The sequence below is a fragment of the Rhinolophus hipposideros genome (assembly GCF_964194185.1).
Source record: "Rhinolophus hipposideros genome assembly, chromosome: 20".
Lineage (NCBI taxonomy): Eukaryota > Metazoa > Chordata > Mammalia > Chiroptera > Rhinolophidae > Rhinolophus > Rhinolophus hipposideros.
This window is the reverse complement of record NC_138066.1, coordinates 37,864,836-37,925,783: the sequence shown is the minus strand read 5'-3', so window position 1 is coordinate 37,925,783 and position 60,948 is coordinate 37,864,836. Positions and strand designations below refer to the sequence as shown.

General features: G+C 55.0%; 5 protein-coding genes across 13 annotated transcripts in view; 3 read left to right on the top strand and 2 right to left on the bottom strand.

Moving 5' to 3' along the window:
- The first annotated feature begins 1,705 nt into the window (after positions 1-1,705).
- Positions 1,706-14,186, top strand: ITGA2B (integrin subunit alpha 2b). The gene is made up of 30 exons (XM_081028736.1): positions 1,706-1,995; positions 2,868-2,989; positions 3,079-3,176; positions 3,295-3,460; positions 3,731-3,780; positions 3,858-3,903; positions 3,998-4,126; positions 4,356-4,403; positions 4,557-4,600; positions 4,764-4,817; positions 4,958-5,010; positions 5,205-5,416; positions 7,734-7,916; positions 8,165-8,210; positions 8,292-8,396; positions 8,477-8,532; positions 8,609-8,760; positions 8,872-8,994; positions 9,355-9,422; positions 9,588-9,735; positions 10,284-10,376; positions 10,660-10,739; positions 11,054-11,134; positions 11,266-11,359; positions 11,460-11,612; positions 11,733-11,840; positions 12,330-12,443; positions 12,730-12,831; positions 13,043-13,159; positions 13,927-14,186. The coding sequence occupies exons 1-30, from the start codon at positions 1,808-1,810 to the stop codon at positions 13,984-13,986; spliced, it is 3,093 nt and encodes a 1,030-aa protein (XP_080884862.1). The 5' UTR covers positions 1,706-1,807; the 3' UTR covers positions 13,987-14,186.
- Positions 14,187-17,057: 2,871 nt separating this feature from the next.
- Positions 17,058-26,674, top strand: FAM171A2 (family with sequence similarity 171 member A2). The gene is made up of 8 exons (XM_081028726.1): positions 17,058-17,304; positions 20,642-20,869; positions 21,098-21,190; positions 23,554-23,712; positions 23,791-23,970; positions 24,068-24,184; positions 24,301-24,427; positions 24,969-26,674. The coding sequence occupies exons 1-8, from the start codon at positions 17,187-17,189 to the stop codon at positions 26,434-26,436; spliced, it is 2,490 nt and encodes an 829-aa protein (XP_080884852.1). The 5' UTR covers positions 17,058-17,186; the 3' UTR covers positions 26,437-26,674.
- A 401-nt stretch (positions 26,675-27,075) lies between these two features.
- GRN (granulin precursor) lies at positions 27,076-34,259 on the bottom strand. 2 transcript variants are annotated; one of them, XM_081029910.1, is made up of 14 exons: positions 33,664-34,259; positions 31,545-31,608; positions 30,946-31,090; positions 30,700-30,825; positions 30,500-30,584; positions 29,904-30,016; positions 29,673-29,808; positions 29,457-29,551; positions 29,123-29,246; positions 28,746-28,843; positions 28,410-28,655; positions 27,935-28,168; positions 27,616-27,846; positions 27,076-27,526 (listed from the first exon to the last, which is right to left on the bottom strand). In XM_081029910.1, exons 3-14 carry the CDS (start codon positions 31,081-31,083, stop codon positions 27,389-27,391), a joined length of 1,764 nt encoding a protein of 587 aa, XP_080886036.1. In that variant the 5' UTR covers positions 31,084-31,090; positions 31,545-31,608; positions 33,664-34,259; the 3' UTR covers positions 27,076-27,388. The 2 variants fall into 2 exon arrangements, with proteins under 2 accessions (XP_080886036.1, XP_080886037.1); XM_081029911.1 differs by lacking the exon at positions 28,410-28,655 and having other exon boundaries at positions 33,664-33,906.
- Positions 34,260-46,484: 12,225 nt separating this feature from the next.
- SLC25A39 (solute carrier family 25 member 39) lies at positions 46,485-51,114 on the top strand. 4 transcript variants are annotated; one of them, XM_081029575.1, is made up of 12 exons: positions 46,485-46,726; positions 47,796-47,895; positions 48,027-48,086; positions 48,210-48,254; positions 48,487-48,620; positions 48,998-49,065; positions 49,208-49,332; positions 49,494-49,667; positions 49,994-50,103; positions 50,278-50,359; positions 50,440-50,520; positions 50,605-51,114. In XM_081029575.1, the coding sequence occupies exons 2-12, from the start codon at positions 47,811-47,813 to the stop codon at positions 50,718-50,720; spliced, it is 1,080 nt and encodes a 359-aa protein (XP_080885701.1). In that variant the 5' UTR covers positions 46,485-46,726; positions 47,796-47,810; the 3' UTR covers positions 50,721-51,114. The 4 variants fall into 4 exon arrangements, with proteins under 4 accessions (XP_080885701.1, XP_080885700.1, XP_080885702.1 ...); XM_081029574.1 differs by lacking the exon at positions 46,485-46,726 and adding an exon at positions 46,798-46,946; XM_081029576.1 differs by lacking the exon at positions 46,485-46,726 and adding an exon at positions 46,803-46,946 and having other exon boundaries at positions 48,511-48,620.
- A 657-nt stretch (positions 51,115-51,771) lies between these two features.
- The window catches only part of RUNDC3A (RUN domain containing 3A), a 9,340-nt gene continuing 163 nt past the window's right edge, over positions 51,772-60,948 (bottom strand). The window contains exons 1-11 of one of the 5 annotated variants that reach the window (XM_081029569.1): positions 60,759-60,948; positions 56,989-57,104; positions 56,484-56,620; positions 56,217-56,302; positions 55,237-55,326; positions 55,056-55,136; positions 54,722-54,887; positions 54,455-54,612; positions 53,552-53,689; positions 53,331-53,437; positions 51,772-52,334 (exon numbers count right to left, since the gene is read on the bottom strand). The exon at positions 60,759-60,948 is cut by the window's right edge and continues 46 nt beyond it. In XM_081029569.1, coding sequence (XP_080885695.1) covers positions 52,192-52,334; positions 53,331-53,437; positions 53,552-53,689; positions 54,455-54,612; positions 54,722-54,887; positions 55,056-55,136; positions 55,237-55,326; positions 56,217-56,302; positions 56,484-56,620; positions 56,989-57,104; positions 60,759-60,865 — 1,329 coding nt within the window. In that variant the 5' untranslated portion in view covers positions 60,866-60,948 and the 3' untranslated portion in view covers positions 51,772-52,191. Of the gene's footprint in view, positions 52,335-52,507; positions 52,909-53,330; positions 53,438-53,551; positions 53,690-54,454; positions 54,613-54,721; positions 54,888-55,055; positions 55,137-55,236; positions 55,327-56,216; positions 56,303-56,483; positions 56,633-56,988; positions 57,105-60,758 lie in introns of those variants that run through there. The other 4 variants (XM_081029570.1, XM_081029568.1, XM_081029572.1 and 1 more) reach the window with 4 other exon arrangements.

Here is a 60,948-nt window from a genome sequence, read left to right as displayed (position 1 = left end):
TATTAAAAACTTGAGTGAAATGTGAGTTAATACAGTGGTACCTCGGTTTTCGAACATAATCCATTCCAGAAGACTTCAAGTTCTGAAATGTTTGAAAACCGAGGCGTGGTTTCCCCATAGAAAGTAATGCAAAATGGATTAATCCGTTCCAGACCTTTAGAATCAACCCCTAAAACTGCAAATTTAGCATGAATTTTACTATCTAATGATACCATAGAGCCATAAAATTTACAGTGATCGTAAACCGGAATGTTCATCAACGGAGATGTTCGGAAACCGAGGTACCACTGCACTGGGCTACGTAGTATACACCAGTAATTACAATACCATTCAGTTGAGGACAGTGGGAAGGTGGGAGGTAAGTATAAGACCGAGTCAAGTATTCATTCTCATAGATGGATTCCATGCCTACCATTAGCCTGGCACTGGTAAATATGCAGTGAAGAAGGTCTGGACTAAAGTTCTAGGAGCTTCTAACCTAGTAAGGGGTAGGACTTGGAGCTGTGTGCTGAGGTGATGAATTAGGGGACAGGAGGAGCTGAAGGGATTCCAGGATGGCATAGGGTTTGGGCAGGATAAGATGGTGGTTAAGCTTGTTCAGAAAATAGCAAAGGAGGATGTGGCTATGTGCCTGTGCCCTGAGCAGATCTCAAATTTCCTGCCTGAGAACCTGCTTTTTGGAAAAGACATGCAGTATCAATAAGACTTTACACTCCTCTTCCTCTTGTCCCTAGATAATGACCTTGATCAAAACTACCATTTTTTACTGTGGGACCCTGTGTTTTCATCTTCCGTCCTCAGTGCACGCTTCCATTCAGTCTGTCCTTCAGCAATACCTTCTACATGTGGGGCTCTTGGCGAGGTCCTGGGGCCGTAGAAAGAAACCTTGCTCTCCAGGGATCCAGGGACACAATCCAGTGAACAGACCATGACTAAACTGTGTTAACCCCAGGGTGCCAGCCTGAAGGGGGAGGCTTCCCCTTGGCAATGACCGCACTAGAATCAAGTCTTAATGACAATAGCTTTATCACCCAAGGAAGAGTGTGGACCTGCCGTCAACTGAATAACTGGTGGTGCATAATTGCAAAGCCTGTGAGCCAGAATACCCTGGAAGGACTCCACTTCATCCTCATCTCCTTTCCCCTCCAAACAAGATCCTTTCACCATCCCTTCCCCAGCCCTGGCTGCACTGCTGTGACCACATTAAGACCTGGCCCTAGGTGGAGGAAGAGTGAGGGTGCTGCTGGACCAATATGACTGACTGAAGCTGCCCAAGGCCCTAAAAGGAGGAAATGGACTGGTGCCCTATCCAAAAGGATACAGCAGCCCAAGTCTTATCAGGAGGCAGCAGCTTCCTTGCTCCTTCCCACTCTAAAGTCACTATGTGCCACAGTAGTGCAGGCAGCTGTGTATGTGTTGGGGAGGGGGAGGGGTGACTGTAGAACTGTGGGCTGGAGTGGAGGTGTACAGACCAGTTAGTTCAAGGTTGCACTATCCCAAGCAGAAAGCAATAGTGGTTTGAACGAGCATGGTGGTAGCAGAAATGGAGGGAAGAGTCAAAAGTTGAGGGGCAGAACAAACAGGATTTGGTGATAAATGACTCTCAGGAAAAGGGAGGAGTCAATACTTTCAGCCTTCCTGGCAATCCTAGAAACCACATGGGGCCAGGGCCTATATAGCCCTTTGCTCTGCCTACTGCTCAGCAAGTGGGCTCCAATTTGATAAGAAAAGACTTCCTGTGGTGGAAACTGAAAGGAAGAGGAAGGTGTTATTCCATTCCTGCTTAGGAGGTTGTAGGAGAAGGAAGATGGCCAGAGCTTTGTGTCCACTTCATGCCTTCTGGCTTCTGGAGTGGGTGCAGCTGCTCTTCGGACCCAGTCCTGCCCCTCCAGCCTGGGCCTTGAACCTGGACCCAGTGCAGCTCACCTTCTACACAGGCCCCAATGGCAGCCACTTTGGGTTTTCATTGGACTTCTACACGGACAGCCGAAAGAGGTGAGCCCTGGGGGAAGTCTGGGTGTCGGGAGAAAAAAAGGATTCCCCAAGCATCGCTGCATCTGTGGGCCTCAAGTTCCCCATTTATGATAAAGGTTGAACAAAGTGACTACTAGGGTCTATTTGGTCTGAATTCTTGCGAGGAATACTGAGGAGGGACAGGCTGAGGTGAGGGTGTCAAGAAGGGGTACCAGTGGGGAGATGGGCACTGAAAGTATAGCAAGAACAAAGGGAAAACAAAAGTTGGTACCTTGTTTTTTCTAAGCACTTGTTATGTCATTTGGCTGGCACTATGCTGAATGTCCCTCATACATTTATTTCATTTACTTATCCTGATAGTATTGAGTAGTTGATACTGTCCTCAATTTACATATGGCAAGTTGTGATGTAAACCTAGATCTATTAGGGTCCTTAGCGATATCAGCACCCCACTCCCCACTTTAGAGGTGCCCACTAGCTTCCCTAATACTTCATTAAAACTAGTTCTCAAGAAGGCATCCGGTAGCAGTCTAAGGTTCTAGGGAGCATGTAAGCCCCTGGCTGTTTTTTGGGGGGGGGAGGCAGGGCTTAGGAGGGCTTTCTCAGCAAGGATATCAAACCCCTGGTATTCAAATCAAACCAAATGGTTACAGTCCTAGTTTTCCCCTTAACTCAGTCGGTTACTTTGGGCATGTGATTTCCCTTGCAGAGAGAGTCAGTTTCATGGGCCATAAAATGAAAAGGTTGGTTTCGATGATCTGTGAGGTCTCTGAGGAGAGGTGCTCCAGTGCCCCCTAAGGCACACCGCCCTTCCGCGTAGTGCTCCCAGCGCGGGCACTGGGGCATGGGGTACCCTGGGATCCGCGCCGCGCTCACGCAGCTTTCCTATGCAGCGTGGCCATCGTGGTGGGCGCTCCGCGGACCCTGGGCCGCAGTCGGGAGGAGACCGGCGGCGTGTTCCTGTGCCCCTGGAGGGCAGAGGGCGGCCAGTGCACTTCACTGCCATTCGACCTCAGTGAGTCCCACGCAAGGAGGAAAAGGGAGGGATTAGAAGGAGCGTGGATGGCCGGGCTCCAGCTCCCCACCCCTTCTTGTGCCCTCCAGATGATGAGACTCGAAAAGTAGGCTCCCAAACTTTCCAAACTTTCAAGGCCCAGCAAGGATTGGGGGCGTCGGTCGTCAGCTGGAAAGACAACATTGTGGTGGGCTCTGCGGGACAGGGAACAGGGAGCAGTCGGGGGGGTGGGGGGGCAGGCACATGTTTGGCGGGTGGAATCCCAAGTCCCGCCCTTTCCCCACTCTCCTGTGGCCCTGCCCCAGGCCTGCTCCCCCTGGCAGCACTGGAACGTCCTAGAAATGACCGAGGAGGCTGAGAAGACGCCCGTGGGTGGCTGCTTCGTGGCTCAGCTCCAGAACAGCCGCCGCGCAGAGTACTCGCCCTGTCGGACCAACATCATGAGCTGGGTTTACAGGAAAAATCAATTTAGTGAGCTCCGCTCTCCATTTTGGCTCCGCCCACTCGCGGCCTCTTAGCCCCACACTTAACCTGAACCTTCTCCCAGCGCCCCCAGGCCCTGCTTTCAATCCCGCCACCCGTCGATCAAGCTCCTAGCCTCCCTGCTCCCCGTGGCTGATTCAAGGCCACACCTTTATGTCACCCATGACTCCGCCCTCATATGACTCCGCCTCCGCCCGCCCCAGACTCAGTGCACGTTTCTTGATCCGCCCCTTCGCTGTCCTTCTTTGCCTCCTCTAGTGGACGACAAGCGCTACTGCGAAGCGGGCTTCAGCTCGGCCGTCACTCAGGCAAGTGGCGAGCCTAAGCGGCTTGCGGGCGGCTCCCAAACAGAACACCCCTCTCACCTCCAGGGCTTCCTTTTCAGGCTGGAGAACTGGTACTTGGGGCCCCTGGTGGCTATTTTTTCTTAGGTACGTGCCCACCCGTGCACCTCCCTCCCTTCTTTCTCAGCCTGGGAGACCCCAAGAATCTGGGCCCCCACACCCGCTGTCCCTCGCGCCCTAGGTCTCCTGGCGCGGGCTCCAATTGCAGATATCATCTCCACCTACCGCCCGGGCACCCTCTTGTGGCACGTGGGCACCCAGCGCCTCACCTTCGACTCCAGCCACCCAGAGTACTTCGATGGCTACCGGGGTAACCCTGGCACCTCCCTTCTGGGCTTCCCAGCACTCCAAGTGTCACCCTTCCCTCCCTGGAATCTCTGTGCGGTCTTGATCAGGTCTTGGCCTTTCGGTGGCCTCCGTTTTGCCGTCTGCATATGCAGGGTTTAAAACTGGGTGGTGTCTGCGTCCCCTCCTTCCTTGCCCTCGGCTCGCTCCCTGCTTCGCCCTCACAGAAACACTAATTTGCGCTGTGTCTTCAGGGTACTCGGTGGCGGTGGGCGAGTTCGACGGGAATCTCAACACTACAGGCAAGAAATCCACTTAGGGGCAGGGGTTGGAGAGCCCAGCCTGGGGAGGAGCCCCTCCAAGCCCCTCACCGAAATCTCCCCTGGGTGCGGAATGGCGGGCGGGAAGGCAGCTAGGTGCGAAGGACCTCATTCCCTGGGCCGGGCTCTCCCCAGAGTATGTCTTGGGTGCCCCCACCTGGAGCTGGACCCTGGGAGCGGTGAGTGCCCCCTGCCCCGCCACTGGGCATCCCGAAGGCCCAGACCCCATTCCTCAGCCTGACCACCCCCACCCCCAAACCTCCTGCCCTTTCTCACTCGGAGCGGAGCGGGAGGCTGTCTTGGGGGACGAGAACGATGCGCTCCTGTGCATTGTCCGCGCAGGTGGAAGTTTTGCAATCGAACCACCGTACGCTGCACCTGCTGCGTGGAGAGCAGGTGAGGGCTGCTTCCTTATGGGGGTGGCGGAGGCTGGGGGATTAGGACCCTAGACTATTACGCGGAGTGTAGGGGGTAACGTCTAAGAGAGGGTGGCAAGTCCGGGGGCGGGAAATAAGATGCGCCTTGTCTTCCTGCAGGTGGCTTCGTATTTCGGGCACTCGGTGGCTGTCACTGATGTCAACGGGGACGGGTGAGGAGGGGGTGCGCCCCACCCCTACCTAGTTGGGTCCACAATTACCGAGGCGCGGATTGCCCCCAGTCTCCTCCTTTCCTAGTCCTCACTCCCCCGTGCCCACGGAGGGGAGAGGGAGGGAGAAAATGCGCGAGGTGTGGCCCTGGCCGGCAGCTCACCCCACATAACCGCGCCGCGCGTCTGGCCTGCAGGAGGCACGACCTACTGGTGGGCGCGCCACTGTACATGGAAAGCCGCGCTGACCGAAAGCTGGCCGAGGTGGGGCGCGTGTACTTGTTCCTGCAGCCTCGGGGCGCCCACCCGCTGGGCGCCCCCAGCCTCCTGTTGACTGGCACACAGCTCTACGGGCGATTTGGCTCCGCCATCGCGCCTCTGGGCGATCTCAATCGGGATGGCTACAATGGTAAGGAAAGAGAAGAACTGCACACGGGTTAACAGCCACAACAAAGACCATGGATTTGACCTGAGGGCAGCCGGAGCCTTGAAGGGCTTAAGCAGGAGTTAAAGGAGACCAATTAGGATTTGCTTGCATTAGTCCAGGCAAGAGATGGTGACCACCTGGAGGTGAATTTTGGCAGTGGAGCCGGAGAGGAGGGTGATTTCACTGCTATTTAGTACTTAGATTATTAGGACTTGATGGCGACTGGATGTGGGGCTAAGGAACGGAGAGAGGAGTTGGGTGGGTGGTGGTGCCGGGTGGTGGTGGAACTCAGGCCGGGCAGCAGGCCTGGGGAGGTGAGTTGGGGGTATATCAGCCGTCCACTTCTAGACCTGTTTGATCTTGGCACATTAGGCACATTAGGCAGACATGTCCAGAGAGCAGTTGGGTATGGCTTCCCCCACTTCCGTCAGAGAGGTATGAGTGGGAAAGAGGAGCTGGGGGAGGGTGGCTGAGGTCCTGGGAGCCTGTGTAGTGAGATGAGACCTAGGACAGAGCCCTGGGAAGCAAGGTATTTAGGGGACTCCCAGAGGAAATGAGTCTGGAAAGGAGTGTCCAGAGGGGTAAGAGGGAAACCAGGAGAACTGCTGGCCCAGAACTCAAAAGAAGAGAGTGCTCTAAGCAAGAGGAAGGGAGTCAATGGCTCCAGACGCTGCTGAAAGGTACAGTTAGATGGGGCCAGAGAAGTCCAGATGGACTTTAGCAGGAAGGAGATCATTGGTCAGTAACAAGAACCGATTCAGGGCTGGGTAGGCAAAGAAGCCAGAACACCATGGGGCAAGATGACTGAAGGTGAAGAATTGGAAGCAGACAGTGTAGATAGCTCTTGCAATCAGTTTGTAAAAGGAAAAAGAGAAAAGATGATTACTGAAAGGAAATGAGGGTCAAGAGAGGGTTATTTTAATTTCAAAGAATATGGAGTAGGTTGAATGTGGAGGAAAATGATCTTGTGGGGAAATGGGGGTGGGGTGAGGGAGTGAGCTGGAGGAGGGTCCCCGAGGTGCCTGGGGGAGTCATTCGAGGGTGAGATGCTCAGCCCAGGGACAGGGTAAAGGAGGGACACCTATTCCTGTGTCGCATGGGGGAAGAGAGAAAAGTGGGTGTGGATTCAAAGCACAACAGTTGGGCTGCTTCCCTTTGTGAAGGAGTTGGGAGAATGGAGGTTTGAAATAGGTGCTGAGCAGACTGGGTGAGGGAGCTGAGCAGAAACCCCCCTGCAGGACAGTCCCTAGTGAAGCCTGGAGGTCAGGAATTCATGGTGCCTGGCCTGGTGAGGCTTGCCTGGCCAGGCTTGCCCAAAACTAGCAGTGGGGAACGACAGGCTAAGGATATGGCAAAAGTGATCAAATGGTCGGGATATAAATGGAGATGAGGAAGGCATAGAGCAGGGGTGTCCAAACTTTTTTCAACGTTTTTTATCAAGGGCCAGATGCGGTAAAATACACAAACAGTCGGGCCACTCACTCGAGGTGAAGTACGTATTGCCTCACCTGGTTTATTTAAGTAAACTAAATATATTTTGGGAATTTGCTGCGGGCCAGTTAACAATGAATTGCGGGCCGTAGTTGGCCCGCGGGCCGCAGTTTGGACACCCCTGCCCTACATCAAGAGAGAGTGGAGGCCCAGGACCTGGAGATGCCACTGTTGTCAGAATGTTTGATTGGGATGAAATCTAGACAACTCGATCAGAAAAATCAATGAAGATCTTTAAAAGAAACAAACTGTATAGAAAACAAAATCAGAAAACAAAGATAGTTTATAACATATATATCAAAGATACTGATTCTTATCAAGTGCAGAAAACTTACAAATTAACAAGAGTTTGATGATTAACACATTTTCAGTACTGATCATCAAAGCTCTAGTGATGACAGCCCACGGCGGGGCTCTGGGTACGCACGGTGGAAGTGGAGTGGGCGAAGGGAGCTTGGGAAGAGGGCGCGGGTATTTATTAGGTCTTGGTTACTTAATCTTCTGGGTCTCAGTTTTCTCATCTAAAATGGGAATAATGATGCCTAATTTTCAGGATCAAATGAAATCATGTCAATGTATTTTTCTCAATAGATAGTGGAGCCTGTTTTTATAATAATCATATTTGAAGGATCTGTGTCTGACCCAGTTGTAAAGTCCTAGAGAGCAGGGCAACTGCCTCCTTGACCCAGACCTTTGCATTCCTCTCCTGGTCGCCTGGGGTCTGCCCAGAGAAGAAGCTCCTGAAAGTTTGACAGGCCCACCTGGAGAGATTGGATAATAGCCACTCCCTTTCTGTTACTCCTTCCAGATGTTGCAGTGGCTGCCCCCTATGGGGGACCCAGTGGTCGGGGCCAAGTGCTGGTGTTCCTGGGTCAGAGCGAGGGGCTTAGCTCACGCCCCTCCCAGGTTCTGGACAGCCCCTTCCCCAAAGGCTCTGGCTTTGGCTTCTCCCTGAGAGGTGCCACAGATGTCGACGACAATGGATACCCAGGTGCCCTTGACTCCCTCCAGCTAGACAACAAGGGCCCTTGGGCATTACCTGGAGATACTAAGGGACATGGACAGGGGCTATGCCTGACGTGGTACCCCCTGAGAGCTCTGATCTGTCTGTGGGGCTGGGAAGCCAGGGCAGGCCAGGTCAAACCTCCAGTGGGGGAAGTGGTGTGGGGAACCCCTGGGAAGATGAGGACCCCATGCCTTTCTCTAATTGCCAGTTCTGACCCCTCCCAATACCTATAGACCTTCTGGTGGGAGCTTACAGGGCTGACAAGGTGGCTGTATACAGGTGAGCTCTGGCTCCAGGCGCGGGGTGGGGAGGAGACCCCGAAAGGAGGGGCACAATGGCAAGCCTCCCCCATCCCTCCAGAGCTCAGCCAGTGGTGATGGCCACTGTCCAGCTGCTGGTGCAAGATTCGCTGAATCCTGCTGTGAAGAATTGTGTCATTCCCCACATCAAGACAGCAGTGAACTGGTGAGATAAAGGGCATGGGCCAGGCAGGATCTGGAACCTTGCGGGGCCCTAACCCCTGAGCTTCACTCATGTTTTTGCAGTTTTAACATCCAAATGTGTGTGGGAGCCACTGGGCACAACATTCCTCAGAAGCTGCGTGAGTGACGTGATGGGGACAGGAGGGAGGGAGGCTGGCTAGGGAAGCCCCTGACCCTCCCTGCTTGCCCTGCCAGGCCTAAAGGCTGAGCTGCAGCTGGATCGGCAGAAGCCCCGCCAGGGCCGACGGGTGCTACTGCTGAGTTCTCAACAGGCGGGCACCACCGTGCACCTGGACCTGAGCGGGAGGCACAGCCCCCTCTGCCATAATACTACGGCCTTCCTCCGTGTACGCCCAGGCTGGGCAGGGCTGGGGCATGGGTTGGGCACTGCGGGTCAGGGGGTGCTCAGTTGTAGGGTGCATGGTCGCAAGATGGTCTGATTCTTGTCCCCTCCTTAGGACGAGGCCGACTTCCGGGACAAGCTGAGCCCAATAGTACTCAGCGTCAACGTGTCCCTGCAGCCCGAGGATGGACTGGCCCCTGCTGTCATGCTGCATGGAGACACCCACGTTCAGGAGCAGGTGGGGGCGGGGGCGGGCAGGCAAGGGAGGTGAGGGACGCCTGCCAGAAAGTCAGGGTTAGGGTTAGTGTCCAAGCTGTAATGTGAACCCCAAAACCTAATGTCACCTCTAATCTCTGATGTCACTCTAAACCCTAATGAAAACCCTAAAACCTCAGTATGCCCTAAACCCCAAGTGTTGATGTCACCTGTAAACTGATAGAAACCCTGATGTCACCACCTAAACCCTGCCATTTTCCCAAACCCTGCAACAAACCCAAGCGCTGCTGTCATCTCCATACTTCTTTCATTCTCAGACCTTCTAATTCCCTACCTTCACGTGCCCCCAACTTACCCACATACCCTGACGTGTCCCCTCCAGACCCGCATCATCCTGGACTGTGGGGAAGATGACCTGTGTGTGCCACAGCTTCAGCTCACTGCCCGCGTGTGAGGAGACGTCCCTCCCCACCATACCCTGGCCGGGTTGGCCCCGATTGCGTCCCCTGCCCACCTAGGGTGGCAGACACCCATCCCTGGTCCTCAGCGGCTCTCCTCCTCCCAGACCCTGAGCCAGGACCCGACCTCCTCAGCGTTACTCCTTTCTCCCCACAGGGGGGGCTCCCCGCTCCTAATTGGAGCCGATAATGTGCTGGAGCTGCAGATGGAGGCAGCCAACGAGGGGGAGGGGGCCTACGAGGCTGAGCTGGCCGTGCACCTGCCCCCAGGTGCCCACTACATGCGGGCCTTCAGCAATATGGAGGTGAGGCCCCCACCCCAGGACGTTACCCGGTTACCTGGACCTGGGAGGTGCTGCAGCATTGGACTCTCTTCTATCCTATCTCTTACGCTTTGCTGTAAAAGCTGTGATTCTCTTTTTTTTTCTTTTTAATTTGGAAGAGGAGTACTCTGTGATAAAACCCAAGCTAGAGATGGCTCAGGAGCTAAATGTTAACAGGAACGTCTGTTACCATTTGGTAAATTTCCGTCCAGTCTTTTTTCTCAACATCGATAGATACGTATGTAGGTACACATTTATTTTTTATTTTATGGATGTAGTTTATAACAATGGGATCATAGTCCATGTAATGTTTTGTGTTTTTCTCTTCAAAAAAAAAAAAAAACCAAAAAAAAAACCCATAAAGTGCTAGAGTAATACATAACGTAGCCCGTGACAGCCCCTTGAACTCACATCCCAAGAAACGCTCCTCCTTACCCTGGCACACAAGTCTTTTCCAGACTTTCCAACAAGTTTAAATATATATGGGCTGCTCAGTAACCATCTTCTTTCTCGAAAATTCCTTCTCGAAGGGCTTTGAGAGGCTCATCTGTAACCAGAAGAAGGAGAACGAGACCAAGGTGGTGCTGTGTGAGCTGGGCAACCCCATGAAGAGGAATGTCCGGGTGAGGCTGCCGAGTCGTGGCTGCTGGGTCTCCTCCATCAAGGGCTGGTGGACGCAGGGCTTTACGGGCTGGGTTTGAAGGCAGATAGCTCTTGGCCGCGATCCTATCCTCACACTCCCTAATTGCGTGTCCCTGGGTGAATGACTTTTCCTCTCTGAGTGAGCTTCTGAGTAAAATGGAGATAATAATGATAACTTTGGAGGATGAGGACCGGAGGACACATTCCAGACAGGGCTGCCCAGGGTGGGCATTTGGGCAGTGACTCAGGCCCTGCCGGTCTCAGCTAGGAATCACGATGTTGGTGAGTGTGGAGAACCTGGAGGAGGCTGGGGAGCACGTGACCTTCCGGCTGCAGCTCAGGAGGTACAGACTGGGCTCCTCCCACCCATCACCCTTCCCCTTATGGGATCCCGATTTACAGACACTCAGGCGCCCTCCATACAGAAGGGTCTTCTGGGATGCCTGCTCTTCAGACTCTCCTGTTCCCTTTCTTCCTCGGAGATTTGTTTCTGAGTCTTGGAGCCCTGGAAGTTCTTTTCCAGGTCTTACTTTTGCGTGGCTTGCTGTTTGTGGAGTTAGTGCTTCCTGAGCCCTCTGAAAGTCTTGCCCTGCCCCAGAGAGTCCTGATGTTCGGTGGGCTGGTGTCCCTGACGCGCGTCTCATCCCCTCCCTCCCAGCAAGAACAGCCAGAATCCAAACAGTGAGGCGGTGGTGTTGGATGTGCCAGTCCGGGCGGAGGCCCGCGTAGAGCTACGAGGGTGAGAGGCCGAGAGGGTGGATAAGGGAGATGGCAGGCAGAGCCCTAGGTTCAGGGGGCTCCAAGGGAACCCCCACAGGCAAGTCAGGGGATCAAGCTTACCCTGGTGGGGGTGTGCTTGGGCCCCTGCAGGAACTCCCTTCCAGCTTTCCTGGTGGTGGAGGCAGAAGGGGACAGAGAGAACAGCTCGGACTTCCGGGGCCCCAAAGTGGTGCACAAATATGAGGTAGGCAGGAGCCTCCGGGCCCAGGCTGGAGTGAGAGGGTCCCAGGAGTTAAGTCTTGGTGCTGGGCCACCTAACATCCTGCTACCACCACCCCCACCAGCTCCACAACAATGGCCCTGGTACCGTAAGTGGCCTCCGCCTCAGCCTCCACCTCCCCAACCAGTCTCAGTCCTCCGACCTGCTCTACATCGAGGATATCCAGCCTCAGGGGGGGCTTCAGTGCTCCCCACAGACCTCTCCCAACCCCCTCCAGGTGAGAGTTTGGGTAGAAGAAAGAGATGCGGATGAGTCCCCAGCCCATCAACCAGGATCCCTTTGGGAGGACTGGGAGATGGGCAGAGCGTGGGACCTGACAGCTCCTTTGCCTCCTCAGCTGGACTGGGGGATGCCCACCTCCACCCCTTCCTCCAAGCGGGAGCGCAGGCATGCATTTCTAAGAGGGCCCCAACAACCCTCAGGGCTTCAGGATCCAGTTCTTGTGGTGAGCAGGCTCTGTGGTCTCCTGCTGGGGTCGCCCCTCCCTGGGGCCCAGAAGAAAGAGGGATAGGGGGCAGAGACAGGGGCCCAAAGTGTGATGTGGTCCTCTGATTGGCCACCTTGGTCCAAGGGAGTATGAAGGATTGTGCTGGTCTTGTGTCTGGGGCGGAATGGGGGCACTCGCATTTTGTAAGGTTGTCAGTACATTAAAGACAGTGAATAAATACCAAAGCAGGGTGACACAAATTCTGGGTATTGAACACCTTATGAGGACCCATGTCTTCCTGCCCTCTCCCTGGATCTCTGGGATTGTCTGAACAACCCCATTTAGAGATAACGTCTGAAGCTTGAATCTGAAGCCTTTCCTGAGGGCGAGGCCCAAGCTCCCTGACTGCCCCCACCCCACTGCCCCCCCACCTCCTCTGTGTTGGGGTCTTGGGGTGAGGGAGTAATGGGTCAGGAGGGGCTGGGAACTAATGACGCATCCCCGCAGAGCTGCGACTCGGTGCCCTGTACTGTAGTGCAGTGTGAACTGCAGGAGATGGTGCGTGGACAGCGAGCCATGGTCACCGTGGTGGCCTTCCTGTGGCTGCCCAGCCTCCGTCAGGTGGGGTAGGGCCTTCTGGAGGTGGATGGAGAGGTGGGGCATGGTGAGCGGGAAGAGAGTGAGGGCAAGGTTTACTTTGTTTTCTACTGTGGATGTTTTGGTATTTATTTATTTATTTATTTATTTATTTACTTACTTACTTACTTACTTATTTATTTGAGGGGCCAAGTTTACTTTGGAGGGATGGGATTAGGCCAGGCACAGGGTTCCCCAGGGGAATAGTTTGGGGCTGGACTCCTACAACCAATAGGCCTCATGTGAATGGCTTCCCCCCAACCCCATCCAGAGGCCACTGGATCAGTTTGTGCTGCAGTCGTACGCTTGGTTTAATGTCTCCTCCCTTCCCTATGCCGTGCCCGCCCTCAGCCTGCCCAGCGGGGACGCTCTGGTGAGTAGGGAATGGTGTTTAGGAGATGAGTCCTGCAGGACCCATTGGTCCTCCCATGTGTCCACGCCTAAGAGGATGGGGGTGGGACCTCCCTGGGTCTGAGGGGTGAGACAGGTAGGTGGCTTGGCTGGGTGTCACCACTACACAAGTTTGAGTTTTGGGGAAAGACAAGTGTCAAGGTGACTGAGGACGTGCTCCGGTTTGTCCTCAGGTGCAGACGCAAGTGCTTCGGGCCTTGGAGGAGAGGGACATTCCAATCTGGTGGGTGCTGGTAGGAGTGCTGGGTGGCCTGTTGTTGTTCACATTCCTGGTCCTGGCCATGTGGAAGGTGAGACATGAAGGGAGGTGGGGTCCCCAGGTGGGCCCAGGCTTGGCCCTGCTCACCCTCACGGGGAGGCAGAGAGAGACAGTGGCCCAGTGGGGGGTCACAGCCCGGCTGACCTACATCTCCACTAGCAGAATGTCATTCTCCAGAGGATCTGTTCCAGGGCACAGACTTCTGGGAGAGGTGGGACCTGGAAGTCTTAAGTCCTTTAGACCCGTTTCCCCCGAGAGGAAGAGTCACAGGGAGTGAGTCTTGCCTTCAGGAACTCTGGCTGCTGAGGACGACAGGTTTACCTCCTCCCTGCTCTGTCCTTTGTCTCAACGGAGGTGGGAGGCCCAGGTCTGATCCAGAACCTGCTCCTTGCTCCGTAGGAGGCCCTGGTGGATTACTCCCTCCTCTGAGTCTGGAGAACAAGTGTGCTGTTCTCAAACTCACTCAGGTGCACAAGCCCTGGAAAACATGATGCTTTCACAGAAAACCACACATTAGACTTATAAGAATCAAGTACATACCATCATGCACTTGAGTCATAATCATCAGTATTTAAGAAAACTTCAGGAAGGAAAAAACAAATCTTGTGTTTTTAATTGTTACATGCATTATCTCAAATGGGGGAGGCCTCCATTTGTGCAGAGAGGGGTCCGTCTTTGTGCTGGTCCAGGAGAGGCCCTCAAGGCTGGCTGGTTTCTAACATACCTACTTCCTCCACTGCCGCTCTGGGGCCTAAGGCTCATCTTTACAACCTGTCCCCGGCCCCCGTACATCCCCAGGTTGGCTTCTTCAAGCGGAATCGGCCACCCTTGGAAGAAGACAATGAAGAGGAAGAGTGACGGCGCAGCCCACGCTCTGTCCTAGCGGAAAGGCTGGCTGTGATGCCTGCTCTGCCCCTCTTCTCTGAGTGTCCCCCAGAGACCTTCTTCTCCGGTCACCCACGGGTTGGAGCTGTTCCATGGAGGCCACCTGATGACCTCCCCCTCCCATCGGAGCTGGGCCACCCCTTTCCTGCTGCCTAATAAAGAGGCTGAGCCCCAATCCTCAGTGTGCTGCCTCCTCTTGGGGGTCAGAGGAGGAGAGGGAGACCGGGGTGATGTTTGAGTGGGGATCTGGGGCTGGTAGAAGTAAGAGCAGACAGTGTCTCTGCCAGGGCAAAGGCTGCAAATTACTCTTTGGGGAGTGTCAGGGAGTAGTAGAACGTGGGGACAGAACAAGGGAGAAAGAGTGGCAGAGCTTCTGGGTGAGACTGGAAGGGATGAGGGGAGGGGGCTGAGGGTGGCTGAGGAGGCAGGCAGGGTCCCTTGTGGGCAGCTTTAAACAGTATTTTTTTCATGATTTCAAGGAGATAAACATCAAGATGACCCGAGTTTTGGGAAAAGAACACGCTCTTCCCACTCCCATTTAAATAAAGGCCAGGGGGAGGCTAACTAAGCCCTCATCCTGAGGAAGGCAGTGAGGTGTAACTATTCCTTATATTCCTTCTTCCCCACCAAGGAGAAGGGTCTTTGGTTAGGAAAGAGGGTGCGGGCAGGGAGCTCCCAGGAGGGCTGGAGGTGGAAGACAACTCTTCCTCCACTGACATTGGAGTCAGAAGATAGTGATAGTGGGGCTTCATCTGGAGTCCTAAAAGGTTTGTTGATTCATATGTTCAATAAATATTTATTGAGCACCTACCATGTGCCCAGTACCATTCCAGTCTGGGATGGAACAGCGAACAAAAAAGTCCCTGCCCTCATGGACCTTACATCCAACCAGGGGTAAAGAGTAAACGAATAAATAAATGTATGACCAGTGGTGGCCAGCGCTTGGAGTAAACATAAAGGTAGGGAGCTAGTGCTAGAATGATGTGGGTGTTGGGAGTGGGCTGACATTTTAGGCTGCGTAGTCAGGGAAGGCCCTTCTGATGAGGTGAGCAGAAAGATAAATGCCAGGTGGCTTTCCAGAAATAAAGTGTTCTGGACAGAAAGAACAGCCAGAGAAAAGGCCTTGATGTGTTCAAGTAAAAGTTCAAGTAAAAAACCCATGGAGGCCCATGGGTTGGAAGCAAGTGAGGAGTTCAGGAGATGAGGTCGGGGTAGGGGCAGGCAGGCAGCACCTTGTGGCCAAGGGGAGGACTTTGGACTTGATGCTAAGTGTTAGGGGAGGCCATTGATGAACAGGCTTACCTCACAAGAGCTGTTGGTATCTGATTCTACCCAAAGAAGTAAAAGGTAAATTCTGAACAAAATAGAACAATTTGACATCCATGCATGGCAAGTTCCAGAACAAGTTTCTAGCTGGGTGACTATTTAGGAAAAGATTAAGCCAAACTTTGAACCCCAGCCAAACTTCCTCCCACCTCTGCCATTGCAATTAGGTGACCCCAGACAATTTATCTTGATCCAGCAAAGCATTTGGCATTTGTCCTTATGCACAAGACAGAATGTGAGCGGGAGACTCAGACTTAAAACTAGACAATTTTGATTAAGCTGAAGAAGATCGCCATCCTGGCCCTGGGCTGCCTGGCATTGTCATGAGTCCCTTCACCCTGCAGATGGCTGCTGGCTGAGAAGGAGCTCCAATACAATGGGTAACTGAAGCAGATCCAAGGCAGCCTAGACAGATTGTGAAGTTGGGTTGAAACCAACAAGATGAAATTCACCAGGGATGAGTGCTAAATCCTGTGTTGAGGTTCAAAAAAAATTGGTTACATAAGAATAGGACTGGGAAATCTGGTTAGATGGAAATTTATGAGAAAGAGAAAGGGATGGAAGGAGGGGGTAAGAAGAGAGAGAAAGATGGGGAGAGGCTATAAAAGGAAAAAAAGAAAGGTATGGAAGAAATATAGAAAGAAAAAAGAAAAGCAAGGAAGGAAGGAAGAAAGGAGAACGAAATCTGGCTGTTTTGTCCATAAGCTCTAAACAAGGTCCCCGTAAGTGAGACGACCCAACCAGAGGACCCAGCTAGATGAGAAGCACCAGAAGAGAAGCCTGCTGTCCTGAGGTCTTTGCCGTAGGTACTAATGCCCTCCACAGCACCACATTGTAATAAAGAAAAGGTGACAAGGCAGAGAGAACCAGGAGAGGAATACCAGATTAGATGAGGATTTGGCCATCCAGAAACTGAGTGATGACAACCAGAAACTGGAAGGGAGAGCCAGGCTGGGGCTAGAGGGCAGGCCAACAGCTGTCTTCAAACGTGGGGTTCCCGTGGCTGAGGAAGAACTAAAAGACTCATTGTCATTCATGAACAGCGGGACCAATCTGTGATTTTCGGTGGGAGAGACAGTCTGCTTGCACCACTAGAACTTCCTAACCATTATGACTGCCCAGCAATGGATCTTATCATCTGGGCCAACAATAGCACCTGTCAGGAATGTGCTAGACACTTTATATCACTATCTTATTTAATTTTTACAACAACCCCATGAGGTAGAAATTATGACAATTTTCACTTTAAAGGAAGACTGAGGACTGTAAGGGTAAATAACTTGCTCATGGCTTAATAAGTGGCAGAAGCTAGACAAGAACCGAGACCGGTTCCCAGGGGGCTGCGCCCTAGCTCTCCAGCACTGCGTGAGTGTTTGTTCGGAAAGGGGCCATAAATCAGGGCGCTCTTGCACTTTTTAGAGGCACATAACTGTGCGTGCTCTTTGAGTGTGTTGCAAGCAATAGTCATTCTCCCCACCCCAAAAAAATCTTGCACCAAATTTCGGGGCTTCTGGAACGCCAAAGATTGGACCCTGTTTGCTACACTCCCTCGCAGCTTGGATTCTGAGAGCACGGGGTGGGGGCTGCCGGGTGGGCTGAGCGCGGGCACAGCCAGCGGGCGGCGGGGGAATCGCGGCGGCGAGGGGGCGGTGCCCGGAGGCCCGCGGGATGGGGCGCCGCCTGAAGGGGGCGCCGGTGGCCGCTCCGGGCGGAGACAATCGCGCTGAGCGGCCGCCGCAGCCAGAGCGGGAGCCCGAGCCGCGCGGCGCAGAGCTGGGGCTGAGCGGGGCCCGCCGAGCGGGGCCGGGCGGGAGCCATGGGCCATTAGGGCCGGGCCGAGCCCCGCGATGCCGCCACCGAGTGGCCCCAGCATCCTCGCGCGGCTACTGCCGCTGCTGGGGCTGCTGCTCGGCGGCGCCTCCCGGGCTCCCGGCAAGTCGCCGCCGGAGCCCCCCAGCCCGCAGGGTGAGTCTCGGCCAGGAGGGGCAGCGATCACGGGCCTGCGCCCCCCCACACACCCTGATCGGACCCCGCCCGCCAGCCCCCTCTTGGCGGCGCTCGTGAATCGGGGGCTATTTTATTTCCAAGACTTGGGTGGGGGAGCTAAGCGCCTGGGGTCGGCGCTTACCCGGGAGAGGAAGGAGGGAGAGGGGTCCGCCTGGGCTGGGGTCTCGGGAAAATACAATGGGGAGGATGGGGGTCTCCAGGCTCCGCGCCGCCGCCCCCTTCTGCCTTGTTTTTCTCCCTCCTGGTCCGCGAGGCGCTGCTGCCTGAGCCATTGTCTACCGAAGACACCCGCCCAGGGGCGGGCTGGGGAGGGCGCCGGCTCTGCAGCCCCCTGCGGGTTCCTCGATCCCGACCCCGGCTGGGTGGGGGCGCAGGCGTCGGCGGATACCCTGGGCCCGGACGGGGGCTGGGCGCCTAGTGCTGGATTTGACGGGGGGAAGGGCGGGGGGAGTGGGTGAGGCTGTGGGCGGATTGACTGCTCGAATAGCGTTCTTCTCCTTGGAGCCTGACAACCCCCAGGTGGCCCCCAGATTCAGATTTTGGGGTGCACCAAAGAAACGCTGCTCAGCCCTTGACAGAGAAGGGGCTGCAATTGGGGGGGGGGTTCTGGAAAACGGGATACATTGTGATTCCCACCTCAAAGCGCATGGCAGGGCTTTGGTGGCAGAGCCATGCTGAGCTGGCTGGCTAGCTGGCTGTGGGCAGTGAGGCTGGGAGGGCAGGTGCCTGGGTCCCCACCAGCAGGCCTCCAGCCACTCCTGTCCCCAGCCCGCTCCCAGGTCACCCCCTCCTCATCTCACCTCTCCATCGCAGTGGAGGAGACCCTCCCAGCGCCTCACCAGCCCAGTTGGGTGTGTGAGGTGGGGGGGGAGGGTCGGCTCCTGCAGTGGGAGAGCTAGAGCACGACTTCCTCCCTATGCCTGGGCTCTCAGGGTACTCCACCCACTCCAGCCCTGCGCCCACCTTCCAGCCTGCCACCCAGCTATTGCTCTCCCATCTCCTGCCTCTGGACCCCATCCCTTTCTGAATGAGTGCTCTCCTCTCCTCACCTCCCAACCAAGGAGCTGGCAGGAAAAGCAGGGTGGGGGGGTCTAGGTGAGGGAAGTGGGGTCCGGATGAAGGGAGGGGGTCGGATTTCCTCCTGGAATGAGGCAGGGCTGAAGCCAGGAGAGGCGGATATTGTATGGAATGTCAGGCTTTGAAGAATGAGGAAGGATCTCCTTGGCCTCAGTCTTCCCTGCATTCTGGGGGAAAAGAGGAGCTTTGATAGCTAGGAAAGGGTCCGAGTTTCTCAAGAAGCCTCTCCCTCAAGTCCTGCACCCCATGGTCGGGCCCAGGGAAATGGCTGGAATACAGCCAGGATGGGGCTCTCCCAGGCCCCTGGCTGGGAGCCCAGTTGAGGGGAAGGGAGAAGAGAATCTACTAAGGCACCTGCCACCCCCACCTGAGCTCGGCACTGATGCCTTCTTCAGGTCTTACTTACACACCCCTGTTCCCTTCCCTGGACTCCCTCTCCTTTTCTGAGACTCTGCCCCTTGAACCCAAGGCATTCCCTCAAATGACCATAGTCCATACTCCTGGGTCTCCTCTTCCCAGCTGTTCTATCCAGCTGCTCCTAGCTTAGGGTGTTGGTGAGGAGTAGTCAGGCCCCTCTAGCTTCTCAGAATTCCTACTGGGTGTGTGTAATGGGGGGTGGGGGAGAGACTGCCAGTTCCTGGGAGAACTAGAGAGCAGAAAAGGGTCAAATGTGTGCACCCACTCTGCAGAGTTGGGCTCTGGCCTGGGAGGCGACAGGGAGGTGGGCTCAGAAACAGCTGGATGGAATGCCAGGGGCAGGCGTGGTGCTGGCTCTGGGGTTGGAAGCCTGAGATAAGACACCTGTCACTGTTGAGTGTCAGGCACCATCCGTGAGGCCCCCGGACCTCCCCATGCCCTGCCGCCCTCAGCTCCAGGCTCTTCCTTCTGTACCTGTACTCCCCTAGTTTTGTGTCTAGCAACCAGCCCTCTCCCACCTGCCTCCTGGGCCCCGGACTTAGGCCTCTGTACCTTTCCAAGCATGACATTTCCTCCCATTATTAGCAGCAAAGTAGGGGTGAGGCATGCTCTCAGAGGAGGGGCTGTGCTGAGTGGAAGGGATAGATTGTGCTCTGGATCAAACAGGCTGCCTGGGGCATCCATGAGAACAGCTCTAGGCCTGGTTCCTCCCCCTCATCACCCCATGTGAGATCAGCATACCTGCAGGCCCATCCCAGCTGGACCATCTATGGGCTAGGGGCAGAGTTGGCTGGAAAGTGAAGAACTTGGACTTTCCTTCCCAGCCCCCTCCATACTAGTTTCCCTTGAGCTTGGGTCAGCCCCCCTTAGCCCCATCTCTTTCCCCTTGCCAGGGCTCCAGCTCCCTGCCCATCTCCTGGGAGGAATGAGGGCATTGCCATGGTGATTGACTGTAGCTGACCAGCTGGGAGGGGGCCAGCAGTACATGTGAGGAGGTTGGGTCAGGAGGTACTTGTCTGAGCTTCAGGGTTGGAGTGAGTCCCTAAATCTGAAGCGAAACAGGCTTGTGCAAAGGATTCTAGGAGGAGAATAAATGATGTGAACCACCAGTTCCCTAGTGTCTCCTTCTCAGTTTTTTCCTGAGAACCCAAAATCTAACCCAGCCCTCCATACTCCCTTCTAAATGGCTGAATCCGAACCTCTCTCCTCTCCACGTGCAAACCCTTGGTTCTCCACTTACTCATCCTTTCTCAGCCCTCCACTCCCTCTCCTGTCCCTGACACTAGTCCCATAGGATGCAGTGGTTAACAATTTGGATCTAGAGGCCAACTCCCAGGTTTGGCTACCACATCTTCCACTGAACTGAAGCACAAGTCTCTAAACTCTTTGCGTCTCCATTTCTTTTTCTGTAAATGGGCTGGGAGCATATTTTATCAAGTCTAATACATCATCGACCGTAAGATGCACCATTATTTCATGTACCAGTAGTAAAAGGAAAAAAATGCTGCCAATTATAATTATGACATCATCAATCATAGGCATATCCTGAGTTCAGAAATGTTGGAAATATGGAAAAGTGCGTGTGTTAGACTTGATAAAATATGGTGATGGTACCACCCACCTCGCAGGTTGATGTGAGGTTTAAATGAGGGCTTTATAAATGCTGGCTTTTATAATATCTTGTCTAGACTTGGCCCCAAAGCTGCTCCCAACCCACAGCCCCGTCTGATCTCGGGGTTCCCCCCAGTTCTCTCTAACCCCCTCCCTCCTCCTCACTGTTCTCACCCCATCTTGCCCACAGAGATCCTGATCAAGGTGCAGGTGTATGTGAGCGGGGAGCTGGTGCCCTTGGCCCGGGCCTCAGTGGATGTGTTTGGGAACCGGATGCTGCTGGCCGCTGGCACCACCGACACAGACGGTGTGGCCACACTGCCCCTCAGTTACCGCTTGGGCACCTGGGTGCTGGTCACTGCTGCCCGCCCTGGCTTCCTCACCAACTCCGTGCCCTGGCGTGTTGACAAGCTGCCCTGTGAGTGCAGGGGCAGGTGGAGGGTGGGGCAGCAGCTGACCCAATCAGCCTCTTCCCAAAATAGTCCTTGGGGGTGGAGGGGGTGGGTTTTCCAGCAGCTGCTGCCTGGGCTGGGGTATGCAAAGGGGGCTGAGGGAGGATGAAGTCTCTAGGATTGGACGGAGGGAGTGCCCCGCCTGGGGGTGGGCAGGGGCTTTCTCTGGTGCTGACAGACCACCCCTCCCACAGTGTATGCGTCCGTCAGCCTCTACCTGCTCCCTGAGCGGCCAGCCACCCTCATCCTCTATGAGGACCTGGTACACATCCTCTTGGGTTCTCCTGGTAAGGCTACCCCCGCCCCATTACCTGCCAGCTCCTGTCCTTCCCCCTGACCTGGGTATAGAGAGCTCTGCTCTTCCACATACTAGCTAGGTGCCCTTGGGCAAGTCACTTAACCTCTGAGCCTTAGTTTGTTCATCTATAAGATATGGATATTGATAGTATCTACATCATCAAATTGAAGTAAGGATCAAATATTATCAAGCATGCAAAAAGCAGCACAGAAGGTGGTCAATATATGTTTATTGTTATTGGGGCTTCTCGTGGTTTCTATTCTCCCTCTACTCCTACCATTAGAATTCCCATTCCCTGCCACCTTTATCTTCAGCGGATCTCCATATCCTTGAGGCACACCTACTGGGTGCTGGCCATGTGAGAAGGCCATGAGAGGGTCATTTCAAGGTATTGAACACCCATGGAGTGCAAGGCCTGGAACAATCCTGCAGTGGCCCTGGTGTGCCTACTGGCTTTTGGTCTCTGCCAACTAAGACTTACGGCAGCACCCAGGCTGTGCAAGGCACTGTGTCTGAGGTTTGGGAACAAAGGTAAGGAAAAACAGACCTACTTCCTACCTCGTGGAGTTCATAGACAAATAGGAAGACACACAAACACATCACGGCAAACCCTGAAATAATTACAGAGCGGGCGACAGTGGATTAGAGGGCGACTGCATTCAATATTGAGAAAACCCTAACCTGTGAGGGTAGCAGGGCAAGAGGATTTGGTGAAGGGAGCTGTGGGACAGCCTGGGCTTGGGAGTTGAAGGGGGAGCAAAGGCACGTTCACCTGAGGAGGCCTGGGGAGTCTTCCAGATGTAGGGACAAAAGGGGACAGTGAGTCTGCTGGGAATGCTGTGCTCTGGCTATGCAGGGGGTGTACTGGGTGCAGACTGGTTCATGAAGCCAGGCAGAGTGGAGACTCCATCCGGCTAGGACTAGGGAGCCACAGCGAGTCTTGGAGTGGGGGAAGCCCCTCTCTAAATTATGTTCTTAGCTTGAGCTCTTGTCGCTAAATTACTCATTTGCTCATCATCTCTCTGATCCTGAACCAGAGGCATGTAATTAAGTCTTTGGAGGTTTCTAAAATGTCAAATGAACCCTTTGTTGCCCCCTAGCTTAAAGCCTCCCACAGCTCCCACTGCTTCAGTATACAGCCTAGACTCCTTCACCTGTTAATTGCGTCCTCTTGGATCTGTCCTGCCACTGTCGTGCACACCTCCCACTCTCGTCACCTGGAGGCCCCTGACCAGCACGCTGCCTTGTGCCTTGGGGCCTTATGGCAGTGCTCCTGGAAGTCCCTTTCCACTTTCTTTCCTTGCTGCGTCTTACTCATCCTGCAAGGCTCCACAGGCCCTTCCCAAGCGGGGCGGGCCAAGCCCCCCTTGCACCCTGGCTCCCCCTATTATAATAGCGAGGTGGGATGGAATGGTGGGTGAGAGGATGATGGATCCTGGCACCAGACTGCCTGGGCTTCAGTTGGGCTCTAGGATTGTGACCCTGGGCAAGTTACTGAACTTTTCCCACCTCCATTTCTGCATCTATAAAATGGTGTTGATGATAAAAGCACCTACCTCAGGGGCTGTTGTGCTAATTACAGGGGTTAACGTAGGTAACCTGCTTAGAACAGTGCCCAGCATATCTTAAAGCTTAATGCATGTTGGTTATTACATATTGTATTAGAATTCTGTTTTAATTCTAATTGGGTCCCCTCCATCCCAAGACAGACACAGATATGTGTATGCATAGCCTAAGCTGTCTCACGCAGTTGCTACTAGCCATGTGGCTACATTTAAATAAACTTAAAATTCATTAAGTTTTTAAAAATTAAAACTAAATCCAGTTCCTCAGTAACATTGCACTAGCCACATTTCAAGTGCTTAATAGCCATGTGTGTCTGGTGGCTACCATAATAGGCATCACAGATATAGGACATTTCCATCCATCACGGCAGAAAGTTCTAATGGGTACCATAATGGACAGTGCTGCACTAGACTGTGAACTTGAAGGCAGGGAATTGTGAATTGTATCATTCATTTTTGTATCCCCAGCACCTAACACAGTGTCTGCCACACAGTAGACAGTAATTATTTGAGGATCTGAACCTTATCATTTTATACATTAATAAGGAAAGTGTTTCAGAGAGCAAGTAACTGGCTCAGGGTCACACAGCCAGGACTGGGAGATTCTGGTCCATGTCCCTTCCAAATTTACATTCTATGACTGCACAGTTCTCTCCCCCAGTCACCACCCTCCTTGGTCTTCCTCAGTGGCCTGACCCAGTGGCTCCCCTTCTTAGATAACTGCTTTCTGTCCCTGGGCAACCTTGGCCTTGGCCAGGCCACTGCAGCCCCTCCTCTTTCCATCCAGGTGCCCGCTCCCAGCCTTGGGTGCAGTTCCAGCGCCGGGCTGCCCGCCTGCCTGTCAGCTCCACCTACAGCCAGCTCTGGGCTTCTCTGACACCTGCCAGCACCCAGCAGGAAATGCGGGCTTTCCCCGCCTTCCTGGGCACCGAGGCCTCCAGCTCAGGTATGCTGGGTGCCAGGCATGGAAGAGATGTCCCTCCACCACGATTTAGCCTTTAGCCTTTGTGTCCCCTTCCCCCAGGCAATGGCTCTTGGCTGGAGCTGATGCCCCTGGCTGCCGTGAGTGTGCACCTGCTGACAGGAAATGGGACAGAGGTGCCACTCTCAGGCCCCATTCACCTGTCCCTGCCTGTGCCCTCGGAGCCTCGTGCCCTCACTGTGGGCACCAGCATTCCAGCCTGGAGGTTTGACCCCAAGAGTGGTGAGTGCCTCAGGGGATTGCCAGTGCTGGAGTTTGGGGAAAGAGACTTAGGTGGGTGGGGGGATGTTGAGTCTTATGCAACCCCTGACTCTCCCAGGGCTGTGGGTACGCAACGGCACTGGTGTGATACGGAAGGAAGGACGACAGCTCTACTGGACCTTCGTCTCCTCCCAACTGGGGTACTGGGCAGCTGCCATGGCCTCCCCCATGACTGGTAAGAGTGGGGGGTGGGGCCAAGGGGCAGTGGCGGAAGGGTAGGCTGGGAGAGTGAACTTCTGAAAGGCAGGAAGGGCATCCACACCTGGAACGCTAAGCTCTTGACTGGCACAGGGCTAGTCACCATCACGTCGGGCATCCAGGACATCGGCACCTACCACACCATCTTCCTGCTCACCATCCTGGCAGCCCTGGCCTTGCTGGTACTCATTCTGCTGTGTCTGCTCATCTACTACTGCCGGTGAGTGCTGCCCACACCCCCACCTCCTCTCATCCCATGCAGACCGAGGCCTGCTCTATGCCTGGCCTTGTGCTGGGTGCTCGGGCCCTAGAGATGCATACAAACTGATCCTCAAGGTGCTGACAGTGAGAGGTGGGAGAGGGGCCAGGAGCTGCAGGCACGGCCCCTCCAGAGACAACACGCAGATGTTCCTTCCAGCCCAGCTTTCATGTCCAGGGGGCCTCATGCCAGACATGCCTCTGGTTGGCTTAGGCACTCCTCCCAGGTTCTCACTGCACCTCCTTACATCCTAACGCATGCAGTTCACCTGGAGGGGGACCAAATGGGCACAGATGCTGGCTGGACATCCCACAGACAGGCAAGGTTTTTCCACAAGCCTCTCCCAGGACCCGTCAGGCTTCCCCTACATCTCTCCTGAGTCCTAGGCATTGTCCCGACACCTCCAAATATCTCCATCCCTCATCTTGCAACTGCGGGGTGTAGGGAGCTGCTCTGGCCCTCACTCTTTCCTGAGGGTCTTGGTCTGCCCCCTCCTCTCCAGGAGGCGCTGCCTGAAGCCCAGGCAACAGCACCGCAAGCTGCAGCTCTCCGGACCCTCTGAAGGCAACAAACGAGACCAGGCCACCTCGATGTCCCAGCTCCACCTCATCTGCGGAGGACCCCTGGAGCCCGCCCCGTCGGGGGACCCTGAGGCTCCGCCTCCAGGGCCCCTTCACTCGGCCTTCTCCAGCTCCCGAGACCTGGCTGCCTCCCGGGATGACTTCTTCCGGGCCAAACCGCGCTCTGCCTGCCGTCCGGCCACCGAGCCTGCGGGTGCCCGCGGGGGCGAGGGCGCCGGGCTGAAGGGCGCCCGCTCCGTCGAGGGTCCTGGAGGGCTGGAGTCAGGCCTAGAAGAGTACCGGCGGGGGCCGTCTGGGGCCGCCACGTTCCTACCCGAGCCGCCCTCTCCGCCACCGCCCTTCGAGCACTATCTGGGCCACAAGGGGGCGGCCGAGAGCAAGACCCCCGATTTCCTGCTGTCTCAGTCGGTGGACCAGCTGGCGCGGCCGCCCTCGCTCAGCCAGACTGGGCAGCTCATTTTCTGCGGTTCCATCGACCACCTCAAGGACAGTGTCTACCGCAACGTTATGCCCACCCTGGTGATCCCCGCGCACTACGTGCGCCTCGGCGGCGAGGCGGTCGCCACGGGGGCGGGCGACGAGCCCGTCCCGCCCGAAGGAACAACCCCCGGATCGACGCGCCCTTTTCCCCAGCCCGACCCCCAGCGCCCGCTGATGCAGGGCCACTCGGGCGCGGGAGGCGAAGGCAGCGGGGGTGGCAGCGGCGAGGGCTGGGGGGGCGGGCGCTCGGCGCCGGTCAGCGGCTCGGTCACCATCCCAGTGCTGTTCAACGAGTCCACCATGGCGCAGCTCAACGGGGAGCTGCAGGCGCTGACCGAAAAGAAGCTGCTCGAACTGGGCGTGAAGCCTCACCCACGCGCCTGGTTTGTGTCCCTCGATGGGCGCTCCAACTCGCAGGTGCGTCATTCTTACATCGACCTGCAGGCGGGCGGCGGCGGCCGCAGCACCGATGCCAGCCTGGACTCGGGCGTCGACGTGCACGAGGCGCGGCCCGCGCGCCGGCGGCCCCTGCGCGAGGAGCGAGAGCGCGCGCCGACAGCCGCCCCGCCCCCGCCGCCCCCGCCCGCGCCGCCGCGCCTGGCGCTCAGCGAGGACACGGAGCCCAGCAGCAGCGAGAGCCGCACGGGCCTCTGCTCCCCGGAGGACAACTCGCTGACACCGCTGCTGGACGAGGTGGCGGCGCCCGAGGGCCGGGCGGCCACGGTACCTCGGGGTCGGGGCCGCAGCCGTGGGGACAGTTCCCGCAGCAGCGCCAGCGAGCTGCGGCGCGACTCGCTCACCAGCCCGGAGGACGAGCTGGGGGTGGAGGTGGGCGACGAGGCGGGCGACAAGAAGAGCCCTTGGCAGCGGCGGGAGGAGCGGCCGCTAATGGTGTTCAACGTCAAGTAGTGCCCCTGCCCCGCCTGGCCCCGCCCCCGGGTCGGGCCCCGCCGGTTCCTCCTGGGCCTGTCCCCAGGGTGCGGGGCCCGGGGGGCCGCGGGGGCACTCGCTCTTAGCCCCCTGCCCCTAAAGGTGTCCAGGGGCCTGCGGAGCTGTCCAGTAGTATATGCTGGGTGATGTCTTGGAAGGGACCCCATGTCTGCCTCCAAGAGGGTGGTGGGAGGGGTCCAGACCCCCATTGGGAGGTGCTGGGGAGGAGGGCTGGGGGGGGCGGGAAGCAGTGCCTGTATAAACGTGGCTGTACATAGAAAGGTCTATTGTGGGAAAGCAGGAGGGGCAACCCGGCCTCAGCTGCTAGTGTGAGGGCTGGGAAGGGAGGGAGCATTCTCTGTGGACCCCTGGGAGGGGAGGGGGTGCTGTTTGCTGACTAGCCCATCTCTGGGCCACCATGTCAAAGGGCTGGTGGCTGGGGTGGCTCTGGGGACCGGGGTGTAATGTGATGGGATTGCTGTGGGCAGCAGCAAATATAAAACTGGTGAGATTAACTCTGTGTGTGTCTCTGTGGGGTTGAGAGAATGTGGGTGGTGGATGGGCGCTTGCTCAGGGGTCCCCTGGAGAGGGCAGTCAGGGTGGGCAAATCAGACACTGTTAAGAAAGTGTACAAACTTTACTGGAGCACATACATACACACACGCACACCTGTGGATAGGGAAGAGCACCTGGCCACAGGGTCCACAGAAATTGGAGGAGGGGATGGCAGCTTGTAACGTGGCTCCTGCCACAGCCCCCCTTCTGATAGGTTAGGCCTTAGATTAAGGCCCCACCTCTCATGATGATAGGAGGGATTCAGAAGGAGGGGTCCAGGATAATTTGGTGTGAGAGAGGTGCTGGGGAGGCCTGAGCAGTGGGCACCTCTGAGCAGGGTCCTGGGGCTACGGAGTCTTCAGTCTTCAATCCCTCTTCACAGCAGCTGTCTCGGGGCTGGACCCTTCAAAGAAGTGTCCCAGCTCATGGTCTCCCTGCGTAAACACTTGGTGCCCTTGGCCCCACAGCGGAAGCCAGCAGGACAGCAGTGGCGCTGATCTGCACAACAGATGCCCTGGATGGTCAGAGGAGGGTGTGAGAGCTGGACAAAGTGGGACCTGGCCCAGGCCCATACGTAGTCCCAGGATTGGGGGCGGCACTGACCTGGCGATAGGGACAGCAGGCCCAGCCCTCATGGCTATCTCGGCAGCAGGTCTGGTTATCATGGCAGAAGTGCCCCTCCCCGCAGTCCACGTTCCCCACATCCATGTGAGGGCCTCGGGTCAAGTGGGCAGCTTGGTGGGCAGAACCCACCTCCTTCTCACAGGTTCGCGCCTTCACATTGCAGGTATACCCAGCCGGACAGCAGTGCTGGCGGTCCTCACAGCACACAGCCTGGGGTTACAGAGCAGCATTATGCTCTTGTCCCCCTCTCTGCCCGGACTCAGCTCCCTTCTCCAGGGGCAGGCAGATGAGTACTCACGTGGGGCAACTGGCAGCAAGCCCAGCCGCCACTTAGGCTTGGGCAGCAGGTCTGCCCCACTGGGCAGCTGGTGTGCTGGTCACAGCCCATGTCTCTGGGGTGGGACACAGAAGCCCGGTGGGCAGGAATCTTCTCCAGTCCAGCTACTATCTTGTTCCCCCTCTGACACTGCCCCTCAGCCAAGCAAGTAAAGCCCTGGGGGCAGCAGTGCTGGTGGTCCGAGCAGCAGACAGCCTGGGGAGGGAGCGGGCAGAAAGGATAGTCTAAGAAGCTACTACGTGGGATAGAATTCTGAGCCCCTACCCAACACCACTCCGCCTCTCCTGCTCACAGCTCCTCCAGCTGGGAATGAAATCTGACAGAGCTGGTGTGTCACTGTGGACTAGGCAGAGGGCAGAAGAGCAAGGTACCAGGAGTCTGGCCACCTGCCCATGCCAAGACACTGTCCCCCAATGCTATACCCCTACCCATGCACCTCTGGGATAGGACAGCAGCCCCACTCCCCAGACGTGAGTCTACAGCAGGTATTGGAGGAAGGACAGCTGAAGACGTTATCACAGGGGACATCACTCTCCATGGCTCGGGGGTCTGGCAGGCTGAGGTGGGCTGGGGCCTGCTTCCTCCAGGGCAGGGAGCGGCCTTCCTGTTCACAGGTACCCTTCTCTGTGTCACACTTAAACCCGGCCGGGCAGCAGTGTACATGGTCCTCACAGCACACAGCCTAGGGTAGGTAGAGCGGGAACAGTGGGCACAGGGGCCTAGCTGGCTGCCACCATCTGATCAGCCCGGCCCACCCACCATTCGTGGGTACCTGGACAAAAGGGCAGCAGCCCCAGTCCCCTGACTGTAGGCGGCAGCAGGTGTAGTCGTCTGGGCAGCTCACCTCCATGTCACACTTCACCTCCTGTACTGTGAGTTAGGCAAGGAAGACAGGTCAGCAATGGCACTGGGGACCGTCTGGGGTGCCTACCCTTTGCCGGTTCCACAGCTGGGACCAGATGCTGAGGATGGAGGACCATCCCTGGCAGGGATCCTAAGGCAAAGCCCAATGTGGAGAAAAGGGGGCTGTACCTGCCCTGGCCCCTCCATGGGGGTCATCAGTCCCCCATCCCCATATCTGTTCCTGGAGCAACCTGGAGGAGAGCTCCTCCTAGGCATGTGGAATGGTCTGTGGCCTGCCTCTGGTACCTGTGTGTGCCGGTAGCTTGGTGAGGAGGTCCGTAGCGTTCTCCTTAGAGAGGCACTTACTCAGGACCAGGTCACACACCGTGTCCTGGGGGCAGCAGTGCAGGTGGTCTGAGCAGCAGATGGCCTGGGGGAGGCAGGGGTGGGTCTTTGTGATTCCAATTGAGCACAAGGAGCAGCCAGGCCCACAGCTGGCACTGCCTCAACCCCCCACTAGGGGGTAGCATGAGTCCTGAGCAGCCAGGCTCCCAGCAACCAGCCAGCCAGCCCCACCCCCTGGAGTCCCTGGAAAGCGGCTGTGGGCACATAGCCCAACTGGCTACAGACCCTCACTCACATTGGGCATTGGGCAGCAGCCATACTTCCCATTAGGCAGCTGGCAGCAGGTAGAACCATCAGGACACTGGGACCTTGTATCCGGGCACATGACCCCTGGAAGGGAAGAGAGGAGTGAGGGGCAGCCAGGGTGGAGGGGAACTTTTCCCCAGGTAAGAGCCAGGCAAGGCCTCTCCTCACTCCCAACCCCCAACCCAATGCTCTCCCATGTCTTCACCTGCCCTATTAGTCCTTTGTGCAGGGATCTTCTTTGCCAGAGGGTGGGTGCCCGTGGCTGTCAGGCAGCGGGCATGAGCCAGGTCGCAGGTGGTACCATGGGGGCAGCAGTGCACCTTGTCTTCGCAGCAAAAAGCCTGAGAAGAGATGGTCCCCATTCTGTCTTTGCCCCCTCCAGCCAGTCGCTTGCCCCCAATGCCGTCCCCATCCCGCCATCTTCCCAGACCGGTACCTGGGGCATGGGGCAGCATCCCCAGGAGCCATCAGGCACAGTGCAGCATGTGGAGGAGTTGGGGCACTCAAAGTCGCTATTGGGACACTGGACGGCACCCAAGGCGTTGGTATCTGTGGATAGGACGACCCAGGATTCCACCAACGCAGTCAGTGAAGGTCATTGCCCCCATCACTCAAGGAGCTGGCGGCACCAGGGCCTGCAGGCCCAGCTACAGAGGGACTGGGGGACGGGCACTAGGGTTCAGTGTTCTCCCAGGCACTCCTAAGCCACTCTCCCACAAGCCAGCAATATGTCTCAGCAATATGGCACAGGGCAAGGGCATTCATTGACTGGCTTGGCATTAAACCAGCCCCGTTTGGCCTCTCCCCACCCCGGCAATGCCTGGCACTGGGCCTAGAGACTTGCATTCTCTCCTCCCCCTCCTATGCCCAATGCTGCCCCTTTGTCCAGAGCAGGGGAGTTGCTTAGTACAGATGCCACATGAATGAGGGCATGAGAGCAGGAATCAAGGTCACCCAGCCGACTGGGCTCCTGGGCACTCCGGCTCTACATGCTGCCCATCCCCTGGCCCTCCACCTCCACCCGGGCTGCACCTGATCTCCGGAAGCAGGACTGCCCATCAGCACTGCAGTGGAAGCCCTGTGGACAGCAGTGGCGGCCATCCCCGCAAGACACGGCCTATGGGACACAGAGACTCCTGGGTTGACCAGGCCCTTTTACCTGGGGGTGGGAGAGTGCAGGAAAAGTGTAAACACATACCTGAACCCCTCCATCGAGCTTATGGCACCCTTACCTCTGGGAATGGGCAGCAGCTGGAAGTCCCTGAGACAGTCAGGAGGCAAGAGTGGCCAGGAGAGCAATGGGCATCGATCTGGCAGGGCCTGCCCAGACGCCTGCTCAGCACTGTGGGCCATTTGTCCTGGAAAGTGAGGAGAGGATGAATGGGAGGACCAGAGTCTGGTCCACTCCTGTGGCCCATTCAAGACGACCCTTTGGGAAATCCCAGCTGCCAGCTTTTGCCTGGGCTGAGGGTACTCACTAGAATGGGATTGCAGCAGCTGTAGCTGGCTCCTCCAGGGTCCAGGCAGCAGGCCACAGGGCAGAGCTGTCCATCTGGGCACTGCGTTCCAGCCACCAATCTTGCCACTAAGGACACCCAGATCACCAGGGTCCACATGGTCCACCTGCAGAATATCAAGAGGCATTTGGCACCTAGCTTAGTCCACGCCATCCCTGATTCTGGGGCCAATCTCCTCCCAGGCCCAGGACTATGTGAGCCTCCCCACAACAACTTGTCCAGGGAGGAAGCAAGTTGTGCTTTCTGAGATTCAGTTTCCTACATGTGTCCTGTACGTGTGTCACACCTGCACCAACGCATGTACACCCATGAGCATGAATGCTGACATGAGTACATATGAATCTGTGTCCCCAACACATGGTCTAGCACTTGAGTCTCTGGGTGAGTGTGTAGACATGTGGGCATGTGAGAATCAGGAAGATTTGTGGCTTTTGTGGGTCTGATCTGTGGGAAATGAGACCACTTCTGGGGGGGGAGGGGAGGCCATCAGTAGCCATGGGAAGATGTGGCTGGGGTGCAAGGAGAGTACCGTCCTGAAGAAAAGTCAGGGTTCCACTTACCCAGAGAGCCCCTCCAGATGCCTCCTCGTCTGATACGGTGCTCACACCTGCACTCTGCAAAGGCCTATTGGTGAGAGGTCACATGATGACATGGTAAACCACGGGGTTGTGAAAGTTGTGAAAAGGGAAGTGAGGTGGCCAGTGGAGTCTAGGCTGCCTCCCCCAGAGGCCAGCCACAGCCTACCCACTGACTGTCCTCTCCTTACCCAGGGAAAGGGACACACAGGCTGGGTCAGCCTTTAAGACACCTGTGTTCTAATGGTCCCCCAACACCACCAGGCCCTTTTAGACGCCCAAGCGTACCATAGCCCTACCTTGGCCTCTCCCCCTACCCTAGAGCTGAAACTCAGCTGCACAGGGAGAGAAACCACGAGTGCCCACTCAGCTGCTGCTCTGAGTCAGTAGAAAGAACTAGCCACGGTCTGTGGCAGGGGAGAGGTGGGGGAGCGTGCAGCCTCTCGCTTCCCACACAGCTTCCCCATGATCAGCCAGCCCTGCTAGTTCAGTGGGGCAGGCCTGGGAGACGTTACCCTCCCTGCCTAGAGGGGCAAAAACAGCAATGTTTGCTAAGCCTCTCAGGAGCCAGTTTAAACACTCTATATTTTCTTTCTTCTTTGCAACCACCAACCAAAGTAGTAATTATTACCTTTACTTTTCAAAGGAGGGAACTGAGGCTCAGAGATGTTAAGCAATACACCCATTTTATATATCAAGTCATGGAGCTAACAGGCTTTGATGGCTCCAGGGCATATTGGAACTGGGTTCATTTCACAGGTGGCACTATGAACAGTGCATGGGAATGAACAAACCCTGAGAGGATAGAGGCCTGGGGTCCAAGCAGAGAAGGGGGACAGAAGTATTTCCGGGACAGGACAGAAATGGGAAGAACATGCGCTGCCTGGATACTGCACTTGGTCCTAGACCTACAATTGCCACTGATTGTGAGTGCCTCAAAGTTTGCTCCCTGTCTCCGGGCCTCAGTTTCCACTGAGTGTTCATGGACAGCGCAAGCGCACTGCGTGGCAGGGTCGCACACACATGGTCACTCACATCCTCTCTCCCTCACCTGCCTTCCCTCAGAGTCCCCTCCCCAGCACAAAGACCATTCCCAGGAGGCCATCTCCCGCCAGGTAAGGATGAAGAAGGCTGGTTCTAGACCTCGGTCCCTTTCAACTTCTCGGGGCCCACAGCTCCCAGGCATTTACAGCTGGCCCCACCCACTTCTTGGCTTAGGCCAGAAGGGGTGCCTGTCGGTACAGATCTCAGACTATTCAGCACCCTAGTTATTTATTTATGTTTATTTTCCTTTTTGCGTATCCTGAGGTTAGGGAGTATAGTGTATGCATCTACTGAACACACGTGCACACACACTCAGGACCAGGGATGGGGGAGGAGAGGGCCCAGTTCCTCTCAGGAGTGTTCTGAGCTATGGCCTCTCTCACCCCACGCCATCCACATGGCCACACCAGAGAGGGACAGGAGCCTCTTCAAGCCCCCAGATCTGTCATCTTCCACTAGATGGCATCCCCCCAATGCTGAGTACCAGGAGGAGAGAGAGATTCCCAAAAGGTGAAACAATCCAACTACGAATGAGCAGGAAAAAGTGGCTGGGAGAGGCGGAAGTCAGCTTGTCCCACCCTCAAGAGAGGAAGTAATGGAGAGCCAGACACAACCCTCCCAAGTCCCTACTGCCTTTGAGAAGGCCTGAGTCTCAAGTCCAACTCCCAGCCCTCTGAGCTCCTAGCCAGGGTGGGCGCCTCTCCCTCTAGGAGACGCCGTGGGCACTACCCACCACCAGCAGCAGCACCAGCACCAGCTGATGGGGGGCGGAGGTGGTTCAAGAACGGAGTGGTCCCTGCTTTGGAAAAAGGGGCTGCAGCTTCCGGGATGCTGGGATGTAGAGGGAGATTGCCCCTTTCTAAGGGGGTCACTGCCATTACTGCTCACTCCCACCCTTCATAAAACTCCCTCCAATACATCGCAAACCCCCAAAGGAGATTCTCTAAGTGAATCTTCTCCTGCCTCCCAGCTAAAACTCCAGAGGAACGTCAAGCCCCACGTCCCCATGGCCAGGCCCTTGAAGAAGCAAGGGAGAGGTCTGCGCAGCCGACCTCCTTACCTGTGTCCCGTTTGGCACTCGCTGGGTAGCAGCCACCCCACAGCTCCAGAACTTGGGCCTCGCAGAGCGATGGCCCGCCCACCTCAGTTTCCATTGGCCAGATGTCCGGGCTGTCGTCCTCCCATTCGCTACTTGTCGACGTAGGGGCCGGGCCATCCTGGAGTGCTGTGCTTTTCTACTCAATACACTCACCTCCCAGCCTGACTCTCTCTCCTACCCTCCATTTCTAGGAATCATGTGATCGGAAAATCATGTGATCCTCTGGCTTGCTCAACCCGGCTTCGGGTACCGGCCTCGCAGCCTCCTGCGGCCGCCTAGTACAGTTTGCTGGAGACCGGGCAGCGTCTGTCTGGAGATACTGACAGCCAGGGGAACTGCCCCTTCAAGGGTGCGTTCAAGGGCATTTAAAGGATGTCCGCTTCTGCATTTGGGACATTTGTGCGTCCTGTTTCTATTCTATTCAACAAATTCAGATTAAACTTTGAGGTTGAAGGAGAGTTGTAAGGGTACCAGGATAAACAGCCCTCAGGCCTTTTCCTCAAGGTGCTCACAGCGGAGGATAGGGTGGAGTAGGGAGACAGACTCAGATTAAATCTAATTTAAGGTACAACGTCGTGTGCCAAATGCTGTAGATGGGTATAAGGAAGAAGTAGTAGGTTAGCTCTAGGCGGGAAGAAGAGATTTAATTCTACCTTGGGGGCAAAGTTTTGAACTGAGTCTGGGAGAATTTTAACGTAGATCGGAAGAGCATGAAGAAATGGCTACAGGGGAAGCTGGGGAGAGCACTAGGAAACCAGATGGAAAGGGCAGCCTTGGGCAGGGATTGAATGCCAAGTTCAATGGACTAGGCTTGAGGAGTTGCTGGGTGCCTGGCCCAAGGCTGGGCAGGGGATGAATACATAGTGGAAATGGCTTACTAGTATCAGATGGTGCTGCTTTCCAGGAATTGACATGGCCAGTGAGGAGAGAAAAGGTACTACATAGAATGGATTAGCCAGCAACAGAGCCAGACTGCTCAGTGCCAAAGGGCCTTGTCCAGGCAGAGATAGGTGATGGGAGATGCACCAGGAGAAAGGAGAGGCCCAGAGAAAACCTGGTGCTGGGCCTTGGAGGAAGGAATGGAGAGTGCTGCAGACTAAGGGAAGAGCTTGAGCTGAGTGTGAGGCTGGGATAGGGGCCAAATAGGAGTCTGGGTAGGGAAGCATGGCAGGGTTGAGGAATTCTATGGCAGCACTGCTCAGCTTCATGTTAGAGAGGGTCCGGACAGTGAGTAAGGCTCCTGCTGAGAATCTGATACTGTTCTACACACTGGTACATTTGTGCATATTTTCCTTCCTGTGTATCCTGAGGCAAGGGGTTATAGCTTATGCTTCCATTAATAAAGCACATGCATGCACACACAATTTTTATTAAATGTTAGGCAAATCAATAAAGTAACCTATTAATCACAACTACACAGAACCAGAAGGAAAAAAACACTACAGTGACTAAAATAAGTCAGCCCTCTGTATCTGTGGGTTCCACATTCACAGGTTCAACCAACCAAGGATCAAAAATATTTGGGAAAAAATGTTACATTGTTGCTGATGTGCACTATATCGTTAGGCCTATGATGGTTGTGTCTCTACTGAACATTTTTCTCTTGTTATTATTCCCTAAACAATACAGTATAAAACTATTTACATAGCATTTACATTGTATTAGGTATTATAAGTAATCTAGAGATGGGTTAAAGTGTGCAGGAGGATGTGCACAGGTTAAGTACAAAAACTGCCATTTTATACAAGGGACTTGAACATCCATGAATTTTGGTATCCATGGGAGGTTCTGGAACTTATCTCCTGCTTATACCAAGGGATGACTATATCACAAAATCTGTAAAGAAGTGATTTTCCCCACCAGGGACATTTGGCAGTGTGTGGGTACATTCTAGGTTGTCACAAGGTGGGGGGAGTGCTATTGGCATCTAGTGGGTAGAGGCCAGGGATGCTGCTAACCATCCTACAAAGCGGAGGACAGACCTCACAACAAAGATTATTTTGCCCCAAATGTCGGCAGCGCTGAAGTTGAGAAATCGTCTTGATTACCATTGTTTTATAGCAAGTTTTGAAATCGGGAGAAGTAGGAGTTCTCCAACTTCTGTTTAAGATTGTTTTGGCTTTCCTCAAATTTTTATATGAATTTTAGGATCAGTTTCTGCAAAGAAAGACAGCTGAGATTTTGATAAGGAACGAACTGAATCTGTAGATCAATTTGGGGTGTATTGCCATCTTACTAAGTCTTTCTATCCATGAACATGGGATGTCTTTCCATTTATTTATTGGTTTCTTTTTTGACAGTTGCCAAGTATTCCACACTATAGATGTTACATAATTTACTTAACCATTCTCATTTAATAGACTTTCACATGTTTCCAATTTTTTGCAGTTACAAATAATTATGCAATGAATATTTGTGAACATGTCTGAGTGCATATGAGGGGGTAAAATTCCTAAAAGTAACATTGCTGGGTACATGGTATACACATTTGAAATGTTAATTTTTCCAATTTACACTCTTAGTCACAGTATTTAGAGGAACTTATTTTCCATAATCTCATCAGCATTGGATAAGCCACTTTAAATTTTTTTTGCCACTTAAAATTTTTATGACAGAAGTTATTTTCTGCTTGTTTTAGCTGCATCTTCTTGACGTCAGGGAAGCTGAGTATTTGTGCATATGCTTATGCTGTATAAGTATTTCTTTTGTGAATTACCTGTTCTTAACTGTATTAGTCAGGGTTCTCCAGAGAAACAAAACGAATTGCTGTGTATATAGAAAGAGATCTATTAAAAGAAATTGGCTCACCTGATTATGGAAGCTAGTAAGTCCAAAATATGCAGTGTGAGCCAGCAGGCTAAAGACTCAGGAGAGTGGATGATGCAGATGAAATCCTAAGGTAGTCACTGGAGAATTTCCTCTTGCTTGGAGAGGCCAGGCTTTTTGTTCTATGCAGGCCTTCAACTGATTGGAGATGGCCCACCCTCATTGTGGTGGGCAATTCGCTTTACCAACAATTTACCAATTAATCTTATCCATAAACACCCACCAAGTTGACAGATAAAACTATCTTATCATCCTTTGTTCATTTTTCTATAGTGTTTATATTTTTCTTGTTGAATTGTGAGAGGTTTTTATATATTCTAGATATTACCTATCTTGCAGATATTTCCTCTAATCTGTCATTTGTATTTTATCTTTGATTATGATAACTTTTGTGGTCAGAAGTTGTGTTATTGTTACGTCACCTGAAATCTGGCAATCAATCTCTTCCCCCATGACTTCTGCCTTCTCCGCTTGCTTAAGCAGTTATAAATATGTTCTTCCTAGTCCATTTCTATTCCTGCTGTAGCCCCAGCTGGACTGGACCTCAGAGGCCAGCGCTTTGCTGGATTGAGGCACCACAAGTGACAGAAGACCCCACTCAGAAGCCTGGCACGGAGAGGCCCCTGGAGGTTCTTCCAGGGCAACTCCGAGGTTGCGTTCAGAGGTGGTGGTCTGGATACAGGACTAGAGAGCTCCCTTTTCTCTTCCTCCTTTCACTTCTCTCATTCTATCCCTGTTTCTTCCAATCGCCCCTTCAGGGTTTTCTTCATTCAGAGTTACTGTTCTGCTCCCACAGAAGAGTCACAGCTGGGGCCTTTCCCCTCTTAGATCTTGAGTTGCCGGATAAGACATAAGATGCCCAGTTAAATTTTAATTTCAAGTGAGAAACTAATTTTTTTAGTATAAGTGTGTCTCATGCAACACCCGAGACATAAAAATTACTCCTGTGTCTCTCAGATTAAAATTTAACTGGGCTTCTTGTGTTTTTATTTGCTAAATCTAGCAGCCCTGAAGACTAAGGTTCAAGTGAGGGCAAAAGAACAGCGTCCCCCTCCCACATGCTACTCCTTCCCCTTCCTGCCTGAGTCACCTTGGGGTGAGCAATTGTTGCCCCAGTTCCTGAGGCGCCTGCCCTCCTCATCAGGCACCTGACTGGTGCCTGTGGGACTTGACGAGACCCGAGGCCCTCGAGGCTGTCTGGGTGGGTGTGGGGGTGGGGAGTCACGAACAGGCCAGTGTCTGGGCCAGAGGCTATGGCAGGATATTTGGCAACAGAGGTACTGGACAAAGTCAGGAGACCTGGGTTCTCATCCCAGCTTGCTTAGTGCCGATGGGCAGGCCACTTTCCTTGTTGCTTTTTAGTGACACTAACGTTAATAAGTTCTGATAACCCACTACCATCGGACCAGCCTCTTGTTGCTTTTTAATCTATTAGTATTTTTATCAAAATGTAACATGCAAATACATTTTAGTCCAATTATCACACAAAGCAGCACTCTTGGCCTCTCTTTTCCTACCCCAGACATCCACTTTCAAACCCTGTAAAAGTTTCATCTGTGAGTTTCCTTTGCATCTCTAAATCAGTATGTTTAAGGGAATTCTTGATTCGCCTTTGGCCTCTGTGCCTTCTTCTGGGTGGTGGGTGAGCAGTACCCTATTCCCTCTCAGCTGGGAGATTCAGAGTGTATAGGAGCTGTGGCTGCTCCACCTGTCCCTAGGGACAGGACCACACCTAAGTGCAGGTGGAGTGATGCTGGATGGCATCTTTAAATCCAGTTGTGGGGGGCAGGATGTGGGGTGGTGGAAGGAGAGGGGAGGGGAGAACGGGGAAGGGAAAAGCAGTCTGGAGAAGCCTGGGAGGGGAGTGACTTACTTGGCTCTGCAGAGGCCCTGGCTGGAGGGGTCCTCTGACCCAAGGTTCTCAGCCCCAGTTGCCCATTGGAATTACCTGGGGGGTGTTTGTAGCTACAGAGGGTCTGACGTGCAAGTCTAAGGACCTCTCATCTCGCTGAACCTCTTTATGCAACGAGGAACCTGGTGCTCAGTGAGGACACTCCTCTCGGTCCACCTTCCTCTCATAAGCTGCAGGCCTTGACTTAACCTCCCTGCCTCAGTCTCCTGGTCTGTGCACTGAGGAGATTGACAAGGAGGCCCTCCCCGCCATGGAATGAGGGAATGCCTACGGAGCCCCCAGCACAGGGCCTGAGCCAAGTATGAGTTCAATGAATGATTCCTGCCCTCAGGCCCTCACAGCACCACCCCCTTACACCTTACCTGAGAGATTGCCCACCGCCCCTTGGCCCACCTCACTCTCTCCTCCCTAGCCCTGGCCCACATGTCCTTCCTCCCAGAAACCCAACTGGATCCACCATGAGGCTGCACCCTTTCCCATCCTGCTTGGCCTGATGTCCAGAACTCTGTCCACCTGGGGCAATTTACACCGGGTCCATTTCAGACTCCTGTGCAGGGCACCCCTCAGACTGAAACCATCAGGTTCCCTCAGCCAGACAAGAGTCAAAGTGGCAGAAGGAGAAGCAATCGCTCAGTGATGGGGTAGGGTCGGGGAAGACATGGGGTATGATTGGCTTGCTGGGGCTGGGCTGGCTTCTCCCATCCAGATGTGGGAGCATCTGCCCCCTGCAGAAGAGGGATGGAGCGTTGCTGGTTTAAAGTTTCAGTTTCTTATCTTCTGAGAGCAGTGGATGATCTGGAGAAGAATTTCCAGGTGGGGGCAAACACTGATCCCAGGGAGTCTCCAGGAAGCCAGAGCGGCCCCAGGACAGGCAAGTGACAGGGGACAGGAGTCAGCTCTTGCCTAGAACCTGGACAATAGGCTGCGACCCAAGCAGTGGGACCACGTCATTGGCTGCTGGTCTCAAATTCCAGATCTGCCTCTTACCAGCTGGTGCCTTTGGCTTATTCTTTGACCCTACATGCCTTCATCTGTATAATGGAGCAATTGTAATAATCTACCAGGGCATTCAGGAGGACCGACTGCTAACACATCTATGGAAATTGCCAGGCACACAGTCGTCCCTCAGTAAACTATCATTTCCTTCCTTATCACTCCTATGTTTGAAAGAATTTTGATAACCAAACTGCATTTACTCAGAACTAAGGAATTCATTTTCTTATTAAAATTTACAACATCAATGATAATAAAATCTGATCCCATTAGAATGAAAAAAGAAAATCCAGCCAAATCCAAGACAGGGGCTCAGGTCCTCCAAACCCTTCGCAGGCGCAGGCCCTGGGCCCACATGTAAGGACACCCTGCCTCACTCCTGGAAGTGGGTGCTCACTGATCCTGGAAGGCTTGGGAGGGACAGAGCCCCAATGGTGATCCAGCCAGTGTCATGCCTTCTGGTGGGTACAGGAAGTACCCTTCCCCATCCTATACCTTTTTCTGAACTTGAGAATCCCCTGGGGGCAGCTATGCCCCTGAGTGGTTGCTGCATTGCTGGTGGACACCAGGAGTTGGAGCCCAGCTTTTGCCAAGGGTAGCGAGTGGGCAGGTTGGGTCATAAAATGGAAGGCCGCTTGGGTTGTGAGCATTGTTGACTAGTTGGAGCTGGGATGTTAATGAGCTACAGAGCTGGGTGGGGTGGGGAAAGGGAGCAATGAAGCAGGACGATGTTTTGCATACCTACTCTGCGCACGTCACTAAGTTCTTATAACCATACTGCAAAGTATTACCTCCATTTTAGAGATGTAGAAGACGCGGAGGGTTTTGTCCGGGGTGGGTATCTAGTCCAAGTCAATCAGACCCCAGAGATCTTGCCTGCAACCCCAGGCCCCAACTGAATGCTGACAACAGCGCGCCCCAGTCCTCCCTCCCAGCCCTTCCCGCCCACCTGAGCTTCCCTGGCCCTTCTCCAGGCAGGCTCCCTACGACTGGGAGATACCTTCCTGGTCCAAGTCACTTGAACAGGTTTTTTAACTCCTCTGAGATGCAGTTTCCTCATCTGTAAAACGGGTGCACAGTAACCCCCACGTGCCCTCTACACATTTACGTGAGGTTCAAATTGGATGGTAGATGTGAAAAGACCAGTGGGGGAGGGGTGGTGGAGTAGGACCAGGAATAGTATTCTTTCCATTTTAAAGGTGAAAAAACACAGGACCAGAAAAGAGACAAGTTCCCCTAACAAGTTAGCAGAGAAATCTGTACTCAAATGTACTTCAGGGGACTGTAATTCAGTCTCTTATATTAGGATGGTTGCCGGTATACTTGAGTTTGGTGTTTTAAAAAAAGTGGGTCCTGCTAATGTTTATCGAGATTCACATTGTGCCAAGTTCTGTACCAAGTTCTCCTTTAATCTTTAACACAACCTTGCCAGGTAGGTACAATTATTATCCCTGTCTTACAATGAAAGGAGTAAGCCTCAGAGAGGTTAAGCAACTTTACTGAGATCATGTAGTTGGAAAGGCATGAAGCCAGAAATTAAATCCAGGGCTGGTCCAGAGCCTGTGTTCGTAACCATCACAATATTCTTTCAGTGTAAGTTGCTGTGACATCCGGCCTCTCTGGACTGAGCACTTCCTTTCATCCCAGCCTGCTCCACCCTCCCTTGACCTTCACCATGGGTTAATCTCCAGCAATACTACCTGACTCCCTAGTTCTTTCTTTCTCTAGGCCATCTGAGGCTCTCTCTATCACATGACCGATGGGTTCACAGATATCATTACTGTCTGCAATTATCTTAGTTACTCATTTGTTTGTGTCTCCACTACAAAATGTGAGCCAGAGATGTGGCTTGCCCCCTGCTGTCTCTCAGTATCTACAACAGTATTTGGTACACAACAAACACTGAGAAATTAAAAAGAAAAAAGAGAAACACTCAATAAATCAAAGATGAGAGAGAGAGAGAGACCAAACCTTTGGTCCAGGCCCAGCTGGGGCTGCTCCTCCCCACTTTGGGTCACTATGACCAGGACTCAGCCTTGGCATGGCCACACTGGTCAGGTGGCAGACATACTCCAGGCAGCCTTGGTCAGAACCTGCATCCCCCAGAGGCAAGGCCACTACAGGGATGGGGACATGCTTGGTGTGCTCATGGTCCTTTCTGGGGTTTTCAAGAGAATCAGATCCGAATACTGCTTTGGGTAATATGTGTTTTGTAACTCTCCTTTAATGAATTTTCGGAAATGACATTCATAGACAATATAATTTTCCTATGCACGACGTTTTTAGAAATCCATATAAAGTTCACAGAGTAAATATATAATACTTACACATATAAAGTATGTGTATAATATACAGTATACAGTATAACATACTGTATAAAGGAATATAGAAGAAAAATAAAAAGAAAGTAAAATAAATAACATGTATTTCTGTATGTGAAAGCTCAGGCTCCACTCCGCAAGAGAACAGAAGCTTGCAAACGCGCGCAAATCACTGGCGCTGGAAAACCTGAGCCACAAATGCAGGCTTTTACTGGGCCGTTGTGTTAGCAACTCAGCTCACATGGGCCAGGTAGCCACGGGATTTTCTAAAATTGTGAATGACCCTTGGTAAAGTTCTAACGGAGACAGAGCCAAATCTTCCCTAGGGTTGCATGGTAGTTTTATTCCTGGAAAATTCAATGTATTTTAAAACCATTCAAAAAAGATGTGGGTGAAATAGAACTAGCTATGATTTTATAACAAGTCTCCCCAGAATGACAGGGGAAAGTTGAGAGGCGTGCGGGACAACTCCTTGTTGTGTCCTACTGTCCCACACTTTATAAGATATTTAGCGTCACTGTCCTGCCATCTGTCAAACGCCAAGGGCCCCAATGTTTTAGACTTCATCAATTTCCTAAATGTCCCCTAGGGGGCGGTAGCGCTCCGATCGAGATCAACGGCCTGGTGGTATTCGTCATGTGAAGGGACTGTCATGCAGTTCCCCTTCCATGGCATTCTGTTACAAACAAGGCTGCCGTGAAGCTGAGCCGGTGTCATTTCGCACATGTGCTAGTGGATGATGGGTGGAGGAATTCACAGAAGTGGCCTGGCTGAGTCACAGGCTTTGAGCAGTTGGAATTTTGATCGTTGTGGCCAAAAACTGCCTTCCAGGGAGGCAGATTAATCCAGCAGAGCAGGAGAGAGCCTGTTCCCAGGCTGGGGGTGGGGGTGTCAATTCTGAAAAGCCTCAACCAGGACACTTCTCCTCTGAGGGCCATCTCCTCAGAGCACACTGACGGTCCCTCCAGTAAAGACTTGGGTGTCAAAAAACTCACCAACCCACGTTCTCAGGCCATGGACCAAGGGAAGGTAGGAAGGCCTTTCCCTAGGTAAGCTGATCCTGGCAATTACATTTATTAATATTTATTTTTTTAATCTACAAAAAAGAGGACAGCTTTGTTGCTCTTCTGATTCTATAAGTAATACATACGTGTTTCAGAGGGGGAGGATGCCTTTTCCCACCAACTTTTTATTCTGAAAACTTGAAAAGCTTCGGAAAAAGTGCAAGAATGTCACAATGAGCACCCATACACCCTTCGCCTTGATTCACCAGTTGTTCATATTTTGCTACATTTGCTTCCTTTTTCTCTCTCTCCCATTTGAGACTAAATTGCAGGGATATTTATCCCTAAACACTTCAGTGTGCCTTTCCTAAGAACAAGGACATTCTCCTACAAAACTGCAGTACGGTTATCACACTTAAAAAATTTAACATTGGCCGGCCCGGTAGCTCAGGCGGTTAGAGCTCCATGCTCCTAACTCCGAAGGCTGCCGGTTCGATTCCCACATGGGCCGGTGGGCTCTCAACCACAAGGTTGCCAAGTTCAATACCTCGAGTCCCTCAAGGGATGGTGGGCTGTGCCCACCCCCCACCCCCCCCACGGCAACTGGATCTGGAGCTGAGCTGCGCCCTCCACAACTAAGACTGAAAAGAAACAACATGAAGCTGAACGGCACCCTCCACAACTAAGACTGAAAGGACAACAACTTGACTTGGAAAAAAGGCCTGGAAGTGCACACTGTTCCCCAATAAAGTCCTGTAAAAAAAATTTAACATTCATAAAATAATGTCCGATGTACAGACCTCATTCCGTTTTCTCCGCGCCTTCAGGGTCCAACCAAAGACCTGACCTGGCATTTAGCTATGAGCCTGGAGTTTGGATTTCTCCTCTTGGGCTCAGTGGTCCGGAAGCACCAGGAAGGCAGCTCTATGGGGGGAGGTGCTGGCCCTGAACTCAGAGGTGCTGGTGGGGTCCACAGGAGGGACCTGAGCCTTACTTCAGCCCATAAATGTCTTCCTGGGTTCTGGGGATGCACGCTGGATGAGACAGTTCCAGGGCTTGCCCGGGAAGAATTCAGCCTCCCAATAAACTACCTCCTGTTTATGTCACTTCCCCGGTGCTAGATAAGGACTTGTCCGTCAGTTCCCACCACAACCCCTGGGGCTGGTACCATTTTCTCCCCTTTCACAGTTGAAAGGAGATTCTGTTTTTCCATTCAATGAGGAAGCCAGTGATGGCCACACGGGGCCACATGATGCCTCTGGAAGGACCACTGGGTGCTCTGTCAGTGTGGACTGTGGCTGAGTCAGACAGGACACTGGCTGCCTCCTCCTTAAGCCTCCAGGCTTGCTCCTCTGTTCAGGTAAGTCTAGCCCAGGGCTCCAGAGCTTCATGGGCATCTCAAGGTTCCTGCTCCACCCTGAAGCCACCATGCTCATTCTTGGGAAATGCCTCCACCAGCTCCAGTGGTGCCTTATCACCCATGGATAATCTTTCCCACCTGCCCAGACTGCTGCCACCACACTGGGTTTTGGTCACACCAACGATGCCCCCAAGGTTTCTTAGTCTCAAAGCATTTATCTATAGGGGAAGACAGAGTCTGTGATCTGCTCAGCTCCAGGACCCTGGCAGAGGGGCCACAGAACCATTTGTTGACTCTTCACATAGCTTTTACAGATGTGGCTTTAGCTGAGTCTGTAACTTAGGGAGGACAAGTGACATCATCCTTATTGTCAAATGTGGACACTGGGGTGTAGTGACAAATCTCAAAGGCATCCTTTTGCAAGAAGAAAACCAGAAATGAAGTGCAGGCCCCTGATTCTACTGTGGGGTAAACTGAGGCTCGGAGGTCACCAGGTTTGATTCCTGGCTCTGATACTTTGCAGCAGTGTGATCTTGGCTCTGGGAAGGAAGGGGTGTAAGGAGTTATAAGTATCTGTGCCTGCATTTGGAGGCTGAGGTAGGACCAGAAGCAGAACCTGGTTGCTCTAGAGGCTCTTTCCAGAACTTTCTGTGCCACAGGTTCTGGGAGACAATCAATAATAATAATAATGTCACTGAATGCTTGTGACATGCCAGGCAAGGGTCTAAGCACTTTACAGCTATGAACTCATTAAATTCTCGCATAATTCCTGTGAGGCAGGTGCATTATTACTCCCATCAGCTTATTTTATAAATGGGGAAACTAAGGCTTACAGTCGTTAGGATACTTGCTAGAGGTGGCACAGCTGCTGCAGAAGGAGATTGGAGCCAGGTCCCTGCCTCCCACCCGCTCTCTTCTTGAGGCAGATAAATGGTGCTGTTATTTTTTGGAGTTCTTGGGGTCTGAGGCCTGAGTAGACGAAACCTTTACGGGTGAGCAAGTCACTGCAGGAGCAGAGGGTTGGGTTGAGAATGGGATGGGGTGGGAACTCCTCTGGAGTCCGAGCGGAGGGGCTTTGAAGTCTAGCGCTTTCATTTGAGTGACCTTAGCGCGATTTAACCTCCGCTTTCTCATTCGTAAAATGGGAGATTGTATGGGAGAAACCTGAGTTCTGCTCCACATTAGAGTCATTACACGCAAGGACCTCGGTTTCCTCCTCTGTAAAATGGGGAGAATAATCTCTTGGCTGATGGCTGTGAAACTATTGGTAAACCATATGGTAAACCATAACTTTGAGGCTGTAAATGACCTTAATAGAAGCTGGGTTTTCGCCTTAACCTACAGTTTATAAAATGGTTTTGTGTCATTTCAGACCTCAGCTTCGTGTGGTAAGGAAATGGAAAGGGCGCCTTCCCTCCAGCTCTTTAGACCAGCGTCCACTTCACCGGTTACTGATTGCACTCTCTCCGCCCCCAAATTCGGTGAGAAGTCGCTAAGCCTTTTCTCAGGGAAAGCTGATGGTTGGCCCCTTGGAAGCAACACGCTAACGCCGCGTGCGCCGGCTGCCGGGGCCTTTCCAGGTCCCGACGCGACCAATTCTGGGCGTGAGGGGCGGGGAAGCTGGTGACGTCAAAGTCGCGGCCTACATTTCTTAAAGGCGCAGGCTCACACCATGTTAACACAATCACGGCAGCACAAAAGTTTTAAAGGCAAGGCAGGGGGTGGTATCTCGCGCCCGGGGGAGAAATGTGTCTCCCTGAGAAGCGGGATCAGAGGCTTCAGCGTAGGATTTAAGCCCACCTCTCATCCCGAGAAGCAACCTGCTGCAGCGGAAAAGTACCTGAGCGGTTCCAATTCCGGACTCTAACTTCGAGCCTCAGTTTTATCTTCTGTAAAATGGGGTGAATGAATAATAACCTACTTCCAAAGGTTTTGAGACTTAAAAGAAATAACAGTGTCAGAGTAACCAACACAAAAAATGTCGGGCCCCTTCTCCCCTATTCATTGTCTCTTTTACAAAGTAGGACTCCAAGGCCCAGAGCGGAGTTGTAACTTGCCCAAGGTTACGGGGAGGTGGGAAAGATCCCAGATTGAACCATTGGCTCCCGGCTCCCGGGCCAGGCTTTTCTCTCTGCCTAGCCTGCCTGGCTCGGGTTACAACTCGCCTAACCCCACAGCCCACATCCGCGGCACCCTGCAGTTAGTCAAGTGGTTTTTAGAGCTAAATGGGGACGAAGCTAATTTCTGTTGGATGCGGTCTCGGTGAAGTTGTAAAAACCCCAGCAGGGAGCCCGGCGAGTAAATGTTTGCCATTACTCTCTGATTGCCCGCAGCCTTGGGATTGATTCAACCGGCCGCCGCCAAGCAGACACGGCCACTGATGAAAAGGAGAGTGGTAACCCACGCTCGTCTAGAAAGTGGTAGCGCTGGGAATCCTGATGCAGCGCTCGGCGGGGGGACTGGTGGAGTGGGGTTTGTGAGAATACGCTGTCATGCGGTGCTGCAGCCAGGTCACGCGTGACGTGGAGACCCACGACTTTGGCGTACCCGCCGGCGGGGCACTAGTGGCGTGGGGCTGAGAGCGGCTCGCCGGGTCCCGGAGGAGGCCGTGAGTGGGCGGGGCCGGCGACACTCCGGGCGTGCGGCCGGCTGGCCCATGGGGGCGGGGCCTCCTAGCGAGGTCCGGGGGCGGGGCGGCCTCGGCGGCCTTCCTTGTCCGCCTGGGTACGAGGCGCGCGCGCGCGCGTGGACCCCGCACCGGCCGCGGAGCCGCTATGGGCCCACCCGGCCCCGGGTTCCGCGCCGCGCGAGCACCGGCCTAGAGCCAGGTGGGTGGGACTGGGCTGGGGCTGAGGGCCCGGCCGGGGACAGAGGCTGGAGTCGGGTCTCCGAGGGTCCCGGGGAGTCTGAGCCGGGCTGGGCTGGGGACGCGGAGTCCCAGGCCGTTGGGTCGACTTAGTCGGCCCTACAAGCGGGGCGGGGTAGGGAGTGTCGCCGAGCGGCGAGGAGAGCCTCTCTCCACATCCCTACTTCTCGCTCTTTCAGCGAGTCCCCCGGCCTGTGTTTTGGGGAGAGAACAGATGCCCGGGGCCTGGCCCTGTCGGCCCGGGAGGGGTGGGGGGAGGGCCGGGTACCTAAGCCCGCAGCCTTGAAAGAGCGCTGGGACCCTTCGGTGCCATCGGATTTATTTGCACGTTTCCGTCACTGCCGCACCTGTACCGGCTGGGTGACTCGGGGCTCGCCTGTGCCAGCCTCGGCGCCGGGGGCTGGGGTTGGGGGCACAGGGAGGTGGCTCGGGCGTTTTGATCTGAGCCCCCCGGGGCCAAACGGGACGCCTGCGCTGACGAGGTGCCCTGAAAGCCTGCGGGGTGCGGATGAGGAAATGGCAGTGGGCCATTGTTGCCCTTTAACCAATGGGTGACTATCCCAGCTTGCTAACTGCTCCTGGAGTGACCTTGGGCAGGTCACCTAACCTCTCAGAGTCTCAGTCTCAGCCAAGGGGAGCTGACAGTAGCTGCTTTAAAAGGTTATGGTGAGGATCACACTTTAACTCATACTCAGTGAGCGAATGGGGTGAGGAGTCCAGGAAAAGTCCAAAAGTGCTGTGCCTCGTTTCTCCCCTGCACTGACCCCTGTTTTGTGAGCTGACTCGCCATTGACTGAGCTTTGTTTTTCAGAACTGAAGCTACAGGATGGCTGACCAGGATCCTGGGGGCATTAGTCCCCTCCAACAAATGGTGGCCTCAGGCGCAGGGGCTGTGGTCACCTCCCTCTTCAGTAAGACCTGGGGAGGTGGGGTGAGGGCAGCTGGGGACTGGGGTAGACCAGAGATTGGCGGTGACTTGGTCCTGGAGGAGGGTCGGGGGTGGGGTCCTAAAAGGAGTCTTCAGACATAATCTCTTCCCCAGTGACCCCCCTGGACGTGGTGAAGGTCCGCTTGCAGTCTCAGCGCCCCTCAGTGACCAGCGGTGAGTGCCGGACCCTGGAGCCAATAAGGGTTGGTGCCTGGGCAAAAAAAGGATCTCCCAAAGATGGGGTCCCTGGGGCAGATGGGGGTCTTTGCTGACTTGAGGGGCTGCCTTGTATTTTAGAGCTGATGCCTTCCTCCAGACTCTGGAGCCTCTCCTATGCCAAATGTGAGTGCCCCAAGCCACAGGAGCCTGTCAGCGTCAGGGGAGGGAGTGGCCCCATCTCCCCAGGGCACCTGTGGGCCCCACAGCCGTGGACTAGCGTCTGCTTCCAGGTCCTGTCAGCCAGCCCTCTGTCCTGCACAAGCACGTCCACCTAGGGACCCCAGCCTCTGCTGGCCCTCCAGGGACAGGGCCTCACTACCTCCCTGGCATCCTAAGAACCCCTCCCTTTCCCCAGTGCCCTCCTCTCTCCGACCCACAGGGAAGTGCCTCCTGTACTGCAATGGTGTCCTGGAGCCCCTGTACCTGTGCCCAAATGGTGCCCGCTGTGCCACTTGGTTTCAGGACCCCACTCGCTTCACTGGCACCATGGTGAGGAGCAGCTGTGCCCTTGGCTGGGTCTGTAGGCATTCCTGAGGGATTCAGATTGCTTGGGCAGCAGACCCAGGACAAAACGGGTCGGGCAAAGCCTACAGGGGCTGCCCGTTCAGTTTGGGAAAGGCTTCCCTGAGGAGGTGGTGCCTTCCAAGGTTTGGAAGGATGAACAGGAAGGAGTCCACCTGGAGCCAAATGGGAATTGATCTTGGGCAGGGTCCCGGGGAGTCTGAGCCGGGCTGGACGGGGGATGTGGAGTCCGGACGGGAACAGCCTCGTAGCAGGACCCAGGGCTGTGGGCAGAGGTGAGGGCATCAGGCTAGGCCTTGTTCATGTTCATCCTTCTTCCCCTGGGCTGGCATCCGTTTGGCCAGGACGCCTTTGTGAAGATTGTGAGACACGAGGGTACCAGGACCCTGTGGAGTGGCCTCCCAGCCACCCTGTGAGTACCTGTCCTGCATGTTGCTTTCCCCCTGCCCTTGCTGATCCCTTGCTTTCCTGTTGGCTGGCCGGGTGGGGCAGGCGAGGCCTGGGAGGCTTGGGAGCCTCTGGGAGTCCCAGCTAACCTCTGTTCACACCCATAGGGTGATGACTGTGCCAGCCACTGCCATCTACTTCACCGCCTACGACCAACTCAAGGCCTTTCTCAGTGGTCGAGCCCTCACCTCTGACCTCTATGCACCCATGGTGGCTGGCGCACTGGCCCGCTGTGAGCATAGCCCTGGGCCCTTGATCTCCCTCTGACCGCACCTGTGCCTGAGCCCAGTCCTAGCTCCCAGCTCTACTCTGCCGGCTTAGGTGTGGGGGCATGTCTTGGGACAGGCTGCCACTGGGACCTGTGAGCTGACCGCCCCTCACTGTTTCCCGCAGTGGGCACCGTGACTGTGATCAGTCCCCTGGAGCTGGTACGGACAAAGCTGCAGGCTCAGCATGTCTCATACCGGGAGCTGGGTGCCTGTGTCCGCGCTGCCGTGGCTCAAGGTGGCTGGCGCTCACTGTGGCTGGGCTGGGGCCCCACTGCCCTACGGGATGTGCCCTTTTCAGGTAGGCACCAAAGGTGTAGGGATTAGGGTAAGGGAGCCCTCGAATGATGTACAGGAGCTCTACAGCCAAGGCCCAACTTTGGTACTCGTGACCTCGACGTCACTTCTCTGAGCCCTGACTATCTCATCTGTGAAATGGGCCCAGTAGGCCCAGGTTTTCTCACGAGATAATTCCTAGGGAGCGTGTTACAGAAACTGGCGGGTAGCAGGCAGGCCCCGTAACTAGGAGGGAGTGGTTGTCGTGATGTAGGTCTCTGGGAGATGGGAGGTCCGGGGCCTACCCCACTGCCCTCTCTGTCTCTAATGAGTGTACCCCATGCCCCCAAGCCCTGTACTGGTTCAACTATGAGCTGGTGAAGACCTGGCTGAGTGGGCTCAGGCCAAAGGAGCGGACATCAGTGGGCATCAGCTTTGTGGCTGGCGGTATCTCAGGGACGGTGAGTTGGCTGGGCCGGGGGGAGGCCTGCAGAGGTGTCCTTGGGGAGGGTGCGCCAGTGCAGTCCTTGCATGGCCGTTCATCACCGGCCTGGTCAGAAGGCTGGCAGACCCCGGCTGAATGCGAGGGATGGGGGTCCTGGGAACGAAGACGAGCCTTCTCCCCACCCCACCAGGTGGCCGCCATCCTGACTCTACCCTTCGATGTGGTGAAGACTCAACGCCAGGTTGCGCTGGGAGCGGTGGAGGCGGTGAGAGGTGAGGGGCCCAGCTGGCATTGGGTGGGGACAGGTGGGGGTCTGAGTAGGCTCTTACGGGGCCATACCTGGTGTCTCCAGTGTCACCTCTGCACGCCGACTCCACCTGGCTGCTCCTGCGCAGGATCCGGGCTGAGTCAGGCACCAGGGGACTTTTCGCAGGTGAGTGTGTGTGTGTGTCCAGGCCCTGATGGGGTTGGTGCCCCGGGACCTGAGCTCTGAACCCCGCTTCCCCTCCCGCCGCAGGCTTCCTCCCAAGAATCATCAAGGCTGCTCCCTCCTGCGCCATCATGATCGGCACCTATGAGTTCGGCAAAAGCTTCTTCCAGAGGCTCAACCAGGAACAGCCTCTGGGCCCGTGAAGGGAGTGAAAGGATGGAGGCGCTGAGGGCCCGATTTCTTCCCGGGATGGGGTGGGGCAGGAGGGGACTGAGCCAAGTGCCTTGTCCTCGGGAGGGGCCTCATTTTTCTTCCCTCTCAACTCTGAGCCCCTGGGGTTGGGGGCTGCCCCTCTGGACCCCCCTCAGACAGCTTTCTTCCTGCTGGCCCTCATTCCCAAGCCCCAAGGATCATCACTTTTCCACCCCATCCCCCAAGTTCAAGACCAAATCTGTTAACCCCCCACCCACCCGCCCCCGCCCATTTCCTTGTGTGTGTGTTATAGCTGGGCCTGTCCCCAGGAGTCACAAAACCTTGGGTCTGGCCGGGGCTGAATCTACCCTTGTTAATTCCTGAGTCTAAAGATGATGAACTTCTCTCTGGTGCCTTTGACTGCAGTGGGGGCTATGGGGGGTGAGGGAAGTGGGACTCAGTGAGTGATTTGCGCACAGGAGGCCTGGCAGGGACCTGGGTGTTGGCTTTGGCTGCCCAGGTGGTGATGCCCTTATAGAGGACCACACCCCACATTGAGGACCCAGAGTTGACCGGTGGGCAGCCAGCAGTATCCTGGTAGTGTGGGGCCAGGATGGAGGGTGGTGAGACCTCTCCCAAGGGAGGAGAGAGGGTTGCTTCACTGCCAGGCTTTGGCCCAAAGGAATGGTCTGTAACATTGGGCCAAAGCTGAAATGCTCAGTACGATGGAAGGAAAACGGCCCTGACAGGGCTTGCCTCCTCCGTCCTGTGCCCCAGGATGTTCAGTCTTCTCTGCCTGGGGTTGAGCAAGTTCTTCAAGAGTATCAGGTTGAAGGGGCACAGACGTGTCTTGGTCCTGCCCTTGGTGAACCTAATTCTCAGGACACTTCATACAAAAGTCCCCCACTCCCTGAACTCTTGTGACCTGCCTGCTCCCACGGGGCGCACACTGATTCTACGTGGTCCAGCATCACCTTGGCTTTGGGCCCAGCACTGGCTTCATCACATTCTGCCAACCTCAGGACAGAGCCCTGTCCCAGTCCCCAAAGACAAGGCTGCCTTCAGTACTCTGGTTTTTATTTGCCTGATCTCAGAGCCCCTGCCTTGGGGGCTGAGACTCCAGGGAATGAATGGGGGGGGGAACAGACAGGAAAGGTGGGAGAGGCTGGGCCACAGCTCCTGAGGAGGATGGGGGAGATGAGCAAAGGGAGGGAGCCAGCCAGGCATTGGTCACCAGAATGGAGTAAGCCTCCCCAAGCGTTCCCTGTGGCCTTGGTGCCCCCACCTCACCCAACCTGCTTCCTGTGGCAGCCCCACCTTCCTTGGACAGGAAGCTAAAACCAGAAGCAAAAGGAGTCTTAACTGAGACCCCTGGCTGGGTAGGCAGCATTTTCTGGAAGAGTGGCCTGGATTGGGGGACTCTGAGGAAGGGCAGCAGGTGTCTGCCCCTGGCAGGGGGCCTGGCACAGCCCACACTGCTCCTCAGCTGGGGCTTAGTGCCGGGCTGCCCTCAGGACTGTCGCTCACCAAGCACTCGTTGGATTTGAAGCTCGCCAGGGACTTGCAGCTGGGGATGGAGGCCAGTGAGCCGCAGAGACCCAGCATGGAGGGCGTGGGGTCCTTCCCTGGGGAGAGAGGGCGGGTGAGGCATGTATGGGGGGTGGGGAGTGCGGACATAGGCAGTGAAGGGGAGCCCTCAGGTCACCCCCCAGGAGACTCCTCATTTCTGCAGCATTTGCCATTTCAGTTAAATCTTGGTAAGCACTTGCCCGTGCCATGCACAGCACTGAGGACACTATTGTAATCGTCAGTTTATGTCTCTTATCTCCCCGTGAGGTTCATCCTCTGTCCATTTATTAAACACACAGTGAGCACTTGTTCCGTTCCAAGCACTGGGGATACAGAGAACGGATGAGACACGGTCCCTGCCCTCATGGAGCTCACAGTCTGGTGGGGAGACAGACACGGACAATCACACACAGTGTGGCGGGGTCACATGTCCATTGCCTGCCTTAACTCAAAGATCTAGGGTGGTCATCAGTACAGTGTGGTTTTTAGAAAGAAAAGACAGGGTGTCCAGGCACCAGAAAAACTACGGTGGGGAACCAAGGTGAAGTCGTGGGGAGAGCAACACAAAATGCATGCATTGAAGTCCTGGACATTCACTTGAAGGGAGCCACTAATTTGGCTCTGAGCTTCCTGGCAGCCAAAGGAAAAGGGGGAAACAAGGGTCAGGCAAGCGGTTCACAGAATGCATGAGATAAGAGCAAATTAGGCAAAGAACTCCCCAAGAATTTGTGAGCCCACTGAGAATGTAACTATACTAAAAAGCTATTAAGCCCTCACCACATGGCTAACACTGGTGATTATGTTAATCAACATACCCATTTTACAGATGAGAAGGGCTCAGCAAGGTAAATAATTGACCAAGTTCCACAACTAGAGGAGCTGGGATTTGCACCAGTGTTTGCCCAACATCCCAAAGCAAACCCTTAATTGCTGTACTAAGCTTTCTGGAAGGGCTGAATGAATGGGAATTGCCAGGGCCTAACTATAGGCCCCCCCAGACCTGGCCTTAGCCCTTCCTGGAGGGAGGCTGCGTGCTAGATTGGGAGGCTCACCGATGGGGCCCCAGGGCTCCTCATCCCGCTTGCCCTCTCCCAGGCGCTGGGAGTCCGAACTCAGACTGGCTTCAACTGACAGCGGCTCTGGGCTCATGAAACTGTGTCTGTGGCAGAGCAGAGAGCTGATTAATGTATGGGCAGAGGCCTACTGCCCCCCATACCCCTCTTCCCCAGGAGGGACGAGCACTCAGGCCCAAGCCGAGCCTAGTTGGACTTACCTCCGGTAGAGCTTGGGGTTGCTGACACCCTCAGCCCCATTGAGTGTTCCCAGTGATGGCCATTGGTTGACCAGGGGTGTGGTGAGCTCCTTGGAACCCTGGGCCAGGGAAGCGTGGTCACCAGGGATTAGACCTGTCCTGGGATGGGGAGGGGGTGGTCAGGCTGGCCGGGAGAGGGAGCAGAAATGGGGAAGGGGGTGCTCAGCAAAGGGTGAGGGGAGGGGTTAGGATTGAAACCTGGGTAACAGAAGTAGGAATAGAATATTGAGGATCAGTGTGGCAGACCCTGGGAGTTAGGGGAGGATACTGGGGGTCAGAGGGGTGACGGATTAGCACACTTACGTTGTGGGTTAGAGGGAGTAATGGGGTGTTGTGAGAGTCGGTGGAGAATAGTGTGGGAATCCTGAGGGGTAATGAGGGGTCTTGGGGAATCATGCGGGGAGGTGATAGGGTGATTAAAAGGTTTAAGAGGGAAATGTCAGAGGGATGGGTTGGAGTAAGGACAGAGGTCACCATGGGTAATAACTGTCAGTGGGCCAATATTGCAGACCAGAGGGAATAATTCAATGATGTTGAAGGTCGCTGAGTAACATTAGAGGTCCCTGTGAGTAATGTTGAGGTCCCTGGAGTAACGTTGGGTGTTCTTGAGCTGATATTGGATAATTGAGGGTGAAGTGGGGAGCAGACGTTGGGAGGGGTCACTAGTTGTATGCTGAGCATAATGTTAGATCACTGGGGCGGTCTCTGGGTAGAGGTGATGGGGCCAGTGGTTTGATGCCGGTTGAGTTGGATGCGGGTATCAGGAAAGATGACGTTAGTGTCAGTGGAGGCGATGTGGGGGTTCCCTGGGGTGATGTCGTCGGGATGGCCGGGGTCAGGGCTCAGGGTGGTGGTGGCGCTCACAGCTGCTCCTGCAGCTCCAGGATCACGCCTTCTAGCTCCCGCTTCTCGCGCTGGTTTTGCGCCGCTGCCTCCTCCAGCTGCAGCTGCAGCCGCCGGTTCTCCGCCTCCAGGTCCTTCAGCTGCGACTCGCGCAGACGCACCAGCTCTTCCAGGTATCCCTGCGGGGCGCCGGCTCAGCCCGGGCGACAGGAGGAGGGTCCCAGCGGCCGCCTGGCCCGTCCCCCTCCCCCGCCCAGCTCCCCGCCACCTGCGCTGTGCAGCGCGCACCTTCTGTGCGTAGACGATGCGGAACTTCTGTTCCATCTTGTGCCACTTGCTGTACCAGCTGTCCTCGTCGGTGACGAGCGGCAGGTACGGGTGCTCGGGTGAGTTGTCCTCACTCGTGCTGCTCTCGGCGCTGTGCCGCTCCTCCTCGTCCGTCAGGTAATCGTAGCTTGGGGGAGGGAGCAGTGAGCACCGGCCGGGCCGGCCCTGCCCGAGACGCCCGTGCTGCCCCCTGGGGCAGGGGGCCGCGGTACCCGCCCAGCCAGTCCCCTGCCGGCCTCCCTGCCCCTTGCAGCGGGGGTCTGTCCGCCTCCACCGCAACAATGGCGCTCCTCACCTCTGGGTGAACTTCAGGTAGGGCGTGTAATCGATGACCACGGGGGTCTTCCCGTCCAGCACTTCACCCTTGAGGCAGAAGCTGGCGGCATAGGACCCACAGGGTTGAGGGTGGGTGTGAGGGGACGCGGGTGTGGACATTGGCAGGGGCACGCCCGCCCCCACTGCCATCCAGCCCCCACCTGAAGTCTATGGCGCTCAGGCCGATCAGCATCCCCGTCAGCACGGTGGCTTCCTCCCTCAGCATGATGGCTCCCGAGTCATAGAAACGTCTGTGGGGAGAAGGAGGGGCGGAGGGTGCAGCATCCTCCCAGCGCCCGGCCCTCAGGACCTCTCCCCTTGGCTTCCCACAAACCTCCCTGCTCATCCCTCAGGTGAGGATCTTGTGTCTCCCTCAGCTTGGGGCCGCCTGGGGACCGCGCCTGTGTCTGTCCCCTGAGAATAGACTCTCCTCCAACCCTGAACTACTCCTTCCCCACCAAGTACTGAGTCACCCAGATCCTTACAATCAGGAAACAAATTCTAATCCTCAGAGCTTGACATACAGTAGGTGCTCAAAAATAAGTTGACATGAACTCTGAAATGTGAAGACAGACCAGAGACAAAATGCAGTAAAAACCTCAGGTTGGGTGTGCTCAGCGGCTGGGGAAGATGTCCTCTACTTCACACCACCCCCCACGAGCACATCCTGCCTGGGACCCTGCCTGGATCCAATCTCTCTTCGAACCCACAGTGCAGGGAATGAAGCTCTGCACGCTGGGACTCTGCAGTCCACTGGGGAGCAGGTGGGGCTGTGTGTTGTAGAAGCAGGTGGGGAGCAGGTGGGGCTGTGTCATGGAAGAAGGCCGACAAGTGAAACGATACATAGTTGAGAACTTGTCCAGAGGTGTGTCTAAAGGTAGAGCTGTATTTGAGACTGGTGCTGGGAAGTGACGGGAGATAATGAATTTGACTTGGAAGAGATGGTGATGGGGCCTGGGGCCGAAGATGTGTTTCGGGACAGCAAGCTGGGCGGACCTGCAGACAGTCTGGGAGAGGAAAGCTAGCGGTGCATGCTGGGAGTTGTAGTCCAGGTACTGAACTGTGCTGCAGGAACTTAAGGATCAAGTATGGTTATGTGTACACTGGCACCTGTGGTCCAAGCTGACTGCGAGCGTCTCACCTGGTGGTCCGGGTGTCCCGCAGAGCTGTGGTGATGTATTCCGACATGCGCTTCTCCATCAGTGCTACCCGGATCCATGCCCGGCCCTGGAAATCATGCTCACGTTTACTTGCTGCCCCGAAAGGACCCATCTGTACCCCATTGGGTCTGGACCTCCTGTGGTTCTCCCCAGTGCCCAGAGCAGGGTGAGACCCAAGGAGCAGGCAGTCCCCCTGTATCCAGAGCAGGGAGCAGCTGCCCTGGCCCTGCCTGTTGCAGGCCCCTCACCTTGGCTCGGGCTGTGCTGATGTTCTCCATGTTCTCGATGCTGCTCACGCAGTTGTTGGGCACTTTACTGCAGGCCAGCCGGATATAGTCCCAGAAGCCCCGCTGCCCATCTGAACTGAACCAGCTCACAGGACCTGCTGGGGCACAGGCTGAGCCAGGGCAGGGAGGGGGCTCAGCAAGACTAAGGAGTTTAGAGAGGGTCCATGTAATGGGGCACACACGTGCATAAGTATAAGCAGCCATGCACACACATAATGCCCACCCCAAACGTATGTGCACACACATGCATGTACACGAAGGGTATGCCAGCATATAAATGCATGCCCAGAAGACCCCCTTCCATCTCCCCAGCTCTGTGCATGAGCTTCTGCACATGGCCCAGAATTGGGGCCATGGTCAGTGATGGGGTTCAAGAAGCCACAGAATAGATCAGAACAGGGTGGCTGGAAGCTAAAGACTGGGAGTTGGCAGGGCTGGGTCCTGGGGGACAGGAACCTGGGCCCACCTTTGAAACGGTGACTGAGGATCTGCTCTAAGATGGCTGCAAAGTTCACAAACTCCTCAGATGAGTCATCGATGGGCTCTGCCGTGTACTTCTCCAGCAGTGTTTTCACAGAGAACCTGGGTGGGGGGTAGGGAGAAGGGGCAGTGGGGTGTCAGGTGAGAAGACAGGGTGATGGTGGTAGGGGAGGGGCATCAGGGAAAGAGAGGAAGTGAAGGGCAGAGAAGAGCTCATGAAGATTATGGATGTAGTGGGATGGCAGAAGGAAAGAGGGTGGGAGACAGGTAAGAATATAGTGACCATAGAGGTGCTGTGACATGGGAGTGCTAGGGTGGCAGGTGGGAGACTGATTGACAAAGTGGGTGACAGGAGAGGTGACAGCCAGAGAAAGGAAGCTTTGGGAACAAGGTTTGAGAGGGGATGAAACAATAGGTAGAAAGTCGAGGCACCTAGAGCCTGGGGACCGTCCCACAGCTCCCTCGTCTTTGCCCACCCTTTGGAGTTGCATTCTGTTTGTGTGGGTTGGGGGTCAGCTAGGAGTTAGAAGCCACTCTGTGCCCTTTCTCTGAGCTGTCTTCTGCTCTTGCTAGAAAAACCCTCAGTCCTTTCTGGAGGGGGGTTCACCTGTGCCAGGGCCTGTGAGTTGGCTCTGAGCACATGGGGCGTGGGCATGCATGGTGGCCAGGTGGGCTCTCAGCACACGGAGGCCCCCGCTTACCCCTTTTCCTTCCCAGCTTGGCCGCCCACACACCAGCTGTCCAGAACCTGGTGGTGCAGTGCTGCCCAGGGAAGTGCAGGGTGTGGGTCTGACACACACACTGAGTAGGAGTGGGCATTGGACACAGATCTCTGGAAAGGGCCTTGGGGGCCCTGATACCTGGCTTCTCAGAGAGGAATGCAGCCAAGGGAAGCCAGTGGGGCTGAGGGACTGCAGCCCAGCAGCCCCATTCCTCTCTCCAATCCTGCTTGAAGTCCCCATTTCCCCTGCAATTCCTACCCCTACAATCTTCACCTACCATGGCTACAGTGGGATGGGGCAGGGCTAAGGACACGTCTCCCACATTTATGCCGTTATTGGCCTGTTGTGGGTGGCAGAGCAGATACGGGGCCTGCTTAGAATGGTCTTTTTCCCCCTAAGCTAATTAAGCCCTTTCATGTGCCAAGCACTATACTTTTTGTGTATTATTTCATCTATCCCTACAACAGCCCTGGGAGGTAGTTCTTATTATTACCATCATCCCCATTTCACAGATAAGGTAACTGAGTGTCCAAGTGGTTAACTGATCTGTTCAGAGTCACATAGCTTGTGAGAGGTCAAGTAGGTAAGTCTGATTCCAAAGCCCTTGCTCTTTCTGCTATATCTTATGACCTCCTGGTGGCTGTCACAATTACTAAGGACCCGAGCAGCCCCTGCCCCCTCTGCCCTCTGTCCTCCACTCTGCAGGCTCCAGCCCTGGGGCACTGGCCTCCGTGGCTCTCAGGCCAATGGCACAGTTGAGTCTATGGGCCTCCCTCCCTTCCCTTTGGGCTTCAAGTTGGCCTGGCTTGAGATCAGAGCCAAGTCAATGTTGGGGTGGCACTTAGGGGGAGGCAGCCTGGTGGACACAAGTCCTGTTTCCTTATGATACCCCTGTGGCCTTTGACAGTCATATAATCCCTCAGAGGCCTGTTGTCCCAAACAGGAAGGGTAGTACCTGTCTCATTAAATTTTGATTCAGATCCCAGGCAGGATTGGGAGAAGGTGTATGTGGATGGGCAGGGGTTGTGAGGAGCTGGGTCATTAACGGGAAGGTTGGCCCTGCCAGAAGGAGCCTATGTTTAGGGCATATCTGGGATTCATTATGTAGCCTTCCACACCCTGATGATTTCTTCTGGTCATCTGGGTCAGACCACAGTGGGTGAATGGGGCTGGTTTCAGCATAGCAACCATCTGCCATCTGTCCTCGGGGGTGCTGCAGAGCTGGTCATCTCCCCTGGGAGCCCCATGGTGTGTTCCCTGTTAAGAGGTGCAGTGGCTGCCGCCGTTACCATAGAGACAGGGAGACCAGGGCCCAGGGGAGCTCTCAGCCTGCTAAAGGGAACTGTTCTGGGAGCTGGAGGCAAACCACGTGACAGTGATAAGGTGGTAGGGGCCCAAGGGGTTTCTGAGCCTTTATTATGCCCGTGATGCCCCCTAAAACTCTATCCCGCACACCACAGCTCTACGCCCACTTCCTATCTACCAGAACCTCTGCTCTGCAGCCTGGACCAAGGGGAGTTCCCCTCATCTCCACACACTCAAGAAGCCAGTTGTCCTGGCAGGCAAGAGAAAGAAGAGGAACCGAGGCGGTCAAGAGGGAGAGGAGGGCCAGGGAGGATGTCATCAGGACAGGGCTGTTTCCGTGTGCCAGGCACTGGGCTAGGCTCCTACACGGACTATGTCATTACCATTCGTTGGTGTGGCTGTGACATGTATAATGGGGATGATAGGGCACCCAAGGCCTGAGTGGTTAGGAGATTTCACCAGTGATGTACACTAGTGACTGAGGGAGTAAGAGCTCGACCCAAGGCCCATCTAGCTTTTACACAACACTGGCAGGGTTTGGAACGTGAAGGTGGCGGTCGTGGCCTGCACTTTGCACTCATCCCTTCTATAACATTTCAGGCATTTTTACGGAGGTCTGGTGTGCAGAGCACTGTGCTGGGCACTAGGCATATGGTGATGGGAGACAGATGCAGCGTGGTCGGATGTGTGCCCAGGAACCTGGGAGGAGTTATAGGACACAGGAGCCAGGGCATCAGGTGGGCACTGATTCCTGGGGCAAGGAGAAGGGCCAAGGCCTAGGTGCAGGCAGGTGGGGCTGGCAAGGGAGGACAGCTCCGTGCCCTCAGAGGTGGCATGGGGCATGGGGAGGTTGCAGGTGGAGAAGGCAGCTGGCCTGGGAATTTTAGAGGGAGGGATGAATGTAGGTGGGGCCTGAGGGAGAGAAGCTGAGGAATTGGCCATTCCTGGCTTCAGGGCAGGGCAGAGAGGGTGAGACTCTGAGGACTGAAGTGGGAAATTTCACTTCCTGGGCCCTAAGAAGAGGGGGGGTGGGAATCTTCCTAACCCTGAGACAGCTCCACCCTCAGAGACCAATGCAACTGCCCTCCAATCTTCTCCCCTAGAACCGAGGAGTCCCAGGCTTCTTCAGCCGGCCCTTCAGTCCTTCCCACAGCAGGGGCAGGGCCCTTCACCCTTCAGTGGATGGATTCAGTCTTTGCCCACATGCCCAGTTGACTCTGCTACAGGTTGCAGCTTCCCAGAAAAGAAGGACACCATCCCTCTCTAGGAATTGAGCAGCATGATGGGAAAATCTCCCAGGAAAGCCCCACCTCAGATAGGCCAGGCTGTTGGGTAGGAATGAGGGTATGCTTGGGGAGTGGTCATCCCCCTACCCCATCAGTTCTTCTCTCCCCACTGCCTACCCGCCCCCTGCATGGGAGCCAGCCATCCCCACCCCTCCCCCTCACGCACGATGTCACTTCCTGGTTCTCACAGGAAGCTGCAGTGCCAATTAAACACCCCTCACCCTCCAGGCCCCAGGCTGGGCATAGGCCTCGCTTGGCCTAGCGGGGTAGGGACCAGACCTCCAAACCTCTCCCTGGTCTTGGCCTGAGAGGGACAGTGGACGCTCCTGTTAAGCCTGTGCCTCCCTTTTCTCCCAGGTTGCTTTGCACGCTCATCCAGTTTTCCGCAGCCCGCCCCACACCTCTCTCCGCTCACCCCACCCCCACCCTACAGCGATGCCCACCTGCACACGGTGATCAGGTTCCTACGCTCCACGGACACATTGCGGGAAGATGCTTTCTTGGAGGACAGCCCCAGAGCCATGGTGGTCTGGACAAAGCTCGCTTCCATCCAGATATGCGGCCACTGCCGCCGCCGCCAGCTGCCCCCCACCCCGCCCGGCGCCCTGGCCCCCTCGCCGGATCACGGCTGGG

Bases quoted from the DNA above. Each gene is read 5' to 3' on its own strand.
- SLC25A39 (XM_081029573.1), top strand. From the start codon at position 48,246: ATGCCAAATGTGAGTGCCCCAAGCCACAGGAGCCTGTCAGCGTCAGGG. The intron at 49,333-49,493 runs GTGAGCATAGCC...TGTTTCCCGCAG, and splicing joins GGCTGGCGCACTGGCCCGCT to TGGGCACCGTGACTGTGATC. The intron at 50,521-50,604 runs GTGAGTGTGTGT...CTCCCGCCGCAG, and splicing joins CACCAGGGGACTTTTCGCAG to GCTTCCTCCCAAGAATCATC.
- GRN (XM_081029910.1), bottom strand. From the start codon at position 31,083: ATGTGGACCCTGGTGATCTGGGTGTCCTTAGTGGCAAGATTGGTGGCT. The intron at 30,585-30,699 runs GTAAGGGTGCCA...TGTGTCCCATAG, and splicing joins GCTGCTGCCCATTCCCAGAG to GCCGTGTCTTGCGGGGATGG. The intron at 30,017-30,499 runs GTGCAGCCCGGG...TCCTATCCACAG, and splicing joins GTCCTGCTTCCGGAGATCAG to ATACCAACGCCTTGGGTGCC.
- FAM171A2 (XM_081028726.1), top strand. From the start codon at position 17,187: ATGCCGCCACCGAGTGGCCCCAGCATCCTCGCGCGGCTACTGCCGCTG. The intron at 20,870-21,097 runs GTGAGTGCAGGG...CCCCTCCCACAG, and splicing joins GCGTGTTGACAAGCTGCCCT to TGTATGCGTCCGTCAGCCTC. The intron at 23,971-24,067 runs GTGAGTGCCTCA...TGACTCTCCCAG, and splicing joins GAGGTTTGACCCCAAGAGTG to GGCTGTGGGTACGCAACGGC.
- ITGA2B (XM_081028736.1), top strand. From the start codon at position 1,808: ATGGCCAGAGCTTTGTGTCCACTTCATGCCTTCTGGCTTCTGGAGTGG. The intron at 8,211-8,291 runs GTGAGCTCTGGC...CCATCCCTCCAG, and splicing joins GACAAGGTGGCTGTATACAG to AGCTCAGCCAGTGGTGATGG. The intron at 11,135-11,265 runs GTGAGAGGCCGA...GGGCCCCTGCAG, and splicing joins GCCCGCGTAGAGCTACGAGG to GAACTCCCTTCCAGCTTTCC.